Source organism: Alosa pseudoharengus, unplaced genomic scaffold (assembly GCF_046254945.1).
Source record: "Alosa pseudoharengus isolate Yale_2024_CS ecotype anadromous, Long Island Sound unplaced genomic scaffold, YU_APseudo_1.1 YU_APseudo_1.1_scf_11, whole genome shotgun sequence".
Taxonomy (NCBI): domain Eukaryota; kingdom Metazoa; phylum Chordata; class Actinopteri; order Clupeiformes; family Clupeidae; genus Alosa; species Alosa pseudoharengus.
This window is the reverse complement of record NW_027468576.1, coordinates 20,073,806-20,144,780: the sequence shown is the minus strand read 5'-3', so window position 1 is coordinate 20,144,780 and position 70,975 is coordinate 20,073,806. Positions and strand designations below refer to the sequence as shown.

Genomic DNA, 70,975 nt, shown 5'->3' with positions numbered 1-70,975 from the left:
GCTGTTTTGAGGCTTTGCGAAGCCAGGACCTAGATTCCAATCCCTGTCATCTGAAGAATTTGTACTAGTTGTTTTCTTAAACAACTATTTTGCTCCATAAACTCAGAATAGCTTTGTTGTAAACAATGGAAAATTGGCAGAGATTCTCTGAAATGGTTAGATAAAATTATGGTGGGAAGAGAAGGTTTGAGCTTTGTTTGCTCAATTGTTTACAGTGCATTGCACTCTGAACTCTCCTTCTTTGAATACAACAAGCATGTCGACTTTTTGAAAGGTGGATGTGGTTGTTAACATTAACCATGTTTTTGTAAAGGTAGCCTCATGTTAATCATTGCTTGACGGTACAAGTAAACAGCCTAAACCTTGCCTGATTGACTTCCTCAAAACAAAACATTTGTACAATGTGAGCAGTCACAAGATTTGCCCTATGAACAGTTCCTCTTTTGCCTCAGCCTGTATAGGAATGTTTAGTAATCAACTTATCACAAGACATTAAGTTAAAATGAAGTAAATTAAATATGAAGTCACCATCTCTCTCTCTCTCTCTCTCTCTCTCTCTCTCTCTCTCCCCCTCCCTCCCTCCCCCTCTCCCCTCCTCTAGTGTGCGTCGGTGCTCCCGGTGTTGCAGTAACCCGTGTCCGGGGCCTCTGTGGTGTTCCTGATGCCCCTCTCCCACCCCTGAAGATCCCAGGTGGGCGAGGGGAAGGCCAAAGGGATCACAATCTTACAGCTAAGCTATTCTATTCTGTAAGTAAACACTCATAATTCACACACAGACACACACACACACACACACAGCCTCCCAGCTAACCAACTCTCTCCTGTCAGTCTGCCAAGAGTTTAATTAGGCTTCATCCATGTACGGGAAAGACTAGTCCAACTAGCTATTAAAAACAAAGCAAGCATGCCCTCTGTTAAAAAAAACTTGAACTTCTAGTTCAGCAACTCTGCCCTGTCAGGCCTTTTTGCCACTGTCTCTACCAGGCCATGGTGTTCTATCTCACCATTGGATTTTTCTTTTTTGGCTGAGCTGTACTGTCCTCTCTTTCCCATGTTCTTGGCAGCAGTTAATCTGTCCAGTCCAGCCACTCTCAATCTCTGTGCTAATCTGCTCTCTTTTCTCGGTGGCTTGTCTGCCCCGTTAAGAGCCCTGACAGCAACAGTGGCCTGCCTAAGCTCCTCGGTCTCCCCGAGCGACCGGCTTAGCAGTCATGAATGTTTTTTTTTTTTTTTCATTTCTCAGTGAATCTGTTTGCAAATGATATCGTAAACCCAAGTGGTCTCACACATGAGTACACCTTTTTTATTTTTTTTTTATTTTTTGGTCACCGAACACAGTGACCGAAAGACACAAATAGCTTTGTTGACAGATTTATGAACAACATCACAACCCTCAAGGCAGTCTGTGAGACTCCCTCAAGTGAAATTACACCCCAAAGCTGTGTGTTGTGATGAGCCAGTCCGAGCCAGCGGTTTGACTTCTGGGCTTTTCCATGTCCTTTGGGTAGGGAGAATCGGGGGGCTGCACGGTATATCTATACACTCAGCCATCCCCTTGACCTTTACTGTATGCAGAGGTGGGGCTATTATTAACCTGGAGGGGGGCGATTTTTCTTGAGCGCGTCTTTTCCTTATGTATCACTTGCTATGCTGCAGAGCTGGTTCTGCTCTCACACCTTGTCCGCTCTGTGTGTCCGTGCAGGATTCTCATCTGCTGGTTTTTGAGGAGCCTCCCCCACAGACTGGCCGAGTGCGCTTCCTGCTGTTTGAGGCGAAACGCGCCGAGGCCAAGGCACCGGCCTGGAGGGCGGCACTGAAGGGGGCCAGCCTCTATGTGGAGATTCCCCCTGGTGTCCTGCCCGAAGGCAGCAAGGACAGGTGGGCACGAATGCACACACACACACACACACACAAATTTCACAAATATACTACCTCGAATATTTCATATTACATGTTTATTAGTCTTTAGACTGATGGTCAGTGTGTGTGTGTGTGTGTGTTTCCAGCTTTGCTCTGTTGCTGGAGTTTGCGGAGGAGAAGCTTCACGCGGATCACGTCTTCATCTGCTTCCACAAGAACCGAGACGACCGAGGTGAGTCTGCAGTCAGACTGTTTTGCATCTGTCTGGTTCCTCTTTCACTTCTCCCTGGTTTGCTTGTCTCACTTCCCTTATTGCACAGATAAGTTACGGTCTTTCTCTTTCTACCCAGCTCAACTGCTTCGGACGTTCAGTTTCCTGGGCTTTGAGATTGTGCGACCAGGTCATCCCCTCGTCCCTTCCCGCCCTGACGCTTTCTTTATGGCTTACAGCATCGAGAAAGACTCATCTGACGACGAATAAGCTTAATCCTCTCACACATACACACACACACAAATGCATACTCACACACACATTCACACATTCTTTAATGTACACACTTTTTTTTTCCACCATCATCCTCAGTGAATGATAAAGATTCAAGAATTTAAAGGAAGAAAAAAAAAACAACTAAGTAGACATTTCCAGTGACTTTTGTTTTTCATTTCACGCCTCCCCTTTGGAGTTGTGTTGTAGAAACGTGACATTTGCACTTGTTTTGGGTCTGGATATGGGTCTCATTCAAGCGTTGCTTACACCTGGCACACATTAACTTGTTACCTTTCCTACCAGGGCTTGTCCCAGTTCACTGAGGCACCTGCCTTTCCTCCTCCACTGAGTCGAGGCCACTGGAGAGGGAGGGCTGTCTGGCTGATATCCCCCTCACTTGACTTATCAAATGGCCCAGTGGAATGTCAGCCATTTTGTTTCTGCCTATCCAGTTACCCTAACGCAGTTTGAGGAAGGGAGGAGGTGCGAGCAATGAACTGGGATGGATCCCCAGGATTCTTATTTGTTTGTTTGTTTCCGTTTAATTATCTCTAGTCCTCCAACTCCCTCCATCCTCCACTTTTACCAATCATCTCTAGGGTGTAATATTTATGATTGAAGGTGTCCATGCAACATTAAAAACATTATGTAAGTAGTTTTGTTCTCATGGCTATTTCATGTTGATTTTAATGTTTGTATTGAATTTTTTTTTTAATGTGTGCATGAATCTTGAGTTTTAGTTGTGATTTTATTGAAGACTGAAATCTGCATGTTGTAACAGTGCACAGAATAAAGTGCTCAAACAGATTAATATGAATGGGTTTTATCATTGGATGTGTATCCTGTTTCATTTCTGAGTAAAGGGATTACTTTGGAATCCTCTGTCTCTTGCTAATGGTTGTGTGACCTTGTTCATGCTAATTCTTCTGTGTCTGTGATGCCTGTCTGACGTGCACTCAGTTAAAGTACAGCAATGAATGAAACTAAAACAGGTGTTCTGTCCTATCGTCTAAATTGTAGTTGTTACTTTTGACCTGCCTCTATCTCAGCCCTGTGGTTGAGGATTATATAGCTCTGTTAAAATTCTGGATGTGACTTGGATCATGTAGGTTCCTGTACCTGTGCCAGCTTTGGTAAATAAATAAACTGATATCGAGCCTTGTTCTCACAGAGTGTCCATGGTTAAGGTCAAGGTACTTCACTCAGGTGATTGTAAGCATTGAGAACACTTTTGCCCACCCATAAAAGTCTTGAATATTACTAGCCTAGAAATCTAGAGGCATCCTGGTCTGGCTCGTCAGGCTAGAATATTACATCACCCAAGGTGGAAAGTTATAAGGCATAAATATACTACTACACTTGCATATTGCATATTTTTTTGAAATGTCTCATTTAGCTAAGGTGCTGTAGAGGGTGTTTTTTATTTTGCCTGACAGCGTGAACATTACAGTTCAGTTAACACCTCAGAATCCATTGCACCATTATCTTTAATAGAAAATGTAGTTTACCATTTTGTCACTTAAACATGAAATGACCATTGTAATGGAATAAGAAAGATTGGATTTCAACATCACAACTAAACACATTGCTCATCTATCCCTGCTCAGTTTTAGCTGGGGGATAGTTTGCAAGACATCAGAATCCTGTGTTTGATATGAAATGGCTGGCCAGTTGGGGAGTTGAGAGGTTAGCTGTAGCCTATAAGGCTCCCTTGCACCACTAACTCAACGGAAATTATTTCAAAAGTCTCATGGCCACAGAGTATGTGAGATTTATGGAAAGGCAACATCAGACTTTCATGCTAATGATTCATTTATGTTGATTTAAAAAAATAAAAAATGTGGGCCATTGACAATAACTTTAGTTCTAAATAGAAAGGCCCTTTTTTTAGGTCAACCATCAATTTTGAGAAAAAATCTAAATGGCATCTGATGAATATATAACTTGCCAGTTCATCTGGTTTGTAATAAGAGTAGACAGCAGGGACAGATTTCTTTAATTGCTGTTTGAGGAAGATGAAAATACTGAACCAGAGCACTTATCTATGTGTCATGGGCAGTTGTTAATAATTGAATGTAGCAACTGTAGCGCATGATTCTTCAAACTCAGAAGAAGGTTAAAAAGAAAACTAAATGAACACCCAACATGGCCTTAGTTTACTTATTTACTCGGTTTTGTAGCATTCTTATGACATTTCATATCCTGCAAGCTCCTTCCACGAAAAGCTTATCTGTAGCTTTGTTACATTCAGAGAGATCAGTGGAAGAGCCCTAGCAATGGCATTTATCACAACAGCAGCCCCAGTAGCATCAAACCCAGCCAGCCAGTCTCATATCTCTGTGTGGTGGAGGCCCAGCTTCGCAGTGGCATTAAGCACAGTATGGGGATCAGTGAGGCTGAAGTATTGAAGGCAGAGGTAAGCCTCCCAGTCCACAGAAGACTGATCTGAGAACAGACCTCTCTCGGCCAGCTTGAGAAGCAGGAGGAAGCGTTTGACCAGCAGCCAGTTGTGGACAATGGTGGGGTTGGGGAGGCTGTGCTGGAAGAGAGAGGCCCGTGGGCCCCAGAGAAGAGCCTGGAGGAAGGGGGCTGTGTCGATCATTTGCAGCTGGTTCTCCGGAATCAGGAGCTGGGAGAGGAGGCACATGAGGCCCTCAGAGTAGGGAGAGTCTGGTAGGGTGCGGCTCCTGTAGGCATCTGGGAGGTGCAGACAGTGTTGAAGCAGCCGGCCCAGCTTAATCTGGTGTGAGGTGACTGGCTGAGATGAATTGGTTGTAGAAGGGCATAAGGTCAACACTACTCGAGGGGTCCCCCACTTCATCCAGAGGTTCTCAAGGTTCCCCAAATGCTTATTTTCCTGCTTTTCCACTGTGTCCTTCCTCTCACAGTTGTTCCTTCTTTTGTTCACTCCTTCATTACTCTCCTGTGACTCCCCAGTCTCCCTCCTCTTCAGCTTCTCAATGCCACCATCATTTTCTGCCCAGGACAGACGGATGCTAGGTGGGTCCAGGTCAGCCACCTGAATACCGTGTGTCATAAGGTGCAGGAGAGCCTGGCTCACCTGAAGCAGCAGGAGGACTAGCCGCCTATGGTACACCTCAGGGTGACTCCTGTGGAGAGCTCTCCCCTCCAGCACAAACCCCTCCAGGTCGCCCTGAGGCACGTCTCTGCTGACCGTGACATGGTAATCCTGTTTGAGCAGAGACAGGACTGAAGGCTCTCTCTGCATTTCTGCCTGACTGCTGCCACCTTGTGGCCAATTTGGGGACAAAGTTCCTCTTTCCCTCTCTGGTGCCAGGAGTAGGTCTGTAACTGGACCACCTGTGAAATGACTTACCACCTGTTGAATATTGGCGTGGGGATGCTGAGGTAAAGGTGAAATAGCTTTAGCTGACTCTGTGCTCACCTGAAATGGAGTTAAAGGTGGGTCATTAGGGCAGAACATCAGTGTTTCTGATATACCAAAATCTATAATCTCCCCATTGTAGTTTGTGGTCATTTTTTCTTTTGATTTTCAAATGATAACATGCACTGTGGTGGTGTTGGAAATGTAGCTTGTGACTATTAATGTGTTTGCAGACTGACAGTTAGATTTCTCAACACCTGTTGCCAGCTTGCAGGAAGTGGCTTTGTATGACAGATAGTGTAGTCAGAGGCCTTCCTTATATGGGAGAGTGTGCTTGCGTGTGGTTTTCATCTAAAGCATGAGAATCTCTTTCCAAATGATAAGCATCACAGCTTACTGTTACCTCTGCAGAGCTGTAAAGCTTGCCAACTTGATCTCAGATAGAACTAGCAGAACACCTCAAAATGCTCACACGCAGAGGAAGTGACTGAAGTGTTATGGTCTGTGTATATAGTGTCACATTTGCCTTTAAGCTGTGACTGTGATTTGATGAGACAATAAGCTATTTCTGACATATTATGTGCACAAATTAGCAATGTGCCATGTCAAAACTTCAATTGAAATCTGGTCTACTCACCTTGATATCAAACTCCTGTTCATGCAGATTGGGCCATCTCACTCTGTAGCGCCATACCCCGTCCTGGGCATGCAAGAACAGGTCATCCTGGCACAGCAAGAGGTCCTGGGGCTGGATCTGCCCCAGGCTGGCATCCACTATCCCGACCCCCTTCTCTATCTTCTCCACAGTACTCCGCAGGAAAAGCAGGAGGCGCTGTTGGAGCTTCTCAGACACCTGCGCCTGGTCGCCAAGGTTCGAGAAGAAGCAGGGTAGCTGCTCATCTGGAGTGTCAAAACCTAGCTGAGGGAGTTGGGGTGGAGACACAATGTCCAGCTGTTCCTCAGGAGCCTCCTCTTCGGCACTGCAGCCTGGGTCAAACACTGCGTCCTCGAGAGGGGACAACCTGGATAGAGGGTTGAACTGAGGCAGAAGGGTGGGACGGGTGTAAGAAGAGCCAGGGAACTCTTCTGGCAGGGACATGGTGCGGGCTAGTCTCTTTTTGGGAACAGGGGGAGGGGTATTCTCTGAGAAATATCTCTCCTGGTGGCAATCAGAATGTTCTACAGTAGAAGAAAGATACACACACAATGAAGAAGACAAGAATAAGTACAAAATCATCATTTCTGAGAAATCACAATATCTTTCTTACAACATTTGAGTTTCTTCAAGTAGTCCTAAGCTATCGCTGTTATCGCTAATCGTATATTAGTTAGTGGCTAAAAGAAAAAGAGTGTTAGTGGCTAAAAGAAAAAGAAAATATTCAAACAAGCTATTTTCACATGACCTAGAACATGTCTGGTCTTGGCCTCAATCACATAGCCTATGTGTCTCAGTCCAGGTGTCATGTGCTAGCGCTAAGTAGCCATATTCGTATGGCGGTGATTTGTAACAAGCTTGTCTTGCATGTGGTTGGCCTGCTAGTATTGTCAAGGTGTGGTTTCAGGTGTCACTTCCCTTGATTCATTTCCCACGGAAAAGGAGGAAGGAGAGTGCTTGCCACAAAGGCGTTAAAAAAAAGCATGTCAAAAGAACACAGCCACCCCTTTTTTTGGAAAGTTATACTTTGCAGTGCCAACACACTGAGAGACTGCTCTGAAAAATAACATGTTCAATTGCTTATCAACGACATTACTACTGTGTCATGATACGCACTGGTTTCGTCTTTACTCACCATAGCGGTGGTGTATGGGGCACTGCGGTGCAAAGCAGTCACAGCAAGGCGAGGTGGGGACAGAGAATGAGCCGGTGGTCAAGTCAGGAGAGGGCAACGGAGAGGGGAGGACCATGGAGCTTGCTCTGGACTTCCGGTCAACAGAGCTGGTGCTGGAGCTTCGAGAGTACAGACTCCTAAACACACACACATACACACACACACACACACACACACACACACACATACAGATGAACTCTTTCAGTGCTTCAAAGGGGTCTACTGTGAATTCAAGGCTCTCACTTTACTGACAATTCCAGAGAGAACACACTACTAACTGAACAAGTGAATACACATTAGTCTCACACCTAAGGATGTGATCAATCAAGGAATCCTTATCATCTAAATGGCAAAAAACAAATACTTTCAGACGCCTCTCTGGGACAATCTCACATTCGTGCCAGCCTCTGCAGCTCAGGACTTGCCCTTCTGTCGATCTCTTTGATGTAGTGAGATCTGCAGGCATTGGGTGCCAGTGCTGAAAAAGTAGGTCGAAGCGAGGACTTTGTTCTGACAGGTCTTACCTGCGTTGTTTGGCTGGCAGGGCGGGTGGCAGGTCCTCTGTTCCGCTCGAAGAGGAGTCCATGGCGGGAGGGATGGACAGATGGATGACTGGCTGGCTTATTGGTAGGCTGGCTGTCGCTCGCCGACGGTACTTGAGCCGGTCGTGTCCTCTGCCCCCTGCAACTGCAAGTTCCTGCTGTCCTTCCTACAGTTGATTTTACTTTCTCTCTCTTTAATCTTCTCTTGTGGTCTTCCGAAGTCTGCGTCTTGTACAGGAACCCGAGTGTGTGCGACTCTCTGAGTGTGCGTATGTGTTTGTGTGTGTGCATGCATGCGCCTGAGCGCGTGTGCTGAGTGAGTGTGGGGGCATATCTCCACTGTACACTGACCTCAACTCCAAAATGAGGAACAACCAAAGACCCACAGCAACTAAAGCATACTACGTCTCATCATTCTCCTGCTTTCACAGAGTGCAATCAGACGGGACTTCTGCAAGTCCAGTCACCATGCTGCAAATGCCCTGCTTCTGCTTAGGTAGTATTTCCCAAGAAGTAACAGTTCAGAGCAGGGGATTCCACAAAACAACACAAACCGGGACTTCTCTGATCTTATCTTAGCATGCTGCACAGGTCCTTGCCTATGCCTGCTGTCCTGGGGCCCTTCAAGTCCTGAAGACTTGGGAGTAAAGATGTGAGAACCTATGCTATGTCTACAAACACTTTACTTCAACACAGAACATGGTAGTACTTCAAGAGAAGTGCCTTCCTTTTGTTTGTGAGATAAGCATTTGGCAAGTCACAGAGAGGAAACCATGTGTGAGTTTGGGGTGTTTTTTGGTGCTATCTCTTCCTGTCTGTTGGTGTTGCCGTGGTGTCTCATGCTGATGTGTTTCACTGGGAGGGCGTGCCAACTGGTGGGAAGTGCGTGTGTGTGTGTGTGTGTGTGTGTGTGTGTGTGTGTGTGTGTGTGTGTGTGGGTGTGGGTGTGTATGTGTGCATGTGTGTGACTGTGAGACCACACTGGCTGTGGTTGAATGAGAGAGAATTGCAGAATGTGTACAGCATGTTCACACTCAAATAGTTACAGTGGTAAAATGAATGGGCTGAAATGGGTCTCAAATGACTCTCATATTATTTTTGCTTGCTTCTAACAAAATGATAAGAGGAAACTGAAATGTTATAATTGACAAAAGTATGAAGTAATGTCTGGCAAGAGCTTAATGTTATAATTGACAAAAGTATGAAGTAATGTCTGGCAAGAGCTTAAATGTCTGCCTTGTTCTCAACAGATTTCTCACTCACAGCTACAGAACCCATCTTTAAGATTACCATCATGGTTGAGTCAAAAAAGAAGTTGACTGATTTGTGACATAAAATAGAGGTTGACTGTGTTGTGACTGTGTGTCACGATATGATGCCACCACTATTTTCCCCAGAATTCAGAAGTTGGAAATTCTGAACAGAGAAAAAAAGTCTGAGCACAAAATCACATGAGACTATAAACAGCATACCTAAAGGTCTCGAGGTCTGACCTGGTTCGTCTTTACTATCTCCACCCCTTCCCTCCCACACACTCTATCACACACACAGACAGATAAATCACTGTAGTGTAGCACACAAGTAAATGATCCTCTTTGTGTGTCTTTGCCGTGACGTCACCTTTGGCCTTTCTAGATGCTGATGTTCATCAGCATGATAATGGCCTTCGCTCTCCTTTGGAGGCTATGGCTCCCAAGCTTTATGAAAATGCATGAGGTGGTGCTATAGTGGGATCCCTTTCGTCTACACATACTGCCTGCTCGGGCAGTGCAGTGCACAGTACCCGTCTGGTAATTACTTGCCTAAGGAGGTGGCGATGCTCCTGGGTCCTCATAGAGAGAGGGAGGGATAGAGAGAGAGAGAACAACAGAAGGAAGGAATGAGTCAGTGGCCTTAGGGCCATTGTCTGCTATGATTCACAATCCCAGTTAAGGTAATGATGATGATGCAAGGCAATCGATGTAAGGAGGCAGACACAAGAAGCTTTCAGCATGAACCCTCTCAGAGCTGTGCTCACTGAGTAATGAGTGGTTCTGAGAAAATATATGAATTTTAATAGGATGCATAAGTGGTTACAGTATGTTTTGTAAAATGAGTAAATAATGGAATAACAATGATGGTGGCTTTGTTTTGCAAATTCCACCAACATCAATAAAATAATCTGCATCTATCAGAAAACCAAAAAAGAGAAAATTAATAGAGCAAAGGCTATATTGACTTTCCACACAACATTGATCATTGCTGAATTACTGGTGCTAGCATTATATTCAACTGCCTTGTCTATTGTGACGGAGGGATTCACTGATGTTGATAATGATGAAACTGAAAATCCCCCAATTTATGGTCAGGTAGGAAACACTCGCTGTTTTGCATGCTAAAAGGCTCAAGGAGGGAAGAAGAGCTTTTTTTGGGACCCTTTTAAAAGCACTGATTCAAATGAGAGAATGAGGGGCGAGAGGGAGGGAGAAAAAGGCCCTTTAGCTCTGCTGAGTGCAGCGTCATTAAGCTTTCTGGCTGAAGAGCTCCTTCAGGGTTAGATCCCAGGCAGAGATGGAAACCTATGTCAGCTCCCACAACATCAGCACCACGGTGGGGAGCTCAGTTCACACACAACTGGGATGCAAAAGAGAAAGCAATGAGGGGACAAATGATAACCTGTACTACTGTATAGGCTGATGGGAAAAGTCAAGACTGTACATTGAGAAACTGCAAGTAGACTATGGGTTCATGGGTTGTTAACTTTCCAGGTTGTGTGATTTTTTTTTTGCACCTCCTCCCAGCAGACTAAATATTTAGTTTAACCCATAATAATTCTTAATAGTGAATAAGGAAAAGCCCTTGCTCAGTCATAGATGTTTTCATGCAGATTCATTTAATCTGAATAATGAATTAATCATTAATTAATTTGATTAATTAATCACAGACTATCATTTCCACAGAACAGCGTGGAACAACCACCTGGTCAGGTCTGGTCATAAAGTTGAGAAGATGAAGAGAATGAACAGTCATATATCCAGTAACACATGATGTCTCTTATAAATATATATTTATTTTACCTCATTTATTGCAACAATGCACAACCTCACAATCTTCTTTTGTTGATCAGCAGGTATTGTCATATTTATAGCATACATCAAACTAAACCATTGCTCCACATGACATCAAGAGCGACTTTAACTGCATAATGATTATAGACATGAGAGTGGTGAGGTGCTCCCTCATACATTGTCCTGTCTCTGCTTCCCTTTCTGGCTGACAAAGTGTTTGCGGAGGACTCCCCAGAGCCTGCACTTGGGTTTGCTCCCTGAGCTTTTGTTGTCTGGGTGATGTGGCTTTGGTGCCATGCTCCCCTCTGTCATTTTATTGCCAGTCCCTTGCAGCAGGTGGGGTGCGGGTGCTGGAGGAGTGTGAGTGTAGCTGGAGGTGCTGGTGGCAGGCCGGGTTTGGCAGTGCGGGAGGCTTCTCCTCAGCTCTGGCTTGAAGTGCCTTTGGTGGGTGGCACTCTCCTCCTCCAGCCTGCCCCACCGCCGGCTGAGCCCGGCCTGGAAGAGCAGGGCCTCCTCACTGGCCATCTGGGGGCTCTGACTGAGTGTGATGAAGCCGTAAGGAGTGGTGACTTTGGGGAGGTGAGGGAGAGAGAGGGCTGCACACGAGGCCGGGTCATAGTGCTGCTGGGCTCCTCTGGAGATCGTCCGCTGTGCGGATGGCCTCTTCAGGCTTTCTGGGTCTGAGATGCTCCTGCAGGCTTTTCGACTCACCGCAGGGGAGGATCCAAACCCTGAGGATGTGGAGCCTGAGTGTGATGACGATGAAGAGGACAGAGATTTAGACATGTGTACAAAATCAGTTTCATCCAAATCTGCCCAATATATGTCAGCATCCTCTTCCATCCCTGTTCTCTCTTTATCATTAACGGTGGACCTCACGCTGTCTTCTACCGCCAGACGTGGAATGGTGAACTGTGGGATGCTGCTGGGCGTCACCAAGTTGCTGAGAATGTTGTCCTTGCTTGTCACTCTCTCCCAGCCCAGAGAGTGGGAGCTGTTGTTTGCCCACATGTGCGCCCTCATCCCCACGAGGCTGTGTCTACGTGCGCCCTGAATGTCCTGAGGATCAGAAGCACGTGAAGAACCTGAACAGTTTCCTATACTGAAAGTTCGTGTCACTGCCATACTTCGACTCATTTTCGCGGATCTGTTCGTTGCTGGCTTCCTGTTAATGATGGTAAAGTGATTAGCCTACAGTCTGTGTTGTGAAAGAGATGCTTGTTGGGGAGCTTTTATATTCAGAGGTCCCCAAGCCCCTCCTCGCCTCTCTGAAGAGGAATGAGACGTGCCGTGCGTAAATGTGACGGAGATACTCCAACGGAAGCATCAACAATGCCAGACCAAACACTGGAGCTATATGTAGCCTGCGGTCTATGAGAACAAACTAAATGTAAATAACCGTAAAAAAGAGCTTGTGCACATCCATCAATATTATTATTCAGATTTTCTTAAAAAATAGGGCTAAATACAGGCTTAGCCGGTAAATCACACAAGTTGCTAAATTACAATGTCACATATTTATTTCTAAACAGGCTAGACTAATCAAAACATAAAACCAGAACAGTTTCGGCCAGCTGATTAGGCTAATTAACGAGATCACCGCAAATTGATTGTAGGCCTACCAGAAGATGTGATTGGTTGACCTTTGTCAGGCACTGGATTTATGCGAACACCTGCATCGGTGGTCACGCAACTGCCGTCATTACCCACGCAGTAATCCGAACAACAGCATCATGACATCGCAGAGCAGCGTTGTGATCGAGCCAGAGAAGACAATTTCTGAGGTTTATTTTATAGGCATTTCTTTTTTTCGACGACCAATACTGTGTAATTGCTCAACGGGCCATTAGTTTATTGTGTGTCTTTTAAAGTCTTTGTTGTGATAAGTTGTACCTTACAATTGACCATTAGTGTTCGCTAAAGTGTCAACTTCAACGTTAACGTTACTTGAACCATGTGATTGCTTGCTAGGCATCCGGCAAGCTAGCAAAAGTTAGTTGATAAGTTTGTTTGGGACTCTGGTGCCCATGATTAACATGTGCTCTGTTCCCCCCCCACCCAGGATAAATCTGAACAGAAGAGAGTTGGTGTCGTTTCTACTGTACTCTGTCGAATCTCCCAGTTCTGGCCCTTCAGATTCACGGTAATTTCGCAGTTTGCTGAAACCACTTTAGCTAAACTAGCCTAGCAGTGTAACCTGGCCTGGGAAGGCCTAACCATGCTGACTGACATTAGTTAAATGTTTGCCACAACGTAACTAATATATTCATAATAGAGCAGATGTTTTCTTGTATTGGGGGGTCTTTAAAGTTTACATTTATCAAGCAATTCCACTTTGTGTTGTAGATGCGAGCTTTCCGTGGGTTCTGGTGGTTTTTCGGTTTCTCCACTCCAGAGAAGCCTATTGCCCCCGCTGAAGGTGACTCTCCGACCCGTCCTTGCCGCACAGGCCGTAAACGATTGTGGCGGGCAACTCGCATCCTGCTTGCTATTTTGCCATGTAGGGTTCAGAGTGCTTTGGGCTACCCGGTGTGCACCAGCATCGGCCGAACGGTTTCCCCAGGTAGAAATTCAGCTAGTTAATTAACTCTGTCTATACTAGATACAAAACATAGTTGATTAACTTCTTTGGGAAAACTAGTGCAGTGCTTTTTAGTTGGGTAAGTTACTTTATTATCTTTTTTACCCTGCATTGTAATGGGAAGTTTGAACTGTTTAATCACCCTAAAGAGGTGCAGACCTCTCCCACCAAACCATGTGGAAAGGGCAGCAAGAGGAAGCAGGATGATGTGGATGATGACGATGAAGATGCAGAGCAGCAGTCCTGGGTGGAGGCCCTTAATCAGGAGCTGGCTGATGAGGACGAACCTGATCCAGAGGATCCTGACTATGAGGTGTCATCTGGATTTTAAAAAAAAAAAAAAAAAAAAAAAAAAAATCCGTACTGGGTGTGTGTGGGACTCTTCTCATTTTGTGGCTTAACCGGTCTTCCATCTATCCACAGCCAAGCAGCATAGTCACAGACAGTGATGAGTACCGTTCCCACAACAATACAGAGAGTGACATTGAGGTGGACAAAGGTGTTATAGTTATCAATGATGTCCCATTGGTAAGTGGCCTCAGTTAATATATATATATATATATATATATATATATATATATATATAGTGATTTCAATCCTGTTTTGTTTGATGCCCCTGGACTTGTTGGACAAGGAATGAAGACATGTCTTGTATATTTACAATATACAATAGTGTATTGTAGACCTAGAGCCAAAATGTAATGTCATTACAGGATGCGGCTTCCTCTGACTCGTAGTGGAAAGGGAATGGTGTCTGTTAAGGTAAATGCTTTGCCTTTTTCCTGCCAAGTTACTGTTCTTCAAACTAATTGAGATTTGATTTAAAGGTTAAATTATTTGAGTTCTCTTGAAGTTGGCTTGCACAGCTGGATGAGATTCTTATTTGTGTCGTTTTCCTTCACAGGTCTTGTTCGTCTGGACTGTGTTCTGTTTTTTTTTTTTTTGTATATGTGTATGTAATATATTTTTGAAAAATAAAGTGGTTCTTTAAAAATCGCAAGATGTGTTTCTTGTCTGAGGGTTGTTGTAGTGCATGGCCAGTAGAGGGCAGGAGTGAGCTGATCATGGCCTAGTTGTCCCTTTCAAAGCCTTCAAGTGTGTCAATTCAGGAAATGCATATAAAAAGGACTCTGCAGGGTTTGTAAGAATTATCTGTCTGGGGAAAGAACTTGCGTATGTCCAACAGCCCAAGTTATGTCTTTCAAAGAGTGCTAGTTGAGAAAAGGGGCTCCATTGTCTTGATTAGGCCCACAAACACATGACTTGACCTGTGCTAGCTTTTTGACCTTGTGTGAACCTGCAGAAGTGTGGGGGAGGCTTATATAAGCCCTTTTACATAAAAAAACGAGAAATAATAAAAGGGGGTGATTTAATAACTACCTTGTGTAATTACTTTGGCAAATGAACATGGGCATCTTAACATTGCTGCACAACATGCTGCTGGAAGTGCAGTATTTAGAGCCTTTATAAAAATGTTTTGTTAGGTTGGTGTGTAGGAAGGGAAGACTGCTTTTTATCCTGTGTCAGATGTCCTTGAATCACCCAATGGATTTGTAAGAAGAAATGACTGGTCAGATGTGTTGTGGCAGCATGCAGAGCCATAACCAGGTTTGGGTTTCAAAGGGTGTAGCCTCTTATGTATTCACTATTGTCCCTATCGGGTGTCAAGCAGGCAAAAATGTTGGGTGGGGGTAGTTGGAGCTAGGCCCATGAGGTTCTACAGAAATATTGAGCATATTCAAAGACTTTTAGAAAGATTAGTTTAAAAGTCAAAATATTCAGATTAAAAATCTGGGTGTGCACCTACCCGCCTAACTTAACTTGGCACTGTAATGCTGGTCCTTGACCCGTTGCTTTCTGAATGTATGTGGCTGTTTACCTCCTCCCTCCCAATGCACTGTTTGGGGTGAGTCAGCCAATCTCTTGTAGACTGATGGGTATTGTCAGCCAGGAGTGGCACTCGGGTAGCATGGTAAACAGGATGCGGTTAGAGGGCATTAGAGGGAGGAAAGGTGAAAGTCCATCCACCCACACTGCTGATCACGCCAGCCTCCGAGAGGCCTGCTTGGGGTGTATGTGTGTTCATGCAACAAGCTGGCAAGAGGAGGGTCAGTGTGTGTGTTTGATGGTGAGAGAGAGTGTTTTGTATGCATAATTGGTGTTTGTGTCAGGTCTAAGAGAGCAGTGGGTGTTTGTGAAGAATCCTTTGTGCCTCTCAACAATTACTCTTCCAGTGTGCTCGCAAACTGAAGTGCTGTTCTCACTAAATGGCTAACTCTTATTTCGCCCCTTCCCCCACGCAAGATGTGAGCCGCCTTTGAGCATCCATAATGAGTACCACACACTCGAGTAAGTTTTTCATTTTGTATCAACAGATAGAGAAAAAGTACTGACTCTGGTCCTGTCAGGCCTGGATAAGCTCATTAACTGATTTAGGGATGCAGCATGGTTGACAGTTTTCCTGCAGTCAGCTGGCGTTTTTATTTTGTTGTCTGTATTTTTTGAAAACTTGGCCTTGGAGGACAGAGCGGGGTAGAATAATGGGATTTTGGACCACTCTTGGATGGGGAAGGAGGGAGGATGGCGAAGAGCGGAGCTTTGAGGATGCGGGCGAGAGGCGGCCTCAAAAGCGAGCGGCGGTGGCCTGCCGGGATTTCTCGGCCGTCTGCATTTGTGAAGAGGAGACAGCTCAGTCGGGGGGACTGTGTCTGTGGCAGGATGGAAATAAACCAGCTGTACCTCCTCTCTCCCTCTAACTCTTCCCTCCCTCCCTCTCCCTCTCTCCATTGCTCTCTCTTGCTGTCCCTCCCGTGTGTTTCATATCTTTCCTCTGCTATTTCCTTCTCTCTCTCTCTTTGCTGGCTGCCTCTCATCCTCATTCTTCACTCTATCACTCCTCATCTGCAGGAAACAGAGTGCTGGATGTGAATGCTGATAAAGTGATCTTTTGCTCTGCTGCACAGGCTACGGATTAAAACAACAATCCCTGTTGTGTAGTGGATTTTAATTGTTAATACGCTGTGCATAGCCCATGTTTATGGATGAGGTTCTGCTCAACCACATGGGGCTTCAGGCTAAGTGTCGGGTGTAGTTGATGCTTTTAATTTCTTTGACTTGAGTATGAGGGTGAATAACAATATAATGATATCGAAGAAATAGTAACAGCACTGCCTTTTATTTCTGGGTTGTCATAAATTATTGATATCGAGTATTTTGTTTCACACACTCTTTTTAAAAATCTTGTCGTTTTTTGTGTTAAAAGCTAAACATTTAACATCTCCTTGTCTTATATTCCCTGTCTGTTTCAGTGTTGTTTTTATGACTGGATTCATAGCTGCTGCTACCCTCTTGTCCGATGCTTACATCATAGCCCATAAAATAAATGAGTGAATTTAATTAAACTTAGAGCTATTACAGGGGCCTCTATAGTGTGAGCATATTTTCACAGGCTAGCTGGCTGACCGCAGACACTGCTGTGCGGCGAGGCCTGCTGCCTGGACGCTAGGCCGCACTTTCACGCAGTTCTCGCAGCTGGGTCCGTCCTCCGGCTGACCTTGTGGGGACTCACCATGGGTGTGAGAGGCCCCCTTCTGGTGTTTTTGGCAGCAGACCCTGCTTCCGTCAGCACATCCTGGGTGTGTCCGTGCACTGTCACCTTGAGTGCGAAACGGCAAGCGCTTACCGTCTTTAGGTTGCATTTTCTGACCCTTCAAAATCCATTACCTGCTGGATTACACAGTGTTTGATGAGTCTCAGCTCCCCCAGGGCTCTCAGCTCTTCCATGACATTGTGCTCTCTCTCTCTCTCTCTCTCTCTCTCTCTCTCTCTTTCTGCCTTTCTCGCTCTTCTCTGTCTCTAACCCTGTCATATTTTCTCCTTTGTCCATTGTCAGTTTCTTTCCCACAGTATCAATTCAAATTCAAATTTAAATCGCATTTATGTTTTTGTAGTAAGTAATGTCTACTCGCTCAAAGAGTTGCAATTGGAAAAATGGAATTGCAAAAAAAAAAAAATGACTCTTTCAGAGGCATTCAACTGTCTTGTACACTTCAGAACAGCACTTCCTCCTTCAGCTCTTGAGGTCGACTTTTGAGTCAGTGGTTTAATAGACGAGGCTGAAAGTGCCATAACTGACCTTGGAAGGTGGTGTGTTAAAAAGAGAAGGGTTTGCTTTTTCATACATTCTCCCAACAGTCGTTCATTTTCACCTGTGTTCACACACCATTGCATTTTAATTCCTCGGCGCCAGCGATTGCCATGGCCGGAGGCATTATGTTTTCGGGTTGTCCGTTCGTCTGTTCTGTAGAGGGCAAAGTTCAAGGTTACTGTGATCACATATATGTCCCATTCTTGTGACCGCAATATATCAAGAATGCCTTCAGGAACATTCTTAAAATTTATGAATGTTTACTGATTTTATTTTGTTTAGGTCAAAGTGTCACTGTAAACACATGTTGGCTACATCCTTTTATTGCCATATCTCAAGAATGCCTTGAGGAACATTCTTCAAATATCGTTTCAACGTTTACTTGGGCTAAAAGATCAACTTGTTAGATTCCTTTCAACTCTATAATCAATGTATTGCATTGCCTTGGCACCCAAATGTTATGTCAACCAGAAATTCAGTCGTACTGCACACATGTGAAACGGTAATTCTAGTTCCTTTTGGCCTCATGTGGTCACTTTATGATTCTATTCCATTTTCCTGTTTTTGCATTCATTCAATCAACTCATTCATTCTCTCTCTCTCTCTCCCTACCTTCTCCCTCCACTGATATCTCTTAACCCCTTTGCCCTTACGAGCCACAAAGGTCCTGGGAGAAAGCTGAAGCCGGCATGGGAAGGGATTAGACCTGTGAACCATGTAACTGATAATTCTGTCCTGCACGTGCGTGGAGTGTCTTAGGAGCCGTGTGTAATCTACACTGCTCTGATGAAAAGCTCAGCTGCTCGAGTGCTGCCCGTTTTTTTACCCACCTCCACCCCTCTCCTTGGCTCGTGCCAGAGCTGTTTCTTGATATTGAGATACTAATTAATGAGTATTAGCTCCATGGGGAGACAGAGAGAGAGAGCACGAGCAGTTAAATCCTCCCATTAATTAATCATTCATTATCTTTGTTTAGTCCCCCCCCCCCTCCCCTTCCTCTCTCTTCCAGCTGAGAGCATTTTCCCTATCCATTCAGGGAACTCGGTGGAGTAGCTTGCTGGGCTTTTCCTAATCTAGGCCAGAGAAACGGATGGAACTGCAGCTGGAATGTAGAGTGCAAAGGCACAGGTGGGAAAACTGATTCCTCCACACACTTTTCAGTCGGACGGAAAAAACTGTGTGCCTATTGAGGCCACAGACACAGTGATTTATTACAGTGGCGATCCCTTTTTGACAGCTAATACAAGAGAAAGCAACGTGGAAATAGAAAGAAAGATTTTCTTTTTGGTGATTTTTCTTTTTTGTCTGCTGCGGATGGATGGTATGGTCGATAGCCAATTTCCGTCTGTCCTTGTGACATCTGAGGTATGATGGAAGTCACCTGTGCTTTCTGTTTTTACCCAGCAGCCCCTCGGCCTGCCAATCACAACATAGAATATTAGTCACTCTGAGTGACTTCCTAAGGGTGGTAGGAGTCAAGCAGAGAGGAGCGGAAGTAACTGATAGAGAGTGTGTGTGTGTGTGTGTGTGTTAGGAATGCAATGAGAGGACATGGGTCCTTGATCATGCTGTGAGAGTAGAGATATAGGAGTCAGTAATGTAGCTTTGAGGTGCACTCCAACCAGAGCACAGAAGATGTGGTGGTGGTTAGTAATACATGTAACATGTTATCTGCTTTAAAGGCTAGGCTAATGCAACCAGACAGAACTGAGCCAGGGGTATGTTGGTGACCATTTAAAGGTGTTTTGTGGTTCAAATCTTTGGCATTAAGAGGTTGAAAAGTGCCCCCAAAAATAATGTTCTTAGGCTACAATGAAGACATTGGCTGTGATAAATCTCTCCTACCCTGCTTGTGAGGCCTCATATTGCCCTTCTAGAATTTTCTGGAGAATCTTCTCTCTCGCCCCCGTCCTATTCCTCAGCCTACAGCCTCTGTGTGGTGCGTGGAGTAAAAGCTTGTCCCTGTTTATTAAACATTGTATAAATGCTTGCACTGTTGAGCCTCTCCGGATGTTCCAGTCATCACATTGCATCATGGTTACTTGCTGCTGAATTGTCTTTTTGCTTTTCTGCCGTTATTGTAGGAAAGGTTGAATATATGGGAGGGGATGTTCTGTCCGCCCTGTCCATGACTTGGTGACACACAGCAGTGTGCGTGTGGCGCCCCGAGTCCAGATGCATGGCAAGTTTAGCCTGTCACATCCGTTACGGTCTCCCTTTTCTCCCCACGTGGACTGAAGGAAGGGTCGCAGTCCGAGGGAATGCCCTGCTGTCAGGACAGATCGCACAGGCTGTCACACGGCTGGGGATGCGGGGGTGACCGCTGAAGCTGGCGCTCGGAGCTTGGAGCTGACCCGCCCGACGGAACGTGTGAACACTTCCCGCTTATGTTCTCATCCTTTATTGATGTGATGCGAGTCTGACCTACTACAAATATCTGATCGAAGGAGAAAGTGAGAGTGAGAGCAAAGAAGAATGAATTCTAATTAATTCCAGTAATATGTGCTTGGGGCTGTGCTGCTCCAGCAGTGGTCGATACTGAGTGTGTGTGTGTGTGTGTTTGTGTGTGTGTGTGTGTGTGTGTGTGTGTGTGTGTGTGTGTGTGTGTGTGTGTGTGTGTGTGCGTGTGTGTGTGTGCGTGTGTATGTCTCTGTGTGGCTCTGTTGACGTGCTGGCTTTGTATTAATGGGATTTGTCAGTGCCTCCAACGCAATCACTGCATCACTCTGCACAGGGCTATTTTCTGCCCCTTCCCAGGGACTGCTGTTGTAGCTGGTGGACCTCCCAACCACCAATCCCAAGCAACTCTCCACTCTCCTTTGCCTGGGGGTGTGTGTGTGTGTGTGTGTGTGTGTGTGTGTGTGTGTGTGTGTGTGTGTGTGTGTGTGTGTGTGTGTGTGTGTGTGTGTCCATTTGTATGGTTATGCATGTGTGTGGGAGGGAGGAACAAAGCATCCTGTTCAGTACAGTGGGTAAGAGTGCATCTGTGTGGTTGTGATGGAATGTGTGTGTATTTGTATGATTGTGTGTATGTATACAGTATGTGTGAGAAAATGGCTATGTTCATTAAAGCAATGGGCGAGAGTGTCTGTGATTGAACATGTCTGTCCTTGTATATGTGTGTGTTATGTGTGTGTGTGTGTGTGTGTGTGTGTGTGTGTATATATATGCATATGTGTCCATATATTTGTGACGTCTCAGCGCCCTTCCACACATTTCCTCTCTCCCCTCCTCTCTCTTTGCCGTCTGGATGCCTCTGCTGCTGGGCCTGCAAGTGTAGGCTGCTCATTAGGAGTGACAGGCGGCCCCGACACACACACAGCCACGGGCGCCACTATTGTCCCCGCAAATTGTTTAGGGGGATCCCACTAAAACAGGCGCGACAAGAAGGATTCCGAAAGCGCCCTCCACTTTGTTGTTTGGGAAGCAAGTCGTTTATCATCTCAAACCGCCCTGGATTGGTACGTGATTGTGGCAATGCTACTGTGTCTGCGTGTGTGTGTGCGTGCGTGTGTGTGTGTGTGTGTTTGTGTGTGTGTGTTTGGTGAGTGTGTTTGGTGAGTGAAGCGGGTTCCCATCAAACTCTTGATGTTCCCACAAATTCACATTGTGATTGCAATGACACATAGGTGAGGCACCGGCACAAGTCCTCCTGTAACTGTTACTGCCCAATAAGGGTGTCTCACACACACACACACACACACACACACACACACACACACACACACACTAGTCTGTACATACACTCAGCACACTAATGCAAATAGATTCATCACTGTCTGACTCAAAGCAAGGGGATAAAACAACCCCCCCGCCCCATCATTCTGACATCATTAGATCATGTGGGAGTCGTTTGTTTCATACAACTATTTATGTGTCCATGCTGTTTGTGGTGAGATTGGGACCAGCTGACTGAGTGTAGACCACATCATACAGAAGGTAAATGTGAAGAGTAATGTTGGACGGTGCTGTGGATTCTCCTGTAATGGCCCATCTCTTTTCCCTTTGAGGTGATCGTATCTATAATGGCGTCATGGATACGAGTGGTCAACACACGGGTGTGATGGAGTAGCGGTAATGTCACCGTCTGACAATCAGTCCACCCGGGTTTGGTTCCACAATGCAGCCTTGGCTTGGTTATTGACGACTCGACTACCCCCTGGGGCTGCTGTGGGTACGTGTGTGTGTGTGTGTGTGTGTGTGTGTGCTTGTGTGCCGTTCACCCCATGGATCTCCTTAACATGCAGTTGGAAAAACTCTGAGGCTTTTTAAAAAGAATACTCTCATGGCCAAAGCAAAAGAGCATGAGTGTGGAGGAAGAGTGTTGAGAAGGGGGCTTGTTGGGTTCCCCTCCTTCCTGTGCTCTGTGCTCACTGCCGCTGCGCTCCTCCTCAATGTGTCTGCACTGGAGCCGCGGTGGCTTTGCACTGTTGCTCTCGCAAACACCAGCAGCTTTATGGGCAGAAAATAGAGCTCCTGCATTCAAGTACATGTGTGTGTGTGTGTGTGTGTGTGCGTGTGTGCGTGTGTGTGTGTGTGCGTGCGTGCGTGTGTATGTTTGAGAAAGAGAGAGAGAGAAAATGTTTTGGCACACACATACACATTACACACTCACTTTTTTTCTCTCTCTGTCACACACACACACACAAACATAATCACACGCAGAAAATGATCTGCCATTATAATTATATGCTCCCTAACTATCTTGACACTCTATTTTAATACAACTATTCTATTAAGTGACAACTTCTTTTCCATTTCCATAGTGTTATCAGGCAGCGTTTGTCATTAACGCCAGTCCTCACCCACGGCTCTCTCCGCCCGGCTGTAATTGGTCTGCGGCTAAACCTTGCACCAGTCGCTTTCATCTTCGTCAGCCAGCAACCACGTCCTTGGAAACGGTGGGGCCGTATAGTGGGACAGTGGCTGTTACTAAGCACCACGCTGCCGCCGCCGCTGCTGCTGCTAGCCACCCACTCCGCCAGTGCCAGTGGGGGTACATCTGCGCATTGTGGGGGCCCTGTGGATGTGTGGGTTGGTGTGCATGTCGCTGCTGCTGTTAGTGGAGGTGGTATCTACCGCTGAAACGGATCCGGGCCTCAATGGGGCCACGCCGGCGGCGTGGTCAGATGCTATCTGGCGTGAAGTTGGACGAGTTGGCCTCATCATTTCCCCGAGATGATATCTCTGTCTTTCGCTCCCTTTCTTCTGATCTCCCCCAGCTTTCAATTAAAGCTCGGAGATGCCGCGTGCGCTTGCAGCAATTACCTCACCCGGGCACTGCGGCAAACCTAATCTGGTTTTAGACTAGATGCCTGGGCCTGAGTCACGTTTCCATTAAACATATCTGTGTGTGTGTGTGTGTGTGTGTGTGTGTGTGTGTGTGTGATGATGAGTGTGTGTGTGTGTGTGTGATGAGTGTGTGTGGCGAGTGTGATTATGAGTGGGCCGGGTGTGATGTATTTACTGCTGCTGCAGCAGATTGCTTTATTTATCAAATGTATTGAAAGGCCACCGAGTGCACACAAGCTGTGAATAAAAACACTGGCAGCCAGGCAAATACACTTATGTGCTGTGTGTGTGTGTGCGTGCCTGTGTGTGTGTGTGTGTGTGCCTGTGTGTGTGTGTGTGTGTGTGTGTGTGTGTGTGTGTGTGTGTGTGTGTGTGTGTGTGTGTGTGTGTGTGTGTGTGTGTGTGTGTGTGTGTGTGTATGTGTACGTATGTGTGTGTGCCTGTGTGCGTGCGTGTGTTTGTGTGCATTTAAGAACTCTAATGGCTTTTGACTTTCCCTTTGATCTGAAATTATGTTAAAAACAACTTGTGTTGTGTGAAAATGGTCCTACTCCCACGGTCAGCAGAAAGACAGGTGAATCGACTGCGTCCATTGCTCATGCTCAGTGTCATTGGCATTGAACACAGCACAAAGTCAGACGCAAGTGAGTAAACATCATAAACTGCTTAGTAGGAGAATAAAAAAATCCATACTACACAACAGAATGACTTGCTTGCTACAGTTTTTTCTTAGCTAATGTCATTTTTGGTCCCCAGGGATTCTATGTTAGGATGGGCTAGAATTTATTTAATTGTAAAAGTGTAGACAGTTTTGTTCTTTCAAGATTAATAATGAGCTTTTAAATTCTATTTATTCTCCTTTGTTCTTCTGTACAGGCTAATTTGTTCTAGTTTGAGGCTCACATACAGATCTAATTCTCAGTTGAACTGAATAGTTTCTTGATGAAGGCCTATCTGTCACAATAACCCCCCCCCCCCACACACACACACACACACACACATGCCTGTGGAAAAGCACTGATGCCGCTGGTGCATATCTTTTCGTCTCTCACCACGACACCACTTATCAGTCTCAGCACCCACACCTGACGCCCGCAACTATGCACTCCAAATTTTAGAGCTCTTTCTCACTCTCTCTCTCTCTCTTCCCTCGCTCTTCTGAAGACAAACTTCAGAACTGCCACTCTTCTGTCACCCTGGCTGTACCTCCACACACACACACACACACACTCCTCCATCCTCCCTCTCCCCATCCTCCCTCTCCCCATCCTCTCTCGCCTCCTCCTCCTCTCCTGGGTACCCCACTGGCCTTGAGACGCCAGTGCCTCCACCTCTCTCTCTCTCCCCTCTGTCGTGCTTCATTAGCAACCGGAGAGAGGGACTAATCAGTGGAGGTGTTGCCGTGGCACTGATTCACGTTGTTCAGCCTCCTGGTACCCATAACGTAACTGCTGTTTGCCTTGTCCTCCTCCTCCAGGTTAGATTGGAATGTTTTCTTGGCAAGTGGGCCATTTTTCTGGGGTGAAATATGGCCTCTTCCCATAATGCTTTTTATGCAGAGCTTATCTGTGTTTGTTCACATGTGTGTTTTGGATTTGGCGTCGAGATGAACTTATCAGCAGGTACTGTACAGACACAGACACAAACGCACACACACACACACACACACACACACACACACACACACACACACAAAAGAAATGCCTGTCTTACCAGTCCCTTTGGGATCGCCACATGCTCCTTTGAAATTCCAATCACCTAAACCTCACGCTATGTCTTTTATTCTCTGCAGTGGGCCCAGACCAGGCTGCTAGGAGGACCACCTCAACAATGCAGGCAATCTGTGTTCCCTTGCCATCCAGACACACACACACACACACACAACACACATACACACACAACACACAACACACAACACACACATGCACACTGCCCTGCGTGTAGCAGCTCGCCGGCGGAGCTCTAATTCCATAATCACAGCAGCAGCCGCCTCTTGTGTGAGAGCTGTCTGAAGGCCTGCGGTGCCTTGTGTGTGGCTGTGCTGAGAGTGGAACGCTTGTCTCATTACAGAGCAAACTGCACTGGCCCACTGAACAACACAAAACACACACACACACACACACACACACAAACACAGAGAGGATATCCCAGGAGAGACATCCTTTGTATAAACATCCCTCTATCTGTAACAGTGGCATGAACTTCTCTCTCCCTGCCTTCCCTGAAGAACACTACACGATGAGCAGATGGATGACGGATATGGGGAGGCGGTGAAGGGGCATTTGCGCAGCCCATTTGCCAGAGTGGTGCGGAGGTGTTCGAGAGCATCAAACTCTGAAAGCTCTGCAGTTATGTGATGTGATGTAAATGTCAAGTCTCCGCTACCTTAGTAGCTGTGTGGGCAGAGAAACCGTAAGCAGCTGAAAATAACACATGCGTGAATCTACAGCATTTTCCTGTCACGAGGATAGTTGCACTTTTGTACTGTAAAAAAAACATCTTTGTAGCGGTAGAGTTTCATCTTCATCAGATGTTGATGCAAAGGTTTCTATTTTCCCACAAATGATCCCTTGACAGAAGAAAAAGTGGATTGTAATTCTTGTTGATGGCTGCATTCCGGTACCCTCGCCTGTGTGAGGAGGCTGCCGCACAAATTACGTTTGAATGAACTGCTACCCGGAGCCTTGCGGGAGGACGGAGAGATTTTCCTGAGTGTCATGAAGCAGCAACCTCATGTTCCAGTTCAAGTTTATCTGGGCAAAGCCCACAGGAACCGCATGATGATATGATATGCACAATGACACGCAAATGTCATATAAGTACGTCACTCACCTCACAAAATGAAATATTCCAGGAAAAAGTGTTGCTTCCCATATTCGTATTCCCAGATTTAGTGGCTGATGAGGTTCTGCATACATGGTGTATGTGGGTAGGAAGATTTTGTAGTCAGTTATTTAAAACAAATAAAAGCCTTGCCACCTTCCTATGTATACAGTATATACACACAAAAACATGTAGAGAGATTTAGAAGATGTCTTTGCATCCAGGGATTGGTAAACAAACTGCTTGATTAAACACTGTAATTGGCTTTTCACTGATCCTCTATTGCTTTAACTGCCTTAACTTCTAGGCACGTACAGTATATGGTGTGATTCACTTCAAACGAGTACACAAACAATGTACACACTGACAATAATCTATCCCCTCTTCCAGAGTGTTAACCCTGTCTGTAGAGCTCCAACCAGCTAGCTTGAGCTCTAACTCGACAGATCTACATCAGAAACATCTACACTAACCACGATGACATCTCTTCAAAACTAAAGTTCTTTTTATCCCCTCAAAGAGAACTCCATGGCTGGTAAGCAGTAAGTCACGGCTCACTCACACAGACAACACCGTATCCATAATGTAGCATCTGTGCTGGTCTCTGCAGCTCTTAATGCACTATCCTCAGGTAAAGGAAATGCTGATGCTGTGCATTCTCTTACATTGCTCTGAGGACAGTAGATGGTTGGTTACCTTCTGCTATTAATAGCCCCATCCTTACTCCCAGGGGAGGATGGGAGCCACACAGTAGCACCTGAAGCCCATATTTCACTAGCCGGAGACTGTGTTCCCATAAGACTGCTATCCTCCTTTTCTCCCCAAGGCCCTCCTTGTGATGGGGGATCAATGCTACAGTGCCACCCCTGGTCCACATAACAGACAGGCTTGACCTATGAAACTACGATACTCATGATTCATCTGTCATCACTTCATATTGTTTGCTCCCCTGACCCCCCCGTCCCCCGTCCCCCGCTGTGTCTTGTTGACTCCCAAGGCACCTTGGCGCTGCGCTCTTGTTTCTGACTGCCTCAGCAATATTACGGCTTGCGCTGCGTGACTGATTCTTTGCCGTCTCCATTACACGCACTGTCAGCCGTCCTCCATGCTTTGGGATCTCTCTCAGCATGGGGCCTCCTTCATGCTTACATGCCATGTTGTTTGGATCTCATGTCATGTGGGCCGTTTTGTTTCAGTCAAAGGGGCGGATGGTTTTGCAGCGAGCACCTCGTATGTCGTCTCATCTCCCGTGTCTGTTATCCTGAACATTTTCCAGTGTCTTTGCTCCAATTGCTACAGGTTTTTGAGCAGGCATGGAAAAAGAAGTGCATTTCACCGAAACTGGAATTGTTGCGATTGCTGTGTTGTACCATTCCCGCGTGATTTTATTGTGTCTTGTGAGTCATATGAAATCAAAGCCTTTTGCTTGGTTCCTATATGGGAAGTCCTCCTACTTAAAGGTGCTCTAAGCAATGTTACGTGGTTTGTAAGCTAAAACATTTTTTGTCACATACAGCAAACATTACCTCACTATCTGCTAGAAGCCTGTGGCCTGAATACACTTTAAAAAAAACGTGGTCTCTTTGGACAACAACCTGGTCCAGCCTGGACCATAAAAACTGAAAACTGTTTCACCTAATCTCCGACGAAATGCGCGTTTAGGAGAGTTTCAATTGCGTGCAGGGAGGGGGAGGGAGTAGCGAGCTAGTTCTCTATTTTGTTTGAACGTCAACAGAAGTGACGTTATTTAACATCGCTTAGAGCACCTTTAAAGGGGACTTTGGACAGGGAAGCAAATGTGCCAGTTGTATTGAACAATTCTATAGGTCCAGATTGTTTATCCATAATGGCCATAAAATGATTACATCATGCAAATCATTTTGAGTTAGGCCTCAAAAGCCAAAACCTTTGGCTCTGGCTTTGTCTGTGACTCAACATGCCAAGTCTCCATTTGTCTCCTGGCAAGTTCAATCAGAGCTACTCTCATCAATGATACTGTCAATGTTAATCTTTTCGGGAACAGTGAGCTCCCTATGCTGAACAGTTCTTCATCGACCCCTACTGTACTCGGCATTGCATCAGCTCACAAGCCAATGCACTACCCATTTTGTAGTGAATACTTTTAAGTCTTGAAACTAGACAGGAAGTGACATTTAGCCATGGCTGCTTATACCAAGATTGAACACTGAATTATTCTAAATGATAATTACTGATAATGTCATGCTTAGATGTTCCTCAGTAGTTCCTTCCTTAGAAGTGTTCCTTATTCTACTGATGACTTAGCACATCTGTGTGGCACATCTGTCCCCTTGGAATAAGTCTCATTAAATCATATGTTTCTAGAATGTCACACATAGTGTGAGGGACAAGGTTATGTGTGGACAATGTGGGCAGCTTTAATCATCCCAGGTGACAGAGATTGACACTGACATTTACATGTGGTTCTAGGCATAGGGAAGCCATTCCAGTCATCCCCCAGCGGGTCAGCCATGTCTCACATGACATGAGTACCTCCTTTGAGACTGAGTCCACACAGACAGAAAGGTGAATGTGAACTATTATATATAAACATGCCTCAGTAGTAACATTTGCTGTCCCTAGCACTATCCATAGTCTTCTGAGGAGTTGCCTTGGTGACATTTGTGCAAGGTATGGCTTGATGCTTGCATTCACAAAGCTAGTGAAACACCTGAATGTTTGTATTTGTACTCTGTCCTACAGATAAAATGACCGTTGGAGGTTCTCTCTGACTCTGAGGTTTTGCCTTGTTGTGACAGATTGCTTTAGATAGATAGATAGATAGATAGATACTTTATTGATCCCCAGGGGAAATTAAAGAATGTCTTTGCTAGACATGGCGTGTTACTGAGTCATTCTACTAACTAAATGACATGCTAAATCTGAATGAGTTTCTGCCAAAGGCTTCCCTCTCACAGTTGATTTTTCCCTTAATTTTACAAGCATATCCTCCAACACATTAGTGCCTTCTATCCACGCTATGCACACACGCACACACACACACACACACACACACACACACACACACACACACACACACACACACACACACACACAAACACACACTTAGAAAGTGGGTCTTGGTTGGTTTTTGCCCAGTGCCTGTAAACATGGCTCCCTGCCTGAGTGTCTACTGGGGCTATTGAGCCTCAGGGGCAGCACTGCGTCCTACTCCCACTGGAGAGGGAAATAGACTCCAGGACACACACACACACCTACACAAACACTCACTCACACACACACCTACACACACGCTCACACACACACACACACACACACACACACACACACACACTCACAGTGACAAGCAAACACACTTTCTCTCCTTATACACACCCCCTCTACTCTCCCTTCTTCTCTTTAAAACACATACACACACACACACACACACTGACTCTCCTAACGTGATTGTCACACTCTTGCTATCTCTGCATCTCTATCTGTGTCTTTCTGTTTGTGGCAAACACGCTGCATGTGTATTCTGGGCATGGATCTGTATTTGCTGAGCGCCTGTTTGCTAGTAAGTGTAATTGCAGTGAGTGAGATTGAGACTGGATGATAATCGCTGATTTAGGGATAATTTGGGGTAAACAATTACGGCTTAACAGCTGTACGCCTACTGTGCTGAACAGGGTGTGGCACCCGTTGGTGACTGCACGCCACATCAAACAATAAATGGAATTGGTATTTAAACACATTGCACACTTACACAACAACAACAACAACAACAGCAGCAGCAGCAGTCACATCACACGTGCTCCCACTGAACTGCTGCCAGTGCACATACATGATTTGTGAGGTCAAATGCTTTTTGCAATTACTTATACTTATGTAATCTTATACGTAATCTTATTATTATCATTATCAATCAATGTTAATTAAGTCAGCCAGGGGACACCGCAGGTATTATACAACATACTGATGACTGGTTCTCATGCCAGTGCCATATACTGTACCTATATGAGAATGCGCCTCATACATGCTTAGAGATAATGTTTTTACATTATACAGTCTAATATAATACCTTCCTTCTGCACCTCTCCTCGACGCTGCTGCGTGCCAACCGTTTCCGAGCCTTGAGTAAAACTCTTTTACACCTTAAGTTAGATGGCAATAGAAGGTGTGGGTGGAAGTTGGCGGGTGCATGTGTATGTGTTTGTGTTTGAACTCTGTCTTGCTTTAGGCCATTATGATGTGAGTTGTTATTTGTTCTTGTGTGGGTGGGCGGGCGCCTTGGGAGCAACATATTTTTTTCCCCCGGCTTTGGACAGACACACAGCCATTTGGGTTAGAGCTCGACTTTGCAGAAACAAAATAGCGACAGGAGGTCTAGCACAAAAGACCCGAACAGCCTTAATATAGTGCCTATTTAACTGCCTGGCTTTGTGCCCTTGCACGACTGGTTCCAGAGGCCAATTAGAATGAAAAGGGTTTGCATAGGTTTCATAGTCAGAAAGGAATGTTTTTACAGTAGCCTACACATAGTTGGAGCTATTTAACCCTCCATAAAATACCTATTGTTTTATAACCTCATATTAATTAAATGGGAACATTGTTGCAATGATGCAATGCCACTGCAGTCCATTAATCTCCCACTGGGAGGAAGGTGGATGTAATATGGAATCAGCTTATGAACCTCTCATCATCTCTTAGGCTCAGTGTGTGTGTGTGTGTGTGTGTGTGTGTGTGTGTGTGTGTGTGTGTGTGTGTGTGTGTCTGTGTGCGTGTGCGTGCGTGTGCGCGAGTGTGTATGTATGTGCATGCATGTGTGCATGTGTGTGTGTGCAGGTTCATATGTAAGACCGAGGGAAAGAGAGAGAGTATGTGTGTGTGTGTGTTTGTGTGTATTTATATGTGTCAGTGTGTGTGTAGTTAGAGTGGGTAGTACATGAATGTGTGTCTAATGAGCCAGGCATATTAAAAAAGATGGCCTTTAAAACAGCTGCTTATTTTCTTTGTTTTGTATGCATCTAATATTACAGATGCAATATTGGTAGAGAATCTGACGTCATTGCAAAACAGCTGCTCAACCCAGGCAATGGCAAATTACAGCAAATGACTACGGGAGATTGAGGCTTCTGGTGCCAACAAACACCATGTTTCTCCCTTTTCAAATGTTATAGTAAATAAGAGATTAATTCTTTTGCTTCAGTGCTTCAGATAAAAAGAGTGAACTTGTATCAGAGTGCCCTCCATTGATTCATCGAGAAAAATTAGGCTCATCCTCTTTCCACCTATTACAACATCAGACTGCAGCTGCAGCTTCATCACACCCCATTAATACACACATGTGTACACACACACACACACACACACACACACACACACACACACACACACACACACACACACACACACACAGAGACACACACACACACACACACACACACACACACACACACACACACACACACACCCACACACAAACACACACACAAAGAGCTACATTCGCTCCCAGCTCTGATTTGCAGCATGATTGCTAACCCAGACGACAGATAAAGGGATTTTCTCGCGCGACGCATCTGAGGGTGAGAACAAGGCCGCGGGTCTCAGTGGCCGGTCGGCTGGCCAGGGGCCATCCTGGCCGGTAAATTTAGACTTGGCGGTCCTCAAGTGACATTAGGAGTCAGGATGCGGGGAGGGAAGGCGGTGATTATCACTGGGTGACAGGGCACTGCAGCTGCTGCTGCTGCCCGGACCTGATGCGGTTAGGACGACACTGGGCCATCTGACACTGGCGTGTCACGCATAGTGTCAAGCAGGCAATTCCAAAGCCTAAGCAAGGTTTTGAGTCGCCCCTTAAGGTCCCCTGGTCTCGGTGCCAGATGGATCTTTCCCCACTGCATGACACATTCCCGAGGTCCCGAGGTGAATTTTGCTTTTGTGTGCATTTTTGAGACGGTCCCTTGGCTGGCTGTTGGCCGACAGAGAGAGCTGTGAAGCTAAACAAGCACAGTAGTAGAAAAAGAGAGAGTGAGCTTGGCAAGGGAAGAAAGAAAGAGACAGGGATACAGTGGCAACAGCAGCAGCCTGGATTTGGATTTGTGATCAGCAGTAGTAGGACTCCCTCTCTTTCTCCCTCTCTCTCTCCCTCTCTCTCTCCCTCTCTTGCTCTCCCTTTCTCTCTCTCTCTCTCTCTCTCTCTCTCTCTCTTTCTTTCTGTCACAGACACACCCACCCACACACCCACATGTACACACACTCATGCACACATATGTGTGCAAATAGACATACACATACACACACACGCACACGCACACAGCCATGCAATGCAGTGGTGCAGTCGCACCTCGCTGCATATTGCCTGCTGTGAATCAGGAGAAACCGTGTGTGGAGAACAAAGGATCTGAAGGAACGCAGGACCGGAGCAGTGTGTGTGCGTGTGTGTGTGTGTGGTGGGGGAGACCGGGACGGCATGTGTATTTGTGTGCATGAGTATGAGGGAGAGAGAAGAGAGAGAGAGATAGAGAGATAGAGAGAAAGAGAGAGAGAGAGAGAGAAAGAGAGAGAGAGAGAGAGAGAGGAGGGGGGAGAGAGAGAGCAGGAATTCATGTGCATGCGCGCGTGTGTGAACAGGGACTAGAACTGCCTCGTCTGTGAGTGAGTGAGTGGGTGTGTGTGTGTATGTATGTGTGTGTGTACCAGTGATAGGGGGCTTGATGTGTATGAGCGTGTGTTTGCTGGAGCATGGTAGAGAAAGAGAGAGAGAGGACGGGAGCCGTCTCAGTGTATATTAGAGAGGGGGGAGAGAAGCATTTGATAGAATAATGACAGTTAGGGAGGGAGGGAGAGGCGGATTGTGAGAGAGAAAGAGAGAGAGAGAGAGAAGGGGAGCAGCGGTTGCAGTGAGTCTTGTTTGCTGATGCCAGAGCCTGCGAGATCAGTGACAGCAAAGCTCCGTGACCAGCTGTGCTCTGTTCACGCACCCACTCGCGCACTCATTCTGTTGCATACACACACACACACACACACACACACACACACACACACACACACACACACACACACACCCTCACGCTGGACACTGGGCAAACGGACCGCCGTGGGACCGACAGACCACACACACACAGCGCTGAAGTGGGTCAGAGGATCGCCAATGTGGAGGAAGCAGCAGCTGAGTTCCCGTCCCAGGTAAGTGAGCTGTCAACTTTCTGTGCACGCATACATGCATAATGCTGTCATTCCACATGTGTTTGTGAATGTGTGTGTGTGTGTGTGTGTGTGTGTGTGTGTGTGTGTGTGTGTGTGTCTGCGTGTGTACTAGTACGTCTACATGTGTAGTGTGTGCTGAAAGGTCTCAATCTATAGTTTAAATGAGCCAATTTATCATCATACACTCTTAATTCATTCACTGAAAGACTAGGCTATTGGTTTATTAGAAGAGCACATATAGCCAATAGAGTCTATTGACATGAGGAAGCCTAGGAAAACATAGCAAGCTCCTGGAACAATACTGATGGTTGTGCTGGTGATTCCTCTCAGACTCAAAGTTATGGAGTACCCTGAGGCATGTCACACCCTCAGGAGCAAGCGGCACAGTGTGACGATTACTCTCCCTGGTCCTCCTCACTATCTTATTTACTACGCCATCCTGGTGTAAGCTCTTTTGCTGCATGTGTTCTTTAGTTGGAGTGTGTGTGTGTGTGTGTGTGTGTGTGTGTTTTAATTGGTGTGTGACGGACACAGTCAGGTGTGTGGTTACACTGAAATGAGCTAACGAGCCAATGTAACAATTAGAGTGTGGTGTATTTGTTTTCACTTAGGAACCAGTGCAGGTGTTTTGTGGTATTGTGTTTCTTAATGTATTAAAGGGAGATATGCTGTTTCTATGTGTATGTGACTGCATGTGTGAGTGTGAATGTGTGTGTGTGTGTGTGTGTGTGTGTGTGTGTGCATGAGGTATCAGGTTTCTTTGTGTGTTGGAAAGAAGGACATGAGACATGGCATTTCTGCGGGAATGTAATGTGTCTGTGTATGTGTGTGCTTGAATTTAAGTGCATAGAGAGATTTGTTTTTAATCATCTGATAGGGCTCTCTCTCTCTCTCACACACACACACACACACACACACACATGTATGCCCATGCAGATATCTGATACTGATCCATTTGTAAATGTCACACACATTGACAAACGGATGCTTATGCTTCTGAGATCCAACTTCAAATGTGAACACAGTTGAAGTTAGTTTGGGCTTATCATTGTCTTCACCTTATTACTGTTGCCAATAGAGAGAGAAATCCCACTTAGTTTAACCCATATATCCTTCACCATATGCACACACACACACTAACACACACACACACACACATATATATATATAGACTGCAATGTGCTCTGTATGTATCAGCAGTCAAGCTTCTAACATTGGAGTTTATCAACTGCAGTGGCTTTGCCTGGCTTTGATGTCTTCATCAGAATGATCATCCCTGACTTTGATGATGGCAAATTTCTTGGGCATCATAAAAGGCGTATTAAGAGTGCATGCACTAGCACCCCGTTATAGAAACAGCTGTGGAGCCCTGGGCGGTAGCACAGAGTTCTCTCTCTCTCTTCTCTCTCTCTCTCTCACTCTCTTTCTCTCTCTCTCTCTCTCTCTCAGAGCCCCGGACATCTTCCTCTGCCCTCACACACACATATGCACAATCAAACACACATACACACACACACATTCATTTGAATGTACTTAAACACACACACACACACACACACACACACACACACACACACACACACACACACACACACACATTTATGCCCATCCATGCACACACACTTATTTTAGTGTAATACCAAAACAGCTGTATTTATATACTGACACTGTGGAGACACTAATGACAAATGCATACACACACACACACACACACGCACACACACACACACACATATAATGGATACATCAAAGATAAAGACGTAGGACCCGCTGATAGTAATGAATAAGGTATGCATGTCCCCTGTGCGGTATTGTAATTTTTCTGATGTCAGTACCAAGCCAGTGAATCACGCCTGCTCAATCATATACAGCCTTATGATCCAAGGACACCCAATAAAACTGTGACACCAAGCTACTAAGTGACATTCTAGCATTATGGCACGTCTCTTTATGGAGCCACTGACTGTGAAGTGGTGTGCCTGATGTTGTCGAGTAGGCTTTTTATCACCGCTCTAAAAGCACGGAACTGTCATTGACGTTTCAGCGGGGGAGGTGGTGACTCTGGAATGGAACGAGCCTGGTCAGTGTCCACTGAACAGTTTTAGAGTCAGATGTGGAACCACTTCAAATAATCCATTTCACCAAGCTCTGTGGTTTAGAGAAGACAGTGGTGTATTGGTTTATGTGTGTGTGTCTATGTGGTGTGTGTGTGCGTGCATACTGTCATTGTTCCCTCACATACTTTTCTAAAATGATAAGTGATATGATAAAAGAAAAAATAATAAGTGAAATGATAAGATAATAAGTCAGACATGACTCCTGTCTCCTCCGATTCTCTCTCTCTCTCTCTCGCTCGCTCGCTCCACCCCTCCATCTCTTTGCCCTTTCTGTCTAACCCCCCCCCCCCACACACACACACACACCCCACCACCACCTTCCCACAGGTTCCCTTCATCCTATTTCCTGCCTGACAGTGATTGACAGTTATGTCACTTCACTCAGTTCATTCCTCCATTGTTTTGAGTGCACATGCCTCAATGGATGCCTCGCCACAATAGCATTCATCACTAAAACCCACTCCCAACAGCTGGCAGAAACCTAAGTGGCACAATCCCAAGAGCATCAAAAAGAAAGAGTACATTGTCAAATGTACAAAACGCTTCGATAGAATACAGGACAATGGTGCGCCCAGCAGTCTCCCGTTGCTTTAGGGTATGAGATGCATGTGAGGAGCCAAATGAGTTTTAAAGGGATAGAAAGGAACCCCTAATGATTGTAAATGCTCTTGCAGTGAAGTGTGATGTGTAAACGACAGTGCATTCATCAAACAGCGGGCTACATGACAAGGCCAAGACATTTTCTACATGAGAAATTTGTATTCAGTGTATCAATTCTGTATATTGTCTTTGCCTGCCAGCCAGTAATATTTAATAACTGCAGTGGAGGAGCCACTTCGGAAGAAAGATTTTTTCCTCATCCACACAATCTGACATAAAGCTTTTCCCCCTCCGTGTCCCAAGGGCTAATGGTATAATGAATAAGACATTAATATTGGTAATGTGCGGCTGAGAATATGTGAAAATTGTGGTTGGTAAGAGCAGCCCAGCTGGCATAAGCTCATCCACTTCCTCCTCCAGGGTCCCTCTTCCCACCTACCCCAAGCATTGGCACAACCCCCACTAAAAAAACAGAAAAACTATCATCCAATGATGGGAGTTTGGGTGAATTGTCCTGCTTCGTCCAGTCTCTGTGGGTTGTTCTCCTGCTCTCCTCATCTCTGCTCTGCTCCCGGTCCCCTTGCGGCTCCCGCAGCCAAACCGTGACGACTGCGCCTGGCATCAGCTCTAATGAGTTGCCCTGTGACCCTTTTTGTATCGTCCAGCGAATCCGCCGGCGTTAAGCCCCGGGCAGGTTTTTTAGAGGAGCCACAAGAGACGAGAGAGAGAGCGGGCGAGCAGGAGAGGGCTAAGGAGCTGATCTCTGATGCCACAAACTCCATCTTGACTGAGCCCTGAGTGACTTTAGGAGAGAGAGAGAAAAATCAGAGAGAGAAAAAGAGAGAATTGAAGAGAGAGGTGAAGAGAAATAGACTACCAGAACAGGCAAAAGAACGAGAGACTTGGATAACACATCCATGTGATGCGTGGTCTGTAGGAGGGTGTGGGGTACACGTGCCATGAACAGACGTGAGACCCTGGTCATATGCATGCATAGTCATATAATGTAAGGGTTAGCTTCCCACTCCCTCGCCATATGTCCGCCGAATGAGTAAAAATAACCAAATCGTCACAGCCAGAGCGTGGCTTGCCGAGGCACTTTTTGACAGTAATATGCACAGGGGCCACCCTGCGGGATGTGTATGGGCACGCACGGCATCGATCTGTCAGGCAGATTTATTTCGGGGGAAGTGATGGGGGCTCTTTTTACACAGAGTGGTGACAACTCTCTAAGCACCGACTAAGCCTGTCCTTCAGCTGCACCTAAATCAACCAGAGAGAGAGAGAGAGAGAGAGAGAGAGAGAGAGAGAGAGAGAGAGAAAGATACAAGAGGATGATGAAAGGAAAGTGAGTTAGAGAGGTTGGAATGAAAGAGCAATAGAGGGAGGGAAAGTTAAAGAGAGAGAAGGTTAATGAAGGGAGAGTGCGAGTTAGAAAGAGGTGCAGAGAGAGAGAGAGAGGGAGAGAGAGAGAGAGAGAGGAGAGATGGGAATGAAAGAGCAATCGGGAGGGAGTGAGAGAGTGAGAGAGTGGGAATAAATGGATGACAGGGAGAGTGAGCGATGGAGAAAGAGCGAGAGGAGGTAAAAAGGAGAGTGTTTGCACTCTGGCCAATCTCTCCCTCATCTGGGCTGATGGATTTGACAGGAGCGGGTGCTTTGAAGGCCATAAAATAGCTCCTGATGCGCGTCAACATTAGTGCGCTCGCTGGTGCTGAGGGCTCTGAGTTGCTCGGCCTCACGCTGTGCCAGCTCAGACTTTCATTTTTTCATTCTCTCCCTCTTTCCATCTGTCTTTCTTCTTCTGTTTGCACCCTCCCTCCATCTCTCTGTCACATAGTTCAGGACTGTGTTACCTCCCTCTCTCTCTCTCTCTCTCTCTCTCTCCTCATGTCCTTGATTGTTTGTTCCCCTGGCTCCCCAGGGGCCGTCTCAGGTTTCCTATGCATTCTCACCGTTCTCTCATTTGGTCGTCCGTCCGCACGCCTCGGCTGTGGGCAGCTCTTTAATTATGCAATTGAATTAATGATCCACTCATCAAACAAGCCACAAAGCCTCTCCGGGGTGGGCGCCCTTAATGTGATTGGCTTTGGCGGATTGGTATTTGATTACCCCCTCCTCACACACACACACACACACACACACACACACACACACCTTTAGAACTTATGCTTCTCTTTCTCTTCATCAGCAGGTGGCACTATGCTGATTAATTTGCAACTCTCTATTTATGAACATCGCATAATGAAACTTATGTAATAGTCGTGACTCCTGAGATGTTTTGTTCCTCCAGTTGTGATTGATTTCATTGTGAACGCCTGTCGAGAGACAGAAATTAAATCCGTTTTTTTTGTTTGTTGCAAAAACATCACGTGCACTGCCTTGGACGTCCACGTCAAAAACATCATGTCCACTGTCTTGGACGTTCATGTCAAAAACATCACGTGCACTGTTGTACACAGCGGAGGTGTGGCTCATCCTAGATGTAAAGCACACACACCCATGGGGGTTATTCTCCTTTACCTCCTACATGTGATGCACCCTCTTTGTGTGTGTGCACACCTTGGGTCACCAAGCATTGCCTATGCCAGCACGTGGCGTAACCTCCCACTCTCTCTCCATAACAGCGGAAGACCTAGCTGAAGTGCTTTACTTATGCTTTCACCGCAAATTGAAAAAAGCAAACACTTCAACACTCATCCCCTCATCTGTTCATCTCTATTCTCACAAAAGATGAGACGCAGAGAGAGAGAGAGAGAGAGAAAGAGAGAGAGAGGGAGAACGAGAGAAATCTGGAATGAAAAGGGAGAGGCAGATGAAGCTCTGCACCGTGGCGTCCTCTGCTCAAGGACACGAGGTGTGGATCCTTACGGAGTGCTGTCACTGCGGCTCTGTTCCTCTACATCAGACGAGTGGATGTGTCACTGCGGCTCTGTTCCTCTACATCAGACGAGTGGATGTGAGACTGGGGCTCTGTCCTCTACATCAGACGAGTGGATGTGGGACTGGGGCTCTGTTCCTCTACATCAGACGAGTGGATGTGGGACTGGGGCTCTGTTCCTGTACATCAGACGAGTGGATGTGGGACTGGGGCTCTGTCCTCTACATCAGACGAGTGGATGTGGGACTGGGGCTCTGTCCTCTACATCAGACGAGTGGATGTGGGACTGGGGCTCTGTCCTCTACATCAAACGAGTGGATGTGGGACTGGGGCTCTGTCCTCTACATCAGACGAGTGGATGTGGGACTGGGGCTCTGTTCCTCTACATCAGACGAGTGGATGTGGGACTGGGGCTCTGGGGCTGGCGGCGTACCCTTTCTCCTGCTGCGTGTGTGTCCTCAAAGCCCCAATTTAGCAAAGACAGACCTCAAAGAGTCCCCATTTTTTCTCCTTCAATCCATAAACCCTCCCTTTTCACTGCTTTCTTTTGGAATCGCGATAATACATCTGTATTGTTCAGAGCAATAAGGCACCAGATGGATGGTAAATGCTCTCTCTCTCTCTCTCTCTCTCTCTCTCTCACTCTCTCCAAACAGACTGTTTTCCCTCCACATCTCCCCAGAGGAGAAGCAGACACTCCTCATCAAAACAAGCACGCTGTCTGATCAGACAAATCTGGTGCTGGAATGGGTGCTTATCTGGTCTCCGTAATACTGTTAAAAGAAGGCCATAGGCTTAAGCAAGGACGTGAAAACGCCACAGAGGTGAAATGTAATCAACAGTGGTGTTTCCATTACTTGCGAGCATCTTTAAATGCTTGTCCTGTTTTACACGGCTTGGTTTGTATGCCAACATTACCATTGCATCTCCATATGCAAATGAGGCTTCTTTTTGAACACATCACGGAGCGTATGTTGGAGTACAGATGATAATCGTGTGTTTGTGTGTTTATCTGTGTGTGGGTGTGTGTGTATGTGTGTGCAACTTTGGTGTGCTGCTGTGGTGTGTGTGTGTGTGTGTGTGTGTGTGTGTGTGTGTGTGTGTGTGTGTGTGTGTGTGTGTCAGTGGCCGTTAGTGTCTCCTTGCTCACACAGATGTGGGAGGAGGCGAGCCATCGTCAAAGTCATTCCCTGCATCTCGCAAATAAATTATTCAGATTTCTTGAAAACTCAAGCAGATGGAGGATCCACACTAACCAGCAGCAAAGCATAAGCAAAGACCAAGAAAGGTGGTGTCTTTTGCCTTCCTTGCTCTGCTCTGCACTGTTCATAGTGTTGCCAAAACAACATCAGATGAGTAGCAACAAGAACAGCAACAACGAAAGAGAGAAAAAGAAACATCTACACTAAGTGTACTCTCTCTCTCTCTCTCTTTCTTCCCTCCCCTTTGCTGTTAGTTCCTCAGACTTTTCAGCTACTTTTTCATCAACACAGCAGTCACGTTGCACAGACTGGTACATCTTTTGAGTGTCTTTCACAAAAGGTAGAAAGGTAGCAGTGGTGAAGTTAGACGTGTTCTGATGTGCATCCTCTGATGTACTTGAGTACACCAGCTGCTTTGTTGTGGGTTTGTCAAGAGGCACAGCGAGCTCCAGACTCTTTAAGGCACCCAGACGCCACGCCAAACATGTGGTATGTGCGGTTTCATCTGAACCCTGAGCGCCAATGTACTGTATGTATTGGTCTCAGCTTCAGTCAAGCTGACAAAGGTAATGGTGCTTTGTTAGGAGACTGAAAGACATATGCAAACAATGCTTTCTCCATGCTTGCTCCTAAAGGGGCAGACATCCTAGCCATATCTTCCAGTGGTGGCTTTGACCCTACTAGTCAATTTGGTGCCTTCTTGATGTCAGTTGGCACTGTAGTGTTGCATTATTCAATCATGCATGACAGTCAGAAGTGTATGAGCAACATAGCACCTCACTTATGAGCAGTAGAAGACACACCTTAGCTTTAGATGGCGCATAAAGGTGATGAGCTAATTGCCCGTGACCTCTCTGCCCGTGACGTTCTGTTTGAAATGGCAAATTAGAGTCCTGGAACTGCATGCTTACGGTGTGGTTCGTAATGATCTGCCAGTGTTAATTGAGTGAATGGTAAATCTCTCAGATCCTCGTTAATGATCCCCACTTCTGGCCTGCTATCACTCTCATTACTCTCAATTTATATACTGCCGCAGCAGGCTGAGGCAGAAGGCCTTATTAGCTGAGAATCGCAAGTGTGAAAAAGAAATAGCAAGTCTAGCCTGTTTTTTTTTTTTTCCATGAAAGCCCCTAGTTTCTCGGTCTCTCTTTTTTGTTCTTTTTTGGACTTTCTCTCATTTACTCTATCCTTCTCAGAGAATTGGGTATCGCACAAAGTATCCTCTGAAATTCCTCTGGTTTCACGGTGCTTGGGTGTGTTTCCGAGGTTCTGTCTTAGCCGAGGTACTGGGCCCAGCCGGGCTTTCTGAGGCGTTCGGGAGCGATTTAAGAGTCTGACAGCCTGTAACATGCCGCTCCACCCAAGATTGAGCAGCCCGAGCCTGTCAAACAGCCATCCAATCAAAACGCTTGTGCCGTCTGATGTGCCTGCCATCTGCCAAAGAAGGCCTCTCCTCTTGCATTTGGTTTTCTCTTTCCTTTTTCCTCTCCCTTATATGCCACAGTCCCTACTCCTTGTTAGTCCTCTCCTCTCTCATTCCCTCTCTCTCTGTCTCTCTCTCTCCCTCTGCTTTACACAATCTCTTTTTCTGCTGTCTCTCTCATTCTCTGCTCTCTTTTCCAATTCATTTCCACTCCACTCGCTCTCCCTCGCCTTCCTCTCCGACTGCACTTTTCCTCCTTCACTTTTTCTTTCTCTTTCCCCATCTCCTATTTCCCCATCCCTTCTTTCCTCCGCTACCCTCGTTCTGTCAAGCAGCATAATCCTTCATCAGCCTCTTCTAAGTCTCAGCACGTTTTCTTGGGGAGCGGGAGTATCACTGCTCCCTCTTTCTCCCCTTCCCTCTCTTTCCCTCTCTCTCTCTCCCTCACCCCTTTCTCTCTCTCTCTCTTTCTCTCTCTCTCTCAGGGACACATTTTACATTCCTGTATCCTCTTGTCTCCCTGCTGGTGCCTTAATCCAGGCTGGTATTCTGACGAGGTCTGGTTCCTTCCGTCTCTGAGTGTTGGGGAATGAACAGCTTCCTGTCTCTAATTGCATTAGAGAATCCACTGCTGTTAACGTCCACTCCAGCTGCAATAGAGAGGTCACCGTCTGTCACATACATGATATGTAATATACTGTAATATGTAGTGCTTAAAAATCCAAAAATCCATGCACAAACAAACAAACAAAGAGACATCATCCATTGTAAAATTTTTCCATAGGCTATATTCTCATTGGAGGCGCTGAATGGAGACCAGGTATTGTAATGTGGTATCTAGAGCAGCGAGCAGCTCGGCTTGATATTTAACCTTTTGTCTGGGGGTTTCAGCTATTCTGGTGTCCCGGTGGCATGTGCTTGCATGAGCATTTAAAGGAATGATGAGACAGAGAGAGAGAGAGAGAGAGAGAGAGAGAGAGAAAGAGAGAGAGAGAGAGAGAATCACTGTGGATTTGAGTACAGGTATGTTCTATGATGTGTGTGTATGTGTGTGTGTGTGTGTATTTGTATCTTTGTGAATGTTTCAGCTGTCCCCATTCATGAGGTAGCCAGTGAGATTAGCCTTGTGCTAAATAAAAGACAGAGAAGAGTCAGCCAGGGCAGCCCTGGATTAAACAGGCACCCTGAAGTAGGCCACACGAAAACACCACCGCCTCAACCACACCACAACACCACATGGCCACTACACCGCCACACACTGGAACTTGTCCTGCTATTTTTAATAATCCACCTGTCTCTGACATAGACACATGTGAATTCTCACTTCTGTCTGAGACAGAAAAAAATAATCAAATCGTGTCGTTCCCCACCAGCCTGTTTGTGGAATGAGAGAGAAAATAAAACATCACCCTCAAGTCTTGCTGTCACTCGTTTTTCACGCTTGGGAAATGTGATTTCATTTTGTCTCTAGCCTCTCCCCGCGGGATCAGCTATTGTTGAGTTGCTCGCTTGAAAATCGGTTTTGGCTGGAGAGCCCATGGAGATTTCCGCACTCTCTTTCGTATCACGATGATAATGCCTTTGAGTACCAGGCCGCGGCGTTATTACTGTTTACTCCTCAAACACTTCACGCAGTGGAGGCATATTGTGAGCTCCATTAAACCTGTGGTGGGGAGGAAATGTATTCATGTAATGTAATATTGATAGTAAGTCAAATATGCGTATACATGACAGCAATATATACAGAGAGAGAGAGAGAGTGTGCGTGCATTATATGTAATGCACAATAAAGCTCGTCATCCTGAGTATCATATCATTGTTTCACTGTGAGTGATGAGACCGAATCAGATGACCTATTGTACTTTTGCTTTTTGAACCTCGGTTCGTGGGAGGAGGTATCGGGTGATCTCCTTTCTGCCTGTAATTGGAACCTGGGCTTATGCTGGCATCTGTGTGTTTCAGAATATTATGCGCAAGTAGAGACACACACACATACACACACACACACACACACACACACACACACACACACACACACACACACACACACATACACATACTTACACATATGCTTTGATGCTGGTCTCCTAGTGCAGGGCCAACCAGGCAAAAGATAATACCCTTTTATTTTGGATAGTTTTATAGTTGATACCCTGTCATGACCTGATTTTTCTCCTAATACAAAAACAATCTGCGATGCTGTGCGGTGACATGCAAGATCACGGGATGCAAATGGGGTACAGCAGTTTGGTTTGTCTGCCCCCTTAGTGAATGAGAGAACTTCAGTTTCAATTCAAATTGCATTCAGAATGTAAACAAAAGGCAAGATCACACAGATAGCTTACTGAGAGAAAATCCACGTCACCCCCAGTGGAGGCCACCCAGAGAAGCAGAGGCAGAGAATCAGTGATCTGGATCCAATTAATTAGTGCACTAAATGTTTGTCAAAAACATGTTGCATTAATTAGTGCACTAAATGTTTGTCAAAAACATGTTGCATATAAGTCATTTCGAAGCGTATTCTAAAATGCATTTATTGGTTTTGAGCATCGTCGTGACTATGCAAATACTTCAAATCTGTGTTGAATCCACCAGGGGTTTTGAGGCTTTTCAGAATGGCATATTATACAGTGCTGACTCCATCTCATTCAGTTGGCATCTGTGCCTCCACTCTTTTGCTGTACCCATGGCCCAGAGGTGAGATGAAACGGCATGGAGGATCTGTACAGGGGGCAAACGTGAATGCACGCAGCTGATTGTCGCTGGCAGCAGTGGAAAAGCAAGAAAAAATAGTCATTTGACTCGAAGGAACAGCTTCGTGCATCATTGCAGCGCTGATGAAAGCACGGAGGTTCAGGCCTGTTTTATGGAGTTTTTCACTCATCAATGCGGTGGGGGTTCGACAGAGCTGCCCCAGGACTTATTGATCAACCCACCCACCCACAAATACACAAACATACACACACACATACACACACACACACACACACACACACACACACACACACACACACACATTTTAACACAGTGGCCTGTATCTGTGGCTTTGATGAATGCATAGGGCGTAGATGTCTAAACCATTGCTGTGTGTTGCTGCGTGTGGGGACCCTTTATTCCCCGTCGTGTCTCTGGCTCATTATGCCGTGGCCTTGGAGGAGCTGTGCTGGCGTAATTATGTGGTGTCGCAGCCTTTGGGGAGGGCGCAGGGCCGCCGATGCTCCCCTGAGTCGATGCGTTTGTGGCACGCTTGTCTGCCTCCGCTTCTAATGGCTAAGGGGTTGGCAGGGGCTCAGCAGCTGTTTTGGCCGTAGCAACGTCTGGCAGAGTGTGCGTGTGTATCTTTTTGTCTCTGTGTGTGTTCCTTTGTGCGTGTCTGTGTGTGTGAATGTGTGTGTACGGGGATGGAGTGTGTGTGTGTGTGTGTGTGTGTGTGTGTGTGTGTGTGTGTGTGTGTGTGTGTGTGTGTTGGCAGTGGTTGCTAGATCAGCTTTCCACTGTCGCAGTACTCATCCGCCTGTTCATGTTCACCAACCCAGAGAATGTGTATCTGTCAGTATTAGCTTACAGCTGAAATGACCAGTGTTCAAGGGGGATTTCCTGTTCCCTGTCTTCTCTAACAGGGAAATTAATCCTTGTGATTTACATGCACTGTGCCACTATTCAAATTATTTCAATTAAAATTGAAACAGTATCTTTCAGAATCTCTCAGAATGATTCTACTCTGTTCCTATTCCAATGTTATTAGTCATTAGTAACACCATCAGGACTCTACTGTGGTCTGTACTTACATATAAACCATGTTCTATTACCTTCACCCCTCAGTTGATGATTCCACCATCCATGATCTTTTCTCTGCACGGGGCACTTTAAGGAGAAGAAGTACATGTTGGTTGTTTATCTTAACAAGATCTTTAAAGCTCCATTGTCAGTTTCATTTGTAGGACACCAGCCATAGACCAATGGGGTAACTCAGTGTGATTTATTTCATTGTGTGGCTTCAGTCCAGTGCAAACATCTCCTTTGGCTCCATGCTTTTTGGCCCACATCAGCTACCTTACTTTCCCTTTCCTATTCTCTGTGCTGAAGTTGAGTGTGTGTGTGTGTGTGTGTGTGTGTGTGTGTGTGTGCTCCTCTTTCTCCCAGCGATAATGAAAGTGTGATGACTCTAGTTAATGTTCTTTAATTACTCTTTCTGCTGATTTGTAAGAGAGAAACCTGTGACTCTGAGACGAGGAGAATATCAAACGCCTCAAGGCCTCCTTACTGCTGCCTCAGAGATCAAGGGAGGAAGAGAGGGGAGGGAGGGAGAGAAAGAGAGAGAGAGGAGGACAGGGACGGAGAGAAGGAGAGAGACAAACAAGGGGAGGGAAAGGACAGAAAGAAAGAAAGAGGGAGAGAGAGACAGAAAGAGAGAAAGAAAGAGAGGAGTGGAAGAGAGAGAGGGAGACAGTGAGAGAGAGAGGATGGACCACAGGAGACATAATAGAAAGAGACACAGAGATCCAATGCAGTTGCCTGTGAATGAATCATTACACCAAAGGCTTTCTTACAAAACAATGGTGTATCTAAGTGATGTGCCAAAATACAAAACAAAACAAATGGCCTCTTTTGTATCTTCTGTAACCAACATTTGTATTTATTAATTACTGCATGTAAAAGCTGTGTGTTTACACAAGAGCCTCAAGCCTCTTGTGGAGGTGGGCTGTCAGCACTGGGAACAAACAGACCACAAAGCTTTGTGGACACCTTAGATTCAAAGTGAAATTCTGTAAAATAGTTCCCATCTTTTGATATGCAAATAATTTGTTTGGAAAGACAATCCATCCCTATAACTGCACTGCACTTGTTTTACTATATGTAGTGTTGTATCTATCTCCTTACCCACTGCTCCCAGAGCACCACTGTAGCAAGGCAGCTCACTGCTCCGGGTTAGTGTGTGCTTCACCTCACTGTGTGCCCATTGTGTTCACTATTTCACGGATGGGATGAATGCAGAGACCAAATTCCTGATTTTTACCTGATAATTATTTACTTCTATATCATTATTTTACTTTTACTATTATTATTATTATTATTATTATTATTATTATTATTATTATTAACAGTCACTGTTTTACATCATAGTGGCTCAAATGCACCTTTGTTTTTGTCTGTAAGTGTGTTTAAGACTGGCTGACAGATCTATCTATGTGCTTCTTTAATTGTGTGTGACCAAGGTTGTGAGTGTGTCTGTGTGTGTGTGTGTGTGAGTGTGTGAGAGAGAGAGAGATGGAGCGCGGCATGTGGCCTCATATGCCTCCTTGGTTCACCCGCTCTAGCGGGCAGCGGGCCGTGCCAGTGGGCAGTGCCCACACAGGGGGAAATTATGCCTCCTGACAGCCGAGTAATGCCAGCTAGGGAAGGGTGTATGCCAAGCACCACGACATTAGCAGTCACCTCACGCTAGCAAGCAGGAGCAGGCTCGCACACACACACACACACACACACACACACACACACACACACACAAAATCACAAATGCACATACAGTTCTCAGAATCAAATTAACACACACACACACACACACACACACACACACACACACACACACACACACACACACAAAATCGCAAATGCACACACAGTTCTCAGAATCATATTAACACAGACACACACACACACACACACACACACACACACACACACACACACACACACACACACACACACACACATACACACACACATACACACATTGTGCTAAGAACTGAATACACTCACACACATACCCAATTCTCAGAATCAAATGGTCTGTCTCTCTCTCTCACACACACACACACACACTCATCTCACACACAGATACATACACACAGTGCCCACAATGAACTCCCCACCACACACACACACACACACACATGACCACACATGGATTCCTCTACACTCCCTCAGACATCTCTCTCATCCCTCCCTTGGAACAATAAGCCCCATGCACGTGTGTGTGTGTGTGTGTGTGTGTGTGCGCGTGTGTGTGCGTGTGTGTGTGTGTGTGTGTGTGTGTGTGTGTGTGTGTGTGTGTGTTTGCACGCGCAAGCGCATTATAATTGGCCCCCAAGATCTAATTGCTGCAATAAATAAGCTATTAGTGTGAGGGGCTGTCATCTCTCAAGGACCCTGATTGGATGAGCCCATCAGCCGGGGAGATTTGCTGCGCACCTTTTGTTTCAGAGCACTGGGGGAAATTGGTTTCATGCTGATGCCATGCACATTCAGGCCGGGCGCCAGCGCTGAATGGGCGTTCAAACACTCCTCTATATAATCCCCACCCAGTAGATCCAGCCAGTGTTTCTCATTTTTGTCCGTTTTTTTTTTCTCTCCCTCAATCCACTCGTGGATTAAAGTACATTGACGTCGTTGGTTTTGACATGGTGAGGTCATGTTGGTTTCAGAAAGCATTTCGCTGCTCCGACTGCTTTTGAAGTGATGATTCATGGTCAATGGGATTTATAGAGTTTCCAATGTGTTTTAGAACAGGATTAGTGCTGGCTTGTTAATGAATTCATGTCACAGATGAAACTTCAGAAATGGTCATGTTTGGCAGTGGTTGAGTTCTGAAATATTCAATGAGATGAATAAAATAAATTCATATTCATAATAAGATTTTAATCAGGAACAACAAACGTTAAATTTCAGTTAGTCTGTGACGAGCATTTGTTAGCGTGCTATGACATGCCGTGACTCTATCGTGACCTGAAAAGGTTGACAGGCTTTCGTATGACCAAGGCTGATCTATTTGGTAGTTAAGTCATGTAAATTGCACACACGAGTCACTCACTTTCCAATTGTGTTTCTTTTCTGGTGTAGATAAGTGTTAACCTGACTCTCGCCAGATGTATTTCGAAACGAAATTCATCTGGCGAGAGTCAGGTTAGATAAGTGTATCTTCTCTGTGGTTCTCTGGGGCCATTCCAATGAGTGCATCGTTTACTTTCCCTTCCCTACTGCATTGTGTGTGTTGTCATATTGATGAACCGCTCCAGTACTCATTCTTGTGCAGGTATTAGTATGGCATCCCTGTCACTATTTCCTAATCTCTCCTCACTTACTGTGTGCAGCTTGCAGCTGTTGCTGTCCTTCCGTCTGTTTGAAATGTGACACACATGCATACACACACACACACACACACACACACACACACACACACACACACACACAAACACACACACACACACACACACAGACAGACAGACCGAGAGGCTCCCTGAAGGGCTTAGCAAGATGGTGCTCATTCAAAAGACTATTTGCACTTACCATACGTTCCTGACCTAGTTTCTGCCTCTCTCTTTCAAGCTTTCTGACTTCTGACTCTGACTACGAATTTTTCTCTTTCTATGTTCACCCTGTTCTCTCCTCTGTGTCTCTCCCCCTCTCATACACTCTCCCCCATCACACACACACACACACACACACACACACACACACACACACACACACACACACACACACACAGACACACACAGACACACAGACACACTTTGTGTAATCTGTCTTTTCCAGATCAATATTAGGCATGTCTGATCCATACTAGCAGCACTCTCTTCACTCTCTGTGCCACTGTATGCCCTGACACCTTGAACGGCACGTATTCTTCACCAGCAACACTGATATGACTGATAGGTCAACAGCAATCCCGACTGAGAGTTGATAAAGTGGCATTTCCGCGGCGACGGGTTACGAGTTCTGTGGCCAGCCGCCACTGATGTAATTACAAGAGGAGATGTGTGTGTGTGACAGCCTCAAAGATGGTAGGAGGAGATCAGAGAGAGGGACTGGGATAATCTGATGAGTGAAGTAGGCATAGTCCCAGGGTGACATTTCTGTTATGTGGTGTGTGTGTGTGTGTCTGTGTGTGTGTGTGTGTGTGTGTGTGTGTGCGTTGTGTTGTTGTGTTATTGTTTGTGTACCGGTATGTGTGTGTGTGTTATTGTTTGTGTGTGTGTGTGTGTGTGTGTGTGTGTGTGTGTGTGTGTGTGTGTGTGTGTGCGCATAAGATGACTTAGTTGTAAGGGAGAGACTCGTACTGTATGGAAGAGGAGTACTGCACCCCTGACCTTCTAATTCCCCGTGAAGAAGAGCTCACAGCCTCACACACTGCACTGTGCCAACAACAGAGAGGAGCGGAAGGGAGGTTAGAGGAAGAGAGAGAGAGAGAGGGATGAAGGTGGATAGAGAGTGACTTGTGAGTGTGAGTGGTAGAGAGAGATAGAGGAAAGGAGGCAGAAAGTTTGAGACAGAAGGGAGAGAGGGAGAGAGAGAGAGAGAGAGAGAGAGAAAGTAGGCGAGGAAATGAACAAGGGAGATGTCCTCCTCTCTCAGGGTCAAACCCCACACCCGCTCCTAGAGAGAAACAAATTGCAGCGTTCAACTGCTGCTGTGATTACAGATTACGTTGTTGTGCTGTGTCGTCTTTTTGACCGCCACACTGTTTATATCCAAATGCGCATTTTGCTCTGTACATCTGCCAAACCCTGTGATAGTGAGGACGCTGTGTCTTATTGAATAAATGAGTGGATGAGTGTGGGCTCTCCTGTGGGCTATGAGTGTGTTGATTACAGTTCCCCTTCACTGAGTTTTGGCTCATTTCAACTCCAGCTCAATAATGAAGGCATTACAATACCCTGTACTCTTATAAGATGATGCTACAGTATCTAGAGCATTTTTTATATGTTGTCCTCATAGGAGAGCCTTAAATGGTTTTACATTGAGTCCTTAACGTAGCTATAAAGAACTCATAACTCCCTTTAAGATATTGTTTTGCTTGTGTGGTTGTGGTGATGAGAGCAGGTCAATGTGTGAGTCAGTACTCTGCCACAGACTGGCCAGAGGAAACGACAGGTCCAAGAGTGCCTCACCTTCAGAGTGTAATTAGATTTAGAGAGTTGACCCCAACTCTTGCACAAGCAACAGTATCAGCTCCATGGTAACTTTCCACTGACCTATCTTGTGCTATCTGTCTCTCCTCATTTCACACACACACACACACACACACACACACACACACACACACACACACACACACACACACACACACACACACACACACACACAGACACACAGACACACCTGTTCCAGGAGGCCTTGTATGTTAGGGCAGTGTCTGTGTGTCAGTAGGTCACGCGCCATAGTCCACACGTCTCTCAATTATTCATGCCCCTCCTTCTGCTCCCCCCCCTCCTCCTCCTCCTCCTCCCCTCCTCCTCCTCCTCCTCCTCCTCCTCCTCCTCCTCCTCCCAGGTCCGTCCCCTGCCTGTGTCCCTCCGTGTGCGGCGGGGCGCTCGTCTGTTCGCCGCCATTAAATATGCATGCAGGACAAAGTCACATTCACGCTCTCCGCCTCATGTCTGTCTGCGTGCCTTTTCAAATGATACCTGATCCCTGGACCCACACACACAACCCCCCCACCCCCCCATCCCCCCCACCCCTGTCACATGAAGCCATTCCTGGAGATGGTGCCGCAGACAAAGAGGAAGAGGAAGAGAGGGAGAGAGAGAGAGAGAGAGAGAGAGAGAGAGAGAGAGAGAGGGAGGGAGGGAGGGTGACTCGCCACCTGACGAGTATTCAGTAGCAAGCCGTGTTACAAGCACAACACACAGACCCACACATGTACACAAACACACTCGCATACATACAAACACACAGGAACTCCACACCTTCACTGTCTATATATCACCCCCACTGCACATACTGTCAGACTTCTACACATTTGCGTATAAATGCATGCTTATATCACACATGATTCTCAAGGGCAAGTGTTCCATATAAGCTTTCACATACACATAGATGCGCTCAACTCCTAGGAGAGTGGTTTATAGCTTATATTCTTCTCTATAGCGAGTAGCTGTCAAAGACAGAGAGGCTTTCAAGCCTGCAAAGTGTGCTTGTGGTTGAGTGAATGGCTTGCATAAGGGGAGCTATTTACAGTCGTTTGTGCTCCATCCATATCTCCTTGGCCTCTTTCGTCATCTCATGTGTGTTCCCTGGAGCGCCTGACTTCCTGTGGCTTGCCGGGCTTCAGTTCCCAGAGGTGGCGGTGGGTGGAGGTGCCCAGGGAAGCGGTCTCTCCGTCCCGTCCTTCAGCTGTGTCCGGGCCGCTGTGTTCACACAGGGCGGCTATCCTCTGGCTGGGTGTCCTTGCGAGCGCGCTGGTTGGCCTCTACCAGAGAGAGAGGGGCAGCTTGAGTGATTCATGATGAGGCTCGGCTGGGCTGGGCTGGGTCGGGCTGAACACACTGGCTGGCTGGCAGTGCTCTCCAGAGCCCCTGGGGCTTGTGGCAGACATCCATCAAATCGGGGGCGTCGCTGGGAAGTTCCTCTTTACCCACAACTGATGGATGGAGCTCTTTGAGTGTGTGTGTGTGTGTGTGTGTGTCTGTCTCTATGTGTCTCTGTGTGTGTATGTGTGACTCAGCTTCCAGGGGCGATTGAATGGTGTGTTTGTTTGTTTGCATGCATGTTTGGGATGTGTGAACTGAGGGCTACCGCGCCCGCCCTAGTTTGCTTACATAAAGACTGAATGGGCTTTACAAGTGTGTAATCAATGACAAGAGAGCCCCTCACACACATTACACATAACATAACAGACATTGGAGGTGTCAAGGATGATGTAGTGGCTGTGTATTATATGCACACACACACACTAATCTCCTCAGATCTCACCTGCATGTCTGTAGACTGTCTACAAATCCCCCTCCCTCCCATTGACTCAGTTCTCCTCATTGTTTGTCCTCTTCTCCGTCCTCACCCCCCCCACACTCTCCCCCTCCTCTCTCTCTCCATCTTTCAGTCAGTGTTCTGTATGCATATGCATCCCTTTGTTTTCCTTTGAATAGATTCCTTTATTTGCCACTAAATCACTAAACCCCAGAAGGCTTCAAAAGAACCCAAGCAATTTTAATGGAGAGAAAAAAAAATGCTTTCGCTCGCAGACATTTGTTCTCACATCTGTGAATTATTTGTTTCTCTCCCCTCTTCTCTCTCTCTCTCACTCCCTCTTCTCTCTATTCTCTCTCTCTCTCCCTCCCCCCATTTCTCTCTATTCTCTCTCTCTCTGTCTCACACTTTCTCCGTGTGTCTCCTTTCTTACATCACATCTCTCCATGTCTATCCTGTGTTAAGACTGGCTTGTCTCTGATCTCCATCTTCTGGCTTCCTTCTTATCTCCATGCCTGGCCTGATGTGTCTTCTCCTGACTCTTTCATCATGGCACACTCCACAGACTGGTTCAGCTTCACCCCCCTTTGCCTTCCCACCCCGTCCCTTCCCTTCACCACACTCTGTGTTTCTTTTCTTTGTATTAGCGACGCGCACGCACGCACGCACGCACGCACACACACATACACACACATAGTCATACACATATACCCCACACTGTTGTGCATCATCTCAGTAACAAGCTGCTTAATGTCTCTGCAGAAACGGAAAGTCAGGCCATTTAGTGAGACAGTGGACTAAAGATGCTTTTAGCCCTAAAAATATCACCCTTCGTGACTAGGGCTCTATTTTGACCAACCTCCTCCGACGGAATTGCGGTGTCTTCCCGGATAGTGATAACCTAATCTGGGCTGGACGCGGCGCGACTCTGCTGCTTTTTGCCTGTTACGTAAGCTCCAGAGAGAGAGAGAGAGAAAGAGAGAGAGAGAAAGAGAGAGAGAAAGAGTGGCGTTGGGTGAGTCATGCGTGATCCGGAGCTAATACAGGGAGGCCAGGGAGACAGGAGAGGAGAGCGGCTGATTGGCTGGTGCTCGAGCGGCAACCCCTGGCCCTTTCCCTGTGTGATGCCCGCACTAATTTCCCCTGATTTCAAGAGCATGTGGAGGTTTCACACCTCTTCTCTATGCACGACATCTGTTCACCAGGCAGTGGTGTGTGTGTGTGTGTGTGTGTGTGTGTGTGTGTGTGTGTGTGTGTGTGTGTGTGTGTGTGTGTGTGTGTGTGTGTGTGTGTATGTGTGTGTGTTTAATCCATTTGCCTAACGTGTCTCCTTTATTAGCAGCAGTTATGCAAGCACAGGTTGAGAGAGAGAGAGAGGGAACAAAGCAGAGGTGAAGAGGATGTGGAGAAGCACACAAAGTCCCCTCCCCAAACACACACACACACAAAATGTATACACACACACACACACACACACACACACACACACACACACACACACACACACACACACACAAATCTACTTTCAAACACACACTTGGCTCACACACACCCCTTGCCTTACGCACAGCGCACAGACACATGAAAGCCGCATGCGCAAGTCGGGCTGCAGCACGAAGCCGTGTCTCATTTGCAGAGGTTCCCGGCCCTTTGTCTCCTTCCTGGGCTTTGGACTCCTAATGTGGCAGCACTGTGCGCTCAGCGGAGAGCCCGCTTTGACACTTCCTTTTCGTCAGGCCTGCACACAGTGGCGGCTGGGGAGGAAAAAAGGCCCCTGTCATGTCTGTCATGTCTGTCATGTCTGTCATGTCTGTCATGTCTGTCATGTCTGACACCATTTCCCCCCGTCCTCATTTCCACACTCTCGGGGTCCGCTAACACTTCCTGTTGATCTGCGGCCGGAACTAAAGAGGAATGGAGTAGTGGCAACTACTTTTTTCATAACTCTGTGAGAAGAAACTTATCGAGGAACTTGTGAAGTTTTAATAGACTTTCTCAGCCTCGGGCTGGATGGTGGTAATTTGAGGATGTGTGTGGTTCCGGTGCTTCCCAACAGGGGGCAGCAAAGAGGCAGAAAGCTCACGTCAAAGTGACTGCTCAAAAAACTGCCAGTGAACATGCAAATTTAATTTATGCTCGGTCTCTCAAGGGTTGCAAGGAAGCATTTGAAATGTGAGTGGAAAGATGACGAAAGCCGAAGACAAGTGCTGCACTCTCAAGCTATGCTTTTATGCAGTGAGCTAAAGAATTTGAATTTATTCTCCTTTTGCAACAGTTGAGGTTTACACCCTGGCCTTATTTGCCCAAATCTACTAACAGGAGACAGCAGGGCATGTAAACAGCATGTTTACACCGGACATCTTTTCTGCTTTAGAAAGACATACATATTTTTTTTTTTTGCATCAAACAACTAAGACCGATAATTCTGCAAAGCACACGGTTTTGGAAGATGCAGACAAGAAGACTGAATAGACTGAAGACTCTTGTGCTTAATGGCTGAATCAGCTAAGAGAAATATTTCTCTTTGGCCTTGTGTTAATCCTGATGCCAAAGAGTTATGTGGAATGGGCAGTTAAATTTAACGGGCCCATGTGTGAGAACGTGTGTGTGTGTGTGTGGTGGAGGACTTGAAATATGCCCTGCAGACAGGCAGCAGAAATGGAGGGAATGCATCAATCACCCTTCTGAGGAGCCCGAGGGGGGTTAGTGGCCAGCGGAATAGCCTGTGAAACAGTAGGCTCTTCCTGCCATGTAACGAGCTGGGCTGGACAGTGCCACACGGAGAGGAGCAGCGGAGAGGAATCCACGACACCCCCCCCCCCCCCTCCTCCAGTCTTGCCAGCGCTAATTGTCTGGTAATGGTTGGCACTGCCCACCTGCTGCCCATAGAGTCTTGTGGTGATTGGAGGACTTGTCAGTGCCACCCGATACAGAATGGTTTTGGGGTTGGGGGAGGTTGGTTAAGTGAGGAGGGGAAGGGGGGGGGGGGGGGGTGGGGGGTGGTGGTCATGTGTCCGAGTTATCCGAGACGCTTTTGCAAGGAGGGGCGTGTGGGTGATGAGTAGCTGGCAGATTAGGGTGTGGGCGGCTGAGGCGAGTGGCTGGGGGTGGGGGGTGGGTGTGTGGGGTTGTTTGGTAGCTGAAATCAGGCTTGCTGTGTCAGTCAGTGTTCAATAAAGGTTTGGCATTTGAAGTGGGGTCTGTCTGAACCTTTGAGCCAGAGGTGAGTTTGCAGTGTGGCATGGTGGCGACAAGCTGGGTTTAAGGGGGCAGTGGCTGCGCCCCAACCCACTAACAGGAAACACCACATAGACACACAGGCGGCAAGCATGTGGGGCACTTGTGTACTGTAATAGAGTGGACTGTGTGTTGATGTAGCACGAGCTGTTTACATACCTACCCATAACATTTTAGAGGCAGCATGATTTGTCGCTGGTTTCTTTAACAATGGATTTTTATGACTCGATAAGCCTGTCACCATGTGACATGAGCAGGCATGGTGGCTGAGAGGTTGGTGGAGATTGGTGATAGATATGTTTACTCTTTATGTCCTGACAGTGTTCTCAAACAGGGATCAGCTAGCTCATCTTCGCTCGGACACTGGAGTTTCCTAATAGAATTTGAAATGTATTGATTTGAAACTCAATAACATTTCAGAGATGTGCTACAATTGAATTAATGTCCTTTCTCCCTATTTGGTAGGCTCTGGCATCAAAATACACATGTATTTATTCCTTTCTTGTTAAAACAGAAGGTATTGAAATGGTAAAGGTCCCTGAGCTGGCCATACGGCTATTTGTGTGTTTATTTCTGTATATTATTTTACTGTATGACACTTATTATTTCTACACAAGGTCTAGGTCTAAACATAGTCTCCTGGCACGCATCTGTATCTTTCTGTCGGACATGTCCCTCTTCTGTGATCGAATGTGACATGTGTAAAGATTCACAGATAGGATCAAATCAGCCGTAGCTTTATCGCACCATATCATGCCCTTGCTGCTTAACATATTGATATCCTTTTTTGTGAGTGACTGTGCTCAAGAAAGCTTTATCTTGAGGACCAGTAACCTTTCCCAGTATTGTAAAGATCACTGACCACTGACATTCTGATGGAATAACCTAATTTTCCCTTTGTTTCTCTTAATTGTTGAAGACAGTAATGACTTGACTTAGGAAACATAATGGTCATCTTTGCTCCTCACAAAACGATGTCCACTTGCTGTTGTGTGTTGTTGCTTTTCTCCTTTCATCAGATAACAGTGTCTAAACAACAGGGCCAATTAGTCTGTGGGCTGGTTGAGCAAACCACATCATGTGCATGAATAGATAAATAAACAAAAATATCTAATTTTCATCAATCAAGGACAACATTTGTCTGATTCTAATCAATAAGAAAGCCATGCAGTCTTTAGAAGAGAATCATTTTCTACTACACACTGATTAGTGTAAGTGATTCTTTGATCGATACTATACATGTGTGGAACAGATTCAATAAAGGAACAACCATTAGATCAACCACCTCTCTACTAAAATCCTAATTAAGTACTAATCTACACACTACTACAACTACAACATTACAAGCAGCACTGACTGAAGAACAAGCCAAGTTTAATCCCTCTGTTCATAGATGAGTGGTTTAAATGAAACTTTGCGGATAATCAGTATTGACAGTTGTAAATGAATAAAATAAGAGTTTGAATTTGGTAATAATCAGCCTTGTGCTTGTCTCTGTGCAGGTGTGTGGTGCAGTGATCCGGCACCAGTGAGGAAGAGCGGGGACATGGCACGCCATCCCAGCCTGGCTCTGCTCGGCCTGCTGCTCCAGCTGCACGCGGCTGCGGTCCTGTCCGAGGCCGCGGGCTGCCCGCTGCGCTGCGACTGCGTGCCACAGCAGAAGTCGGTGCTGTGCGCCTACAAGCGTCTGAGCGCCATCCCGGAAGCCATCCCCGCCGACACGCGCCTGCTGGACCTCAAGGGCAACAAGCTGCGCTGGGTAGAGCACGGCGACCTGGCGGCGTTCGGGCGCCTGGAAGAGCTGGACCTGAGCGAGAACAGCATCAGTGTGCTGGAGCCCAACGCATTCGCCGAGCTGCGGAGCCTGCGCATGCTGCGTCTGCGTGCCAACCAGCTCAAGCTGGTGCCCATGGGGGCCTTCTCACGCCTGGCCAACCTCACCACACTGGACCTGAGCGACAACAAGATCGTCATCCTGCTGGACTTCACCTTCCAGGACCTGCACAGCCTACTCAACCTGGAGGTGGGAGACAATGACCTGGTGTACATCTCCAACAAAGCCTTCCTGGGCCTGGTTGGCCTCCGGGAGCTTACCATCGAGCGATGCAACCTGACGTCCATCTCGGGCCAGTCGCTGTCCTACCTGCGGAGCCTGGTGACGCTGCGGCTGCGCTACCTCAGCATAGCAGCCCTGGAGGAGCAGAACTTCCGGAAGCTGGGCGGCTTGCGGGGACTGGAGATTGACCACTGGCCCCTGCTGGAGTACATCTCCCCGCACAGCTTCCAGGGCCTTAACCTGTCCTGGCTGTCCATCACCAACACCAACATCACCACCGTGCCCACGAGCGCGCTCCGCAACCTGGTCCACCTCAGCAGCCTCAACCTATCGCACAACCCCATCTCCGTGCTGGAGTCCTGGGCACTGCGGGACCTGCTGCGCCTCAAGGAGCTGCACATGGTGGGCACGCGACTGCTGCAGGTGCAGCCGTACGGACTGGGAGGCCTGCGGCAGCTCCGGCTGCTCAACCTGTCCGACAACGGGCTGGTGACGCTGGAGGAGGGCTCCTTCCACTCGGTCAACACGCTGGAGACGCTGCGGGTGGACGGCAACCCTCTGGCCTGCGACTGCCGTCTGCTGTGGATCCTGCAGCGGCGCAAGACGCTCAACTTCAACGGCCACGCGCCGGTGTGTGCCGCGCCCGTGGAGGTGCAGGGCAAGTCGCTCAGCGACTTCTCCGACTCGGCGCTCTTCGACCACTTCACGTGCCAGCGGCCAAAGATCCGCAACCGCAAGCTGCAGCAGGTGAGTGCGCGCGAGGGCCAGCAGGTGTCGTTCGCGTGCCGCGCCGAAGGCGAGCCGGCGCCCATCATCTTCTGGATCTCGCCGCAGCGCCGGCGCATCACCACCAAGAGTGCCGGCCGCGTCACCGTGCTGCCCGAGGGCACGCTGGAGATTCGCTACGCTCAGATGACCGACAGCGGCACCTACATCTGCATCGCCAGCAACGCCGGCGGCAACGACACTTACTTCGCCACGCTCACTGTCAGCGGGCTGCCTCTGGACGCCGCCCTGGTGGTCAACCGCACGTACTACGTGGGCGACCTTAACGACACCAGCCTGAACGACACGCGCGTCTTCCTCAAGTTCACGCTGGACCTCAAGACCATTCTCATCTCCACGGCGATGGGCTGCATCACCTTCCTGGGCGTGGTGCTCTTCTGCTTCCTGCTGCTCTTCATCTGGAGCCGCGGCCGTGGCCAGCACAAGAACAACTTCTCCGTGGAGTATTCCTTCCGGAAGGTGGACGGCCCCTCGGCCAGTGGAGGCCAAGGAGGCGCCCGGAAGTTCAACATGAAAATGATCTGAGGAAGAAAAACATGGTGTGAAGATAAGCCACGGGACTCTACTGTTACCTCCATAGGTAGACAGGGTACATGTGAAAAGCCACAGCTTAAACTGCTGATATGACTGTTTTCCTGCCCTGTGCATATTTTTGTGAATAGACTTTGATCATTTTAAGGATCTCCGATTTCTAGTAGGTCTTCTATCAACTCTCTTTTCACCTGTTGCATCATCGTGAGAGCCTTCTCGTCCGCAGAAGGCTCTTGATCATCACCAGCTAGAGTCAGGTTTATGATGTCAGTAAGTCACAGGTTGTTTACAGTGGCCCCAGAACCACATTAGTCAATTGCTGTTTGTAGGGTAGGCTAGGCCTGAGGATATGCCACTGTTAGCATAAACATATAAGCATACCCATGTCTAAGTGTAAATGTGAAAACTCTCAGAGGAGGAATAAGGGATATTATTTATGATTTGCTTTAAAAAAAAGAAACAGATCTGAGGCCTTAGCTAAAGGTGAAGACTGTACAAACTCAAAGACTAGGGCTTGCTCTCTTTGAAGGACTTTTATCATTCCAGCGGAGGAAGTAGAAAGCAATCTCCATAATGCTTACGATGCATTACCACAGGGTGCTCTCTGGATGCCAAGGAATTGCCAATACTTCTCAAAAGTTCCTCCGACAGTAACTTATTTTGTAATAAGGCCCTCCTCAATGGAAACATACTAATGTTCTGCCCCGATCCTGAGATTAGGGGAGTGTTGTTCCTGGTGCCATCTTAAGAGATATTGATTGAACTGGAAATCTTTACCTGAAATGTAATAGATTTGGCTCATTGGCGTGTTGTTTAAGATTCTGCTTAAAATCTTGATGTTATGGTCACATGACAAAGAAAAGTTCATTGGCCCTAAAGTATGGTTGACCAATAATTCTATTCCAGACTGAGATTTCAAGTTTGTTAGTATCTCTTGAGTTGGGAAGTGAAGTTATAAGCCACACATTTAGGACTGTCAATCAGGTTAGTGTCATATTGCTATGTACGCTATCCAACACTGCTCAACACTGCCAAAATAGATGCCTCATTGTGATAAAAAAATCCCTCACATGCAAAGCATTGTAGGCAAGACTCCTGTCTTCAATCAAGCCAAGGAGCAAGAAATGCTCCACACCCAAACTATCTCTCTTTCACGCACACATCCCAAGACTATTTATCTTTCACAGTCAAACATGCACACACATGGATAGACAGACAGACAGACAGACAGACAGACAGACAGACAGACACACACACACACACACACACACACACACACACACACACACACACATACACACACACACACACACACACACACGCTCATGTGAGGAAGTGAAAACTTCCGTATGTGTCCAGACAGATGTCCTCCCTTTTACATACCCAGCAGTAAGTAAAACCTTACTGTGCCATGCCAACACGTCTGGTATCTAAAGGTGTACAGAAATGTGGACCACTGAACATGTGTTTTGTACATATGGCTGTTGTGAGTGAGTGTACAGATTTGTTGTGTCATTTTGATATTCTGTAGTGATTGTGTTTGATCTGTTAAAGGTTTTGTCACAACAAAGTAATATTTCAAATGTTCTACTTTTCAGTGGAAGTGCTTTCAGTGGTTTGATATTACAAAATGGCTCTCCTGTGAAAGTTTTGATAGTAACTACAGCTGATTTCTTTTGTAAAGATATGGTCAAGGACATAGGCCGCCTCTCAGACTCATCCCAGCCTTTAGAGCCTGTGATCTACACTGCGTCCCATTCCGAATCCTGCTGGACTTTCAATACCTAATTTGAGTGTGTAAGTGCATTCACACTGATAATTCTGGCAAAAAGCACTGCACTGCAAGTATGCAGATGGTGCACTCAGAATGGTCAAAAACTTAAGTGTGGAAAGCTGGACACTTTTCACGCTCAACAGTCGCCATCTTGAGTATGTAGCAGAAGGGAAGGGGCCATTTTGAGGGAGCTGGAGTTGTGGTGGAAAATGCATGCTACAGATGTACAAGGAAGATATAACATTAAACTGTTGAGTTGAAATTCACACACTATGCCATAGTGCAGACTGCCAGTACACTGCATGACAGTGTACTGGCAAAAGTATGCAGAATGGGACGCAATACTAGACAGCGTATATATGTATCCCATGACCATTCAGGCAAGCATCATTTGGTGCTGTTTTGAAAAAGCTGGCTTCTCATCGGAAATCTCACAGGAACCCAATCACATGACAAAAATAAATGATTTCACTCCTAAAGTCGTCTTCCATCTTAGTTGTCTTTTTTGCACAGTAACTCAGTATTATAATATACTGTAGGCCTACACATAATTTAACCATCAACTGCCACCAACTCTGAAACAAAGCAAGCAAGTTATGTGGTTCTCAAGGGTACTGTGAAACTCTCTTATACAATACGAAAGGTTTAATCTTGTCTATTCCACTGATTTCAAAAGAAAGCACTTTAGTCCTTTGAAATTCTATGTTGATTTTTAAATGGATATACTAAATGAGCAATAAAAAACAAATGCCAAAAAAGGAAGGGGTCAATTATTCTGTTCCAAGACACATTTTGCATAGTAAATTATGCAGCTGTAAGAGGAAACTTACACTTTAAAGGAAGCAGTTAGTTGCAGCTCACTGTAGGTTTACGGCAATGACAGTCATTGGTTTACTGTATCTCTACTGCCATCTCTTGGCTAAAGGTGGAACTGAATATGTGGTTCCATTACTTCACTTTAAGCATTTTTCCAACTTCAAAAGTTCAGTAATTTTCCTGCAACGTTGTTTTGACATTCACTATCCAAATAGTGACAGATATTGGCGAAAAAACAAACCTAAATACCGATATGATTGGTCTCCAGAGTGTTGTGGTTAACAGTCCATGAGCCAGCGGAGAAGTTGGTGCCATGAGAGGGCACCAAACCAAACCTGTTTTATTTTGTTTGTCTATGCCCCACATGACAAAAATGTGCACTATACACTATACCTCTATATTGATGGCTCTACTAAGACTTCAGCTGTGAGTCTGAGATGTCCATAATGCATTTTTGTGTTATAGACACAAATAGCTATCAGAAATTAACAACAAAGTTTGGTGCCCTCAGTTAGCACTGATCGGCCACAAAATGGGCCTCTGGCTCATGGACTATGTGTAAATATGCCTAAACTACAAAAATAATTCTCATTTTTAGAAATGAGACAAGCAACAAAATGAACAGAGAAAATTGTGATGGGAAAATTATTTTAATGACATGTCACAAATCACAAATCTTCAAATGTGCACATGTTCATGAAGATGTTCACATTGTTGGGACTGGATAATCGACATGATATCTTCAGTGACTTTTCCTCATCATTAACCTCACGATAATGTTTTGTGTTACACTTTTTTTTTTATTAGATTGTACATTGAAACAACAATGAAAAGTAAAACCTCAACAACCTCATCATTTCATAATTATGCACACACATCCAACAGACGTGGATAACAGAATATCCATCTCAAACATGTTTAGTTGAATTTCCAAGGAGATAAATTCTCCTCAGTGCTTCTTTGATCCAGGTAAAGCAAGGCCATACATAGGCCTAAGCCAGTTTGTTACATTACATCACAACACAAGAAAAAAGAAAAAGAAAAGCTTTATAGTATGGCCCACAAAAAAGGAGGGTTAGCACTTTGAACTGTGCTCTCTCTACAATCCTACTCTACACAACATGGCAGCTGTTGGTTTGACTTAACACCGTGTCCTAACAAGCGAGCATTAGCATTAGCGACAAAATCAGCCTTGTTTGTTTTCAATTGGAATGTCCATACTGGATGTGTCAGACGCTCGCATGCGGTTGGGATACGCTGTAAGTCATGTTACCATTATTGGTAGTAGTTGTGACACATCTCCAAATCAATCATAACAGTCTAATATCTCATGTCATTAGCTTGTCAAAGCATAATGCAGCCACGCCTGTAATGCCTGATTATGGTGACATGACACTTTTACATCACTGGACACTGATAGACAATTCATGGTAGCAAATGACATGCCATGACATGATGATGACATAGTTACTGTATGTCTTAAAAAGGGTCTGAAACAAGAATGGCACTTAACTTAACTGATATTAGCTGATAAATGATTGAATGTGAGGGCTTGTAAGGGCTCAAAATGCTATCATCAGGAATAGGGAAGCATCTGTGACATACCACGTTAAACTGATAACTCCAAAACTTCACTGCATATTATTTACACTTCATTGCAGTTGTTTACCGTGCTTTTGTGTGCTATGCACTCTAATGCACACTAATTCCCAAATACAGAAATTTGACAGTGGGACAGCCTTAAACCCCACAGACCCTCAAAATTTGTCAGTGTCAGTGGACTTCTCGCTGACTTCACTCTTCTTCATTAAACATCCAGCATGCCTTCAATACACAAGAAAATTCCAACCCATTCACATTCCACCTTTCTTAAGAACATCTTCAAATTCAGATCAATCCACAAATTGTTCTTACACAGTTAATACATATTTTTTTATGCAGATTAAAATGAAGGAGTTAGAATTAAGATTAAAACAACTGCCATTGGAATTAAGGTTTGAATTTCACACAATCCTCGGACAAAATTAAACCAAACCGATTACTCAGTCTCCAAAATAAACAGCCTTTGTCAAATGTTAGCCTCCTGCAATATCCAACTTCACCTTATTTCAATATCTCACTTAAACAGATACCAGCAGTAGCATCAAAGCCACAATAATAACTAAACCCTTAACTCTATGTTCTCTCACTCTTCAATTCTTCCCACCACCATTGTGACCGGTCTTCACATTAAAGTTATGCACACTCTTCAAACAACTACCGCAACTACCGTTGAAGCAAAAACATGGCTGATTCATACATACAACAGAGAGCTATACGTAAAGAACTCTACCAAACCCACCAGGGTTTGTTGAATGACACCTTCTCGTTGCCTTTGAGAACAGGAAACCATTTTAGTTGCTTCTACCCTGTGAGACTTTACTAGTTTTTGTAGCGTTTCCTAAGCTTTTGCTTGAAGAATCTGCCCACAGCATCAGTGAGGTGTGAGTGAGGTGTTGTATTGGCAGTTTCATGCCAGAGATACTAATTAACCACAATTAGGAAGACTGCATAAGGGGTGGAGGTTTAACGATTTTTCATAAAACTTCACTTTCGAATTCATATGAATCAAAAAGCCAGGATAGAGGGGCTGAGAGAATTGTGTCTGCACTCGGTGGAGGAGGCTCATGGTGTCAGCGACGCTAAAGAAGGCCAGGACGCCTGCCCTGTGATCCACATACACTCCTACTCTATTGGAGCTGGGTACAGGGTCGGGGATGGGGATCTCGATCTTTTCATTGCTGTGCTTGAACATATACTTCGAGGGAGAACAGCGCAACCTCCAGGAGTTAATGCTTGAGCCGAACTTGGAGTCACTCCCGCTCCCTTTCCTGCTGATGTTTTTGTACGAGACGGCCAGGCCCACCCCGCTCTCCCCGCTCCACTCCACTTCCCAGTAGCAGCGGCCAGTTATGGCCTCTTTGCACAGCACCTGCGCGGGGTTCAGGAACCTTTCTGGGTGGTTCGGGTAGGACTGGACCTTCATGGTGTTGGAAGCCTCCTTGCAGCCCTCGGACAGACAGAGACAGTTGTTGGCTGTGTTGAGATCCATTGTAAAATTGCCGCAATCTATTAGGGATAGGAAACGACACATAACAAGTTACACGATTATCTTATGTGCAAATAAGTAATCAACACCGGAATGCGGTACATTGGACAAGTCAGCCAACGGTACACCTTGCAATTCTACAGATGCAAATGAATGAATAGTCCAACTGTTTTTGTACTTTACTTTTTATTCATTGTACTAGAAGTAATGAAGACTTACATTGTAAGTACTCATCTTTGGCACGTGGTTCTGGGATGAGATGCACATATGTCGCTTTGGAGAAAAACAGTCAGAATGGTATGATTAGGAGTGTTGCCCCTTTCTGAATGGCAATAGTTGCACATATTCAGAACATGTTACTTCAGAATTGATGAGAATAATTTGATGCATTATTTAAAAACAGGTGAGAACTACTTGAGATAGTATTAAAAAAATAGGCATACCACTTCCATACACTTTCACTAATTCCTCTGTACAAAAACTGTCTATTCTTTCTTTGAGATAAGAGATAGTCCTCTTCAAGTCTGCCAAAGGTCTGCTTTGGTGAACAGGGATTTGTGGGATGTCTTCTGGTGGAGGAGTTGCACATAGAGACTGGTAACTCTAATGAGTCAGAGAGAGAGGTAAAGAGAGAGGGAGAAGAGAGGGAGAAGAGAGGGAGAAGAGAGAGAGGTAAAGAGAGAGGAAGAAGAGAGGGAGAAGAGAGAGAGGTAAAGAGAGAGGGAGAAGAGAGGGAGAAGAGAGAGAGAGAGAGAGAGGATGAACAAATGAATACAGAAGTACATAACCTCTTCAAATATGTATTCAACTGAGTAATTCTAAAGAGTTTTCTGCATCTGAAAGCACCTCATATGTAGGTGACGACATGACTGGGAACGTTACCTGCAGGAAGCGAACATGATCCTCTGTTTGCGCCAGCTCGGCCAGCTCGGCATCCCTCTTCTTTAGCTCACCGATTTCCTTCTCCAGCTTCTCCAGGAGACCTTCAGCTAGACCCAGCTCGGTCCTCTCCTGGACTCTGATCAGCTCCTTCATCTCTGTTCGCCTTCTCTCTATCGAGTGGATGAGCAAGTTGAACATCCTCTCGTTCTCCTCCACAGCTGCCTGCGCAGAGTGCTGTAGGAAAAACAGGACAGAAGGAGGGGTGTCTGTTAGGAATGCAGTGTTCAGAGCGCAGTCATGGAGTCTGAATGGAGACACAGGCCCATGGGCTGTTTGAGCAGGTCTGCAGTTGATGTCTATCCCCCTAGTCGATCTCACCTTGAGAGTATCCATGGCTCCTTTTAGCTCCTGCAGCTCTTTCTCTCGCTCTTGAATCCTCTGCTGGTACAGGTCCTGAGTCTTCCCAAACTCTTGCTGCGGACATGGGAACAATTCACCAAATTCAGGAGCAATTCAACTTTTTGAATTGGTACAGTGGCATCATGGACTTCTCATATGCCTTGTCACTGGCCATGTCTGTATATAAAACGTTCACTGAGTCCACCAAGCATTTTTCATTTACGTTTACCAATGGCCCCTATCCTAGAGCTATTTCAACTTGAATCTTAAAAGGCCTTAATCATTTTTTTTACACATGTCACTTCTGTCAGATTGATTGTAATTTATCAGTCAAAGCAAGTTTTAGTCACAGAATGTTCTGGCATTACTCTTTCCAGCTTTAGGGGATTAGTGTTCGCTGGAGAGAGCACAACACCCTGAGGGTTTCCAGTGTGGCTCAACAAGTTACCAGACGTGATAATAGATAAGATTAGTCGTTGACTGAAGCTGTTTGGAATATATATCATACCATTTTGATCTTTATTCTACCCAATTTGAGAAGTGCTTTTAGAATGTGGATTAGTGGGTCAAAAACCTGTTTTGTATTATTGGCCTTTTTGGACCTTTGCATTTTTCCCTCCCAAAGCAGGACAGAAAGTCCACCTGCTTTCATGAGTCATTCTTCTGGGCAAATGGCACATTTATAACTGATTTTGTCAATATCAACATAATATCACTATAATGAATAATTTTAGACTCACCTGTCTCTCAGCTCTCTCTTTTGCAATTGGTACTATGTCATGGCCTTTGTGTTCATCCATTGCGCACTGTATGCAGATTAATTTTTTGTCAGTGCAGCAGAACACCTCCAGAAGTTTGTCATGAGGAACACAGAGCTGGTCCTCCAGGTGTGCAGTGGCCGGCACTAATTTGTGTTTCTTCAGCCGAGGAGTCTCTAAATGGGGGAGAACGTGAGCCTCACAGTACGAAGCCAAGCACGCAAGGCAGGATTTGATAGCTTTAAGTTTCTTCCCAATGCAGAAGTCACACGGCACGTCGCCAGGTCCGGCAGAGCAGTTGTCATCTGGAGGTTCCTCTGGAACATCTTGAGGGACTTCTGCAGTCTTCAGTCTCTCCACCATTTCAGCCAGTATAGTGTTGCGCCCAAGGAGCGGCATTGAATCGAAAGTCTGCCGGCAATGAGGACAACTGTAGCCCTCTTCCACTTTGCCTGTGCCCCAGTAGTCAGAAATGCAGTTTGTACAGTAGCTGTGTCCGCAGGGAATAGTCACCGGGTCCTTGAGTAGGTCCAGACAAATTTGACAGCTCAGCTGGTCCTGAGCGACCGCAAAACTCGGCTCTGCCATTTTCACAGCAAAGACACCCACACCGTCACTGAGATGAAATGAAAAAGCAAAGTGCAAAAGAAGAGTTTTCTCACGAAGATGTGGGCGTGTTAATTAAGGCAGGGATTGAGGCAGGGACAGCTTAAATGCCCTCGGAGTTTAAGACGATATGAAACTGGTTTGGTCCATGAAACCTGAATGGCCTGCAGTCATTGGAGGCGGGGTGGGGAAAAGTCATTTTCCACCTCACTGCAGGTGTGTGCAGGTAAGAGAATGGTAGTATCTGACACAGGAATGTCACTTAAAAGATTAGCCAACTGATCATGCAGAACCATGTGCTTTTTCTATTCCAATGTAGGCAGGGTTCTAAATTAACTTTTTTGATCACCAGCCAATGTGTCTTTCTAAAGTTACCAGCCAATCAGAATTTCCACTAGCCATTTTGTTTTTGGTGAAAATAAGAGAAATTATGAGTGCCACTGAATGCATTTGATCATTTATTAACATTGTTGACATGAACACATCCAACAAAATATACACAGAAAGTGCAAACACTTCATTTCAAGTTTGGGATCTATCTATCTATCTATTTCTCTGTTGATATCCTCATCCCCTGCCTCATTCCTTTTCTCGCCCACAGAAGTCTGTCCTAACCACCACCGCATTTTGTTTAATTTTAACTTTTTAACTTTACTTTACTAGGTAACTCCCTCCTCTTTCAGTCTATACTCCCTGCTCTGGCTCCGTTCGTTCTTCTTTTCCCTTGTGTTTTCTGGTAGATGCTCATGGGAAATGTAGAAAGTACTCCCAGGGGGATAAATGATCGAGAACAGAGTCTTATGTATCATGCATGTAATGCCTCATGCATCACCGGCCAAACTGGCTAGTATGTTTTTATTAATACCCGCCAAAATGAATTTTAACCCACATATGGCGGGTTGGCGGGTGTTATTTAGAACCCTGAATGTAGGCATATTTATTAACTGGTGTTAGATAAATGTTATCTATGTAAAGTAAAGATATTACATTACAAAATATCTTTGAATATATAAATTCGATATTAAATCATATGTCTACATCAAGATACTGAGGATCAAACTTAAGTGTCTTCCATTTTCCCAATTTACCAATCTCATCCTGTCTTGGTAAGGGTATCTGTATTAGGGATATTCGTTATAGGCTATACCATCAACAAACAAAACCAAATCTGAATAACTTTCCTTTATTCACCACAAAATAAGACTACTGGTAATGAATTGAAGTTCCCGCAAAACCCGCTTTTATACCAAGACAAAAAATAGAGCAATGCAGTGTTTTGCCACTGATGCATCTGAGACATAATGTGTAATGTGCTGATTCAAACCCAGATTTCAGTCTACCAAGGTCTATGCTAGATATTCAAAGCTCACTGCAGCATTCCTACAATTCCTACAGGATTAGACAGGTCCATCTCATGAAAGGTCTTGTTTAAGATGTCTGCAAATGCCAACTCTATCTAGAGGCAATTTATGCTACCCACCAAACAAACCGGCACATTCTCACCAGCATATTTCACTAAAGGTGACAAGAAAGCTCCAAACTAAGGTGGAGATGATGTCAAATTCTCTCTCATCTCTCAATTCTCTCTCCTCATGCAGCATTGCTGTTCTTTGAGTTTTTGAATGCATTGCAGTGGAACATAGCATAGCTGTATTACCTATTTCTGTAAACATCAATTTGCTCTTCTTACATTCAAGTAGGTTTGGTTGAGAAAGAGGGGGGAAAGTAGAAAAACTAAAATGGCCATGGGTCTTTCTAAACTGGGCTATTGCAATGCATTGTTGCATGCATGTATGCAAAGATGAGACCATTACAGGTGATTCAAAATGCATGTCTGGTCTTTAATTAGCCAAAGGACACATATAACTCTTCTACGAATGGAATCTCTCGTCTCATGTTGTGAGAAAAAACTGAGCCAACAACAACAACAAATTCCTAATTACTTCTTGTGGCCTGCATATTCACAACGAGTACAAATGGCAATGCAGATGAAGATGAGGCAATTTCCTAGGCAGATATAGACTTGGGACTATATTGGGGCAAAGCACTGCTACTTGGGCGCAGAGATATTACGCAACACATGGGTAGGCTATTTTCACAGGGTGAAAAAAACTGGAGTAAATATCCCACCTGAAGCATTTTAAATCCTACTGATGGGTAGTACACAGTCTGCACTGCAAGAAATATTAGTGATTGTATGTGTATATGGGATATAATAATGCATAATTAAGTTTTTTGTTGCAAATACACCAATTTCTCAAAATATTCTTGTGTAACTTGTTTTGCACTGAATAGCCATGCCACTTGTAAATGATTGCTTGACTCTCATTGAAAGCTTCTGATATTGTTGGACAACTGTAAACATTTTTGGACATATCTTGATTGAGCTGTCTAAGTGTCTGATGTACTGTCAAACATTTGGGTTGGAGTGGACATTTTAGTGTTTCTTTGTCTAAACACACAGATGATTAATATGTTACTTCTAAGATGGTAAAATCCTGACACTGTTTGTCCCAAACACCTTTTTTGATAAAACTGGGGTATCACTGTGCATGTTTTCACAGGTGCAATATGCTATTTTTAATCGTAATTTGGTAATTGTAATTTGTAATTTCAATCCACTGTGCTTCACCCTCTGCGGTAAGAAGGTGGTACATATCAAATGGATTTCAGTTTCATTACAGTTTTTTTCAGTCGCTAACAAGCGTTTGTCCAACGAGTTGTCACATTTTCAAAACTCTAAGTTAGCACAGCATCTGTCTTTTGTGGCCATACCATTCACACATTTCATGTCGTTTTCACACGATATGCAGTTAGTGAACACATTTCCACAACGCTTACATTTTCTTAACAGACAAGCTATACCTCCCAACAAAATTATGGATTGTTTTTGCAGTATTTACTAATGTTAACACACAACATCCCACAATAGCAAAAACAATATTCCAAACCTTAGATACAGTATAAAAACCTCTGCTTCTGCAATGATATCAGTTCAAAAACAATATATCTGATATATATCAGCTGATAATAAACAAACAATTGAATAATTGACACACAATTGATTTATGTTGGGTAAATTGGGCCAGCCACAGCTGATTCCAGTCTGGCTTAGACTCAGTGGCAGGGGTTATTTTTTTCTATTACATTGACACATATACAGTAAAAGGAGGACTTTGAGGAGTGATGTTTTTAGAAACAGAAACAAAACAAAAAAAGACAAACACTGTAATGTCTGGATGAGGAAGAGTAAGAGCAAGGGGCCCAGGGAGAAGAGCAGGCCCAGTGAGAGATGCAGTGAGAGGTGCAGGAGCAGTGAGAGATGCAGGGCCAGGGAAAAGAGCAGGCCCAAAGAGAGGGCAAGGTAGAGGTGTAAGAATGTGTGGTGGTGGCATTCCAAAGGTTGCAAGAACTGTTGTCAGTGATGAAATTCGTGCCACTATCATTGATCATGTAATCAATGCGATGTTGATTAAAAACATGTGGCCTAACCCTGAAGATCCTGAAGAGCGCAGAGGTTAGATACAGTAATGTTTTGCTTTTTTTAGCCCCCCCCCCCCCCTTTTTATCTGGGCTTTTTGCTGTTGTTTTTTTGTTCAGAATGCTCTTGTGTGTTTCATGGATATTTTGTTGTTCACTGTAAGCAATACTATAAAACTTTTTCTGTTCTATCATACTATAAACAGTATTTCTACTGTACCTCCTGTAGTAAACAGTAAAGGAAAAAATAAACTGATTTGCTTTTTACTGGAATGCTTTTGAATGTGAACATAACATGTGGACATACAGTTCCCAACCAAGACATTTAGTGTAAAAATTGCATGCAAATACCTGTAAAACTGAAACATAAAAGTCTATGCAGTTTTTGTAATGTCAACAATAGCCAGTATTTTGAAACCTGGTGTACTTTAATTGAATGCATGTACCTTGTGAAGTGAAAACAAGTTAGGTTAGCATACATTGTCATTGACAGTAAGTGGTAACTCTGCTGTTCATTGATTCACTCATC

At 45.6% G+C, this 70,975-nt stretch overlaps 5 protein-coding genes across 6 annotated transcripts in view; 3 read left to right on the top strand and 2 right to left on the bottom strand.

The window, feature by feature from the left end:
* Window positions 1-3,154, top strand: part of oaz1a (ornithine decarboxylase antizyme 1a) — a 6,902-nt gene extending 3,748 nt beyond the window's left edge. The window contains 5 exon segments of the mRNA XM_076278326.1: window positions 602-659; window positions 661-747; window positions 1,703-1,878; window positions 2,007-2,092; window positions 2,211-3,154. Of these exon segments, the coding sequence (XP_076134441.1) occupies window positions 602-659; window positions 661-747; window positions 1,703-1,878; window positions 2,007-2,092; window positions 2,211-2,341 (538 nt within the window). The 3' untranslated portion in view covers window positions 2,342-3,154.
* A 1,172-nt stretch (window positions 3,155-4,326) lies between these two features.
* LOC143116932 (inactive tyrosine-protein kinase PRAG1) lies at window positions 4,327-8,836 on the bottom strand. Of its 2 annotated transcripts, XM_076278324.1 has the most exons (5): window positions 8,047-8,836; window positions 7,484-7,659; window positions 6,331-6,872; window positions 5,685-5,753; window positions 4,327-5,537 (listed from the first exon to the last, which is right to left on the bottom strand). In XM_076278324.1, exons 1-5 carry the CDS (start codon window positions 8,106-8,108, stop codon window positions 4,677-4,679), a joined length of 1,710 nt encoding a protein of 569 aa, XP_076134439.1. In that variant the 5' UTR covers window positions 8,109-8,836; the 3' UTR covers window positions 4,327-4,676. The 2 variants fall into 2 exon arrangements, with proteins under 2 accessions (XP_076134439.1, XP_076134438.1); XM_076278323.1 differs by having other exon boundaries at window positions 4,327-5,753; window positions 8,047-8,826.
* A 3,941-nt stretch (window positions 8,837-12,777) lies between these two features.
* Window positions 12,778-14,636, top strand: org (oogenesis-related gene). The gene is made up of 7 exons (XM_076277225.1): window positions 12,778-12,895; window positions 13,174-13,254; window positions 13,458-13,674; window positions 13,842-14,005; window positions 14,116-14,220; window positions 14,406-14,454; window positions 14,597-14,636. The coding sequence occupies exons 1-6, from the start codon at window positions 12,845-12,847 to the stop codon at window positions 14,427-14,429; spliced, it is 642 nt and encodes a 213-aa protein (XP_076133340.1). The 5' UTR covers window positions 12,778-12,844; the 3' UTR covers window positions 14,430-14,454; window positions 14,597-14,636.
* Window positions 14,637-56,816: 42,180 nt separating this feature from the next.
* On the top strand, window positions 56,817-58,637 carry lingo3a (leucine rich repeat and Ig domain containing 3a). The gene has a single exon (XM_076277216.1). The coding sequence runs from the start codon at window positions 56,817-56,819 to the stop codon at window positions 58,635-58,637; it is 1,821 nt and encodes a 606-aa protein (XP_076133331.1).
* A 4,892-nt stretch (window positions 58,638-63,529) lies between these two features.
* Window positions 63,530-66,948, bottom strand: LOC143113042 (E3 ubiquitin/ISG15 ligase TRIM25-like). The gene is made up of 5 exons (XM_076275400.1): window positions 66,343-66,948; window positions 65,582-65,677; window positions 65,204-65,437; window positions 64,552-64,570; window positions 63,530-64,341 (listed from the first exon to the last, which is right to left on the bottom strand). Exons 1-5 carry the CDS (start codon window positions 66,946-66,948, stop codon window positions 63,761-63,763), a joined length of 1,536 nt encoding a protein of 511 aa, XP_076131515.1. The 3' UTR covers window positions 63,530-63,760.
* Between the last annotated feature and the right edge of the window lie 4,027 nt (window positions 66,949-70,975).

Bases quoted from the DNA above. Each gene is read 5' to 3' on its own strand.
- LOC143116932 (XM_076278323.1), bottom strand. From the start codon at position 8,108: ATGGACTCCTCTTCGAGCGGAACAGAGGACCTGCCACCCGCCCTGCCA. The intron at 6,873-7,483 runs GTGAGTAAAGAC...CTTCTACTGTAG, and splicing joins CCCCATACACCACCGCTATG to AACATTCTGATTGCCACCAG. The intron at 5,754-6,330 runs GTGAGTAGACCA...ACTCCATTTCAG, and splicing joins AACAGGAGTTTGATATCAAG to GTGAGCACAGAGTCAGCTAA.
- org (XM_076277225.1), top strand. From the start codon at position 12,845: ATGACATCGCAGAGCAGCGTTGTGATCGAGCCAGAGAAGACAATTTCT. The intron at 14,006-14,115 runs GTGTCATCTGGA...ATCTATCCACAG, and splicing joins CAGAGGATCCTGACTATGAG to CCAAGCAGCATAGTCACAGA. The intron at 14,221-14,405 runs GTAAGTGGCCTC...ATGTCATTACAG, and splicing joins TTATCAATGATGTCCCATTG to GATGCGGCTTCCTCTGACTC.
- lingo3a (XM_076277216.1), top strand. From the start codon at position 56,817: ATGGCACGCCATCCCAGCCTGGCTCTGCTCGGCCTGCTGCTCCAGCTG.
- LOC143113042 (XM_076275400.1), bottom strand. From the start codon at position 66,948: ATGGCAGAGCCGAGTTTTGCGGTCGCTCAGGACCAGCTGAGCTGTCAA. The intron at 65,678-66,342 runs GTGAGTCTAAAA...CCATGTCCGCAG, and splicing joins AAGAGAGAGCTGAGAGACAG to CAAGAGTTTGGGAAGACTCA. The intron at 65,438-65,581 runs GTGAGATCGACT...TTTTTCCTACAG, and splicing joins GAGCCATGGATACTCTCAAG to CACTCTGCGCAGGCAGCTGT.